We start from the raw sequence: 51,273 nt of genomic DNA, 5'->3' as shown, positions 1-51,273 counted from the left end.
CTTAACTGTCATTAAAGGCAGCAACTCCCTGAACTTCTTCCATCCACTTATGGTTCTTGCAACTGAGCAGGTTTCAGCACCCCCACTGGCACTGATCATGTCACCCAGGTAACACAACTCATCTATACAATCCAGGGTCATATCCCTAATTTTGAGTTTCTCCAGCATTAATGTGGGCACATGGTTACCTGCACATACAGAACAGTTAAACTTCAGCATCATCCTGCAGTCTGCCATCTACCCCACTGCTCTTCTTTTGTGTACCCACCTTACACACTCATTACACATAATTGAGTTTCTGCCAATACCTTTCTTGCAGACAACACATGGTCATTTTCCACTTTCCACCACAAGTCCCTCACCCATAGGCTTGGTCAACACTAAGGACCAGACACAAAGGTTAGAAAATGCACAAGAGAAGTGACCTTTTTATTCATGCCATATCTATTAAATGTTACATATATTCACAAAACACTGAGGTAGATTTGGTGTCACATGTATAACTTAGACAGAACAGTAGGTTTACAAACTACACTACAGTACGTATAACTCTATATATACAACACATGAAGAGACCTTTGGATGTTTTAAGACTGAATATATTGTACAAATACTACCCTGATTCACATGACAAATGGCATATTCCCTGACACTGTACTTGTAACCTGTGAGTAGGTAGCCTTATTGATAAGTTAAAAAAAAATGCAAGTTTTTTAACCAACATTACCACAACATACAGCAAGGATCTAGGCTTTTCTAAGAGGGGAGAGACAGCTTTCAAGCTTACATCACCATAGAGTAGTGAGCATTGGAGAATGTTTAAAAGCAACAATTAACTATATTGTGGTGATTGAATCTTATCAGGTGGCAGTTGTGTTTATAATCATGATCAGACGGTGGAGTAGGATTTTATCACTGGCTTAGTATTGAGTATAGTAACTTTATGCCTAAAAGAGGAAGTTATGTTGGTTGTACTGTACTATAGTAATTTATAATATTAACTATATATTATGTTATATGCAATACTTTGATTTATCAGTGATGATAACACAGATTCATGATTGTTAAAGTTTCAGGTATTATCATCACTCCTGTGGTCTGTTGTGTGTAAGATGTGAGAATATGACTAACATTCAAAGTGGTTTGCTCTTTCTCCCCAATGCACTGAGTAACACAAATGAATTTCTCTGGTATCAACTAAATACTGTAGCTACCTATGACAACCTTTGACATTTCTTCCTTTCCTTATCTAAATGATACTCCAGTGTATAAAATACTGATCCTTAGAACCAGGCAGATCAAAGTTCTTTTTTTTTATTGCCAGATTTGTGGCTGTGCTTAAACACCTTAAATTTTGAAACACAGAAAAACCAAACAACATTCATATATCTAATATACATTGCTATACTTTGAGTTATCAATAATCCTCAATTTCAAAGCTCTGCATCAACTAGTAAGACAATACAGGTACAGTCCCCAAAAAAGCATCATTACCGATGGGGTCAATATGGTTCGTGGTTTTGTGAGCAGTGTTAATTCACTAGTTTAGGAACAGTTTGTACAGTTGACCACAGTATTGGCACACACCAAATTATATGATAACACTTTCATGCAAAGAACTGCCAGAATTTCAGAATTACCAGTGATATAAGTTTTATTCCTGTTGGTACTTTATAAATAACTAAACTGTGTATATTTAATTATGGGGAGTAGGCATCAGGAGCAGATCCAGGAATATCAAAACTTGGGACCAAGAAGTTGTGGGTTTGGGGGTGTTACATGGCAAGAGCAGTGAGCCCACTCAACTGGAGAGTTTTTGGGGGTGGGGGCATTTTGTGGCCGTATGCACTTGATATTCTGAGGTCAATAATAATTGCTTTTTACTATACAAAAATGCCTGAGTACAATAATGCATTAAAGAAAAAGTATTTGAGTTTTCTGATGAAAAGGAGGGGGTCCAGACCCCCCCCCATTGATCTGCCCCTGGGTGTACCAACAAATGATGATGCACTGGAGAATATATCAAAGCATTTCAAATTGTAATGAAGGAAAAAGTAATGACACCTTTTGGGGAACCATACACTAATAGGAGTTTAATACCCATGACCTGCATACATTAACCAGCTTCTACATACCATACAGAGAACATTAAAAACACTATACATATTGGGATAAACTAAAGTACTTTACAACTGTATTTCAAACTCCTTAACCTCTTCATAACAGGGATGCCACTTTTAATACTTTATTTGTCTAATACTGTATCAGACAACTATATTCAGCACAGAGGGGACCCCGCATACAATAGGTGAAGAGAAGTACTGTACTGATATCAACCTTAAACAGTCAATTATGTACTAGATTATTGTGCAGAGTAGGCAGACACATGCAAAATGAATATAACTGGAATGTGCGATAGAAATGAAAGCTTCCCGGTGAGATACACAGGAAATGCCATTTACCTGTATGTACATACTTTATTAAATAATGCATGTATTGTATGAGGAGTAAATAACTAACTGATGTAATTTCACACTTCACAGTTTACAAAACTAATCTAATTTACACCTTAAAAACATAAATTATCTGCTATTTGTTCTACAGTAAATATTAGACTACAGTATAGGTGACAGGGCTTGGCTTTATAATATAATATACTAAATTAAGTTAACTTTATGACTGAAAATACAACTGCTCCAGATGGAGAATGTGACTGACTAATACACAAACATGATTAGATTTCCCTTGTCTCATAGTCAATAACTGTACAGTAATAGTACTACACCAAGAAAATATGAGAAATACCGAGTTACCTAGACCAGGGGTTCTCAAACTTTTTTCAACCAAGGACCCCTTATATACCATGACGCATACAAATATTGTCAATAATCAAAGAATAAATCATAGTCCAAAGCATTTGTTCATTTCAACCCAAATCCAAAATATCCTGCGAATTGGAATCGCACTATTTCTCAAAAACTTTTCACGGACCCCACTTTGAGAATCACCGACCTAGACAGTACAGGGTGTTTACAAAGTCCCTTGATGCGTATCTTTATAGAATCCATTGCAGAAGTTGCACGTCCAAAACAATGGTATGTTCTAAATTGTTTTCTGCACATAACTGTATTCTTTACAATGTGTATAAAACACCAGCATGATGTGTTCTGTATAAGAAGTTACAGTGGACAAAGTGAATAAGTTAGTTAATAACCAGAAAAGGGTGAAATACTGTACTGTACATAGAGTACTAGTGTTTTGGATGTGTAATTTTCCTCATGGGGCTGTAAACACAAATATCAAGATTTTGTAAACATCCTGTCCAATCATTTCTAGCCAAAATTTCCTTGACACTTAGCAATATCTGGCATGTACTTGTGGCTCACCATCAGTCTGGGGCAGAAAATTGTAGTGGAATTACATTCATGAAATGGGTTTTGGAGATGATCATAAGTTATAGTAGTGTAAATTATGGCATTTAATTCATTACGCAATGCTCTTTACATAAATAGGTCCAGTGTGCAATATTTTTTTCTTTCTGCGGGTACAGTCTAAGAAAAAAATTAATATTAAGCGTATGCCTTTTGCCATGACGAAAAATTTTGGTAAAGTGACACCAAAGCTTTGAGGTTCGACTCTGAATGGGGATCTTTAACAAAATTCTTTTTCTTGGGTTTCAGAACATAAGGCACAGTAAGTGTAATGCAATTTTTTTCTTGGACAGTACAGTACAGTACAGTACAGGACAGTACCTGTGTGGTCAACATGGGAATCCAGTGGAGGGGGTTGGAATACATCCCTTATTTTCCATTGAAATAAAAGTTCACAAATGCAGTGATTTTTCAGGAACACAGCTGTTGATAACTGCAAGGAACAACTGCAGTGGAATTCTACAAACTTATTTTATGAAAGTACGTACGAGTCAAAATAAAAGGATAGAAAGAATTAGTGAAGTCGTCCCCCAACTAAGCAACATTCCCTTATTGCAGTATATCAGAAACATCATCTTGTTAACAGAGACAATATTAAAATAATTAATTCAAGATTTAAAAAAAAACAATTATCCATGAGAATCATTATAAAATAAAACTCCAAATGTAGAACCAAACACTAATTAAACCATAAACATTACTGAAACACCACCACTTAATGAAGCCATTCTTACACTGTCCAGGACAATAACTGTACAACTTCTTGAATAAATTCTTGGAGCTAAATCCTACCTACCAGAATACCTCTACTTTACTTGATTTTGTTATTAGGTTATAATTTAGTACTACATATTGTACCTGTAGAAGGTGTTGTACTGTACTATTATGAGATACTGAAGATGTGGCAGCTTACTTGACACTCTTGGGTTTGGGTAGGTGCTCTCCCGCGAGACGCTCGATGTCTGGCCTATTACTCACCTCACTGCACCACACGAGAGATAATTGTACGTATGTAATGAGTTGCAGTGAGTTTGCTATTTGAGATAAAAAGTGGGATTTGTTTCATTAGCAGTGTATATAAATTATCTACAGCTTTATATAAGTAATAACAATAAAAGAATTATTTTTGTACACAAGCGCAAGGAGAACACAAATTTTTGTTTACGCTTAATGAAAATGTTTAAACTACATCACTTCATACCTTCGTTATTTCATGTGATTGCAATATGAACCTTATTCTGTTATAAAGCATACAGTACAATTTTGGAAAAATAGTTATAGAACAAAAGTTGTAAAAAAATTAATATTTCACTAGATAATAGTGGTGTAAATTTTATTCTGGTGAGTGCACCCAGGCCAGGTACAGAGTACTGTATTCATTTTTTCCCTCCGAGCCCAAAAGATAATTGTACTGTGTATATTGAGTCATAGCACTGGGACTGCTTGTTGAAGAGCCAAACAAACTAGATGAAGCAGGGACACTGGGAGAGGCATCAGGAGGCACCACACTATCACCACAAGGTGTAATCTCCTTGCACTTTTTGCATTTTTCTTCCCTCCACCCTCGCCAGCAACACAAGTCATGGTTCAATACTCTCACAACACTCTTTATGAATAAATGAAATCACTGTGATGCATGAGAAATCAGCACAAGCTGCAAGATCATACATAATTTTGTGTATGAAAACCCCAAGAGTTTTTAAGGACCCCTGAATCTACTGAAAGAGGATGTTTCTTTTATAAGCTGTACAAGTGCTGTTGTTGTAGTACTGTAACTTGGTGATAAGAGAATGGTAAATTTGCATGCACTTTGTGAAAAGGGCCATGGTAAGTATCAAGACAATAAAATGTAAAACGAGCTTCAAATGAGGTATAAAGTGTAACATAACAACTAGGATGGCCAGTGAATCGAAACGGATTGAAAACATACGAATATGTGCTCTGATAACTTGGTAAAGCACTTCATACTCTAATTGAGGGCAAAATAACTCGAGTCAAAAGATCTTGCCAACCTTGGAGAAATAACTTACTAAACAATATTCTGCCATGTAAGGTTCCCCTACACAAACCCTATGTAAATATTACTCGGCAGTTTGAGATAACTTATCAATATAAAAAAAAATTCCTCTTTGAGTCATCTCTAGCACCAAAGCTTCATACCATTAAACTGTATTCAGGTCTTCAGCTTACTGTTCCACACCATGTACTGTACTGCCCCACACCATGTACTGTACTGTCCCACATCATGTCTTGTACTGCCCCACACCATGAACTGTACTGCCCCACGTCATGTACTGTACTGTTCCCCACTATGTACTTTACTGCCCCACACCATGTACTTTACTGCCCCACACCATGAACTGTACTGCCCTACATCATGTACTGTACTGTTCCCCCACCATGTACTGTACTGCCCCACACCATGCACCTTATCCCACACCATACTGTACTGTCTTGCACTATGTACTGTCCCACACCCTGTCTTTACATTTGATTCTCTTGATTCTCCACGTATATAAAAGTGGGAACAGAGATAAAATTATGGAGAAGTTTTGATAGTATTAAACCATGTTACTGTACTTTGAACATCAGGGTAAGTCTATCTTCTTCATTTCAAGGTCTTTTTTTTTCTTTAAACCAACAGAATAAAGTAGAGAAGAGTTAAGAAATATGTTAATATTTTATTACTACCTGAGTTTTCTATACTATGAAGTACATTATGATGAAGAAATCTTGCTATCAGATGCTAGGGAATGATAGCCTTTGATAATTTAGCAACACAACATTGTCTAGTCATATTTCTATAATTTATTTTAAGGTTAGGATACTCATCAAAATTTGAGGTACTGTACAGTACTGTATATATACAAAAATAATTTTTTAAATATTAACATAACTAATGCATTAAAATCTAGTCTATTTACAGTATATAAATTGTTTCCTTATAGGAACTCTTCTGAATATTCAATTAAGCATTTGAAAGAAATATACAATATTTACTATTATCTACACATAAAAGAATATTCTGATCTAACACCTTAGTTATTATCACTAATATTTGCCTGTTAACTGCTTCACTATAAGGATGCCACTTTTACTATTTCATTTGGCTAATGTAAGATGAATTTATTCAGCCCCATACACAAAGGGCTAATAAACCTTTGAAAACACCTGTAGGGAAAGCCACTCGCATTATAATACCTTGCAAGAAAACTTTGGCGATTTTATTTTTGATACAAAATTAATTGTACTGTATATAAATTTGAGCTGTGAAACTACTGTGTATTAACAGTTTGTTACAAATTGTTGGTGTTTTTATTTTTCTGATAATGTTAAATGATTACTGAAGTCTAACTATAATTTATAACTTTCATGTACTGTATATGGAACATTTTTATTCTAACTGATGGTTCATCCTGCACTACTTAGCTTATAGGCTTCTGAAATGGACTGGAAATTAAAATTATCAAAATGCTCTCGATTATTGGCTGTCTAAGAAAGCCCTATACCTGTCTCCCCTAACTGACTTCCTGATAAATGTTTGTCTTTGGAACATTTCCTCTCGCGAATACATTTTTTAATTAATTGCTCTCTGCCAGCCTCCCACCCTCACTGGTGTCCTCCCAGTCTGCAAACTTCAACTACCATATGCACCCCGAGTACTGCACATTGTTCATATACCGTATGTTTGCAACGCTCATTGTTTATTTATAAGCTCCCCCCACTACTGTTAATATTATGGACTTGTGTGATGTATACATGTACTACAGTATTGGCCGACAGGGCGAGGCAGGGCTGGGTGGGGTGAGGCTGGGCTGGGCAGGACGGGGCAAGCAGTCCCGTTACCGTCCTTAATCTGCTTGGGTTACAAGCCACGGCCTACGTGGCACTGACCAACACCAGCTCCACCTGCTATACAGTCACCGGCTCTCCATTAACTATCACCAGTATCCACTCAGAAGGCCCACATGGTTTTATGACTGGACGATCCTGCTTAACACAATTACTCAAGGTACTAGATGTTTGGACTCAAATTCTAGAACAAGGCAGAAATATCGACAATATACTGTATACTGTACCTAGATTTTGCCAAGGCTTTTGACAGTGTACCCCACGAAAGGCTGTGAATTAAACTGGAAGGTTATGGGATTCGGGGGAGTGTCCTAGCATGGTACAAAATCGTCATGTGTACCTGTAACTACCAGGGTACCACAGGGCAGTGTACTGGGCCCGTTGTTGATTGTTTGTTTCATTAATGACATGCCAGAAGTTATACACTCCTCCATACAAATGTTTGTGGACAATGCCAAGTTATTTAGGGAAATAAAGAACCAAACAGACTGTGAAGAGCTGCAGAAAGATCTCTGTGAGCTTCAAGAATGGTTGAAGAAATGGCTGCTAAAATTCAATGTCACGAAGTGCAAAAGGAAGCACTTCGGTCACACCAATAATAAGGAGGCATATCATATGTCCCAACAGGACGAAGAGACTGCATTAATGGAGACCAAACGTGAAAAGGACCTGGGTGTGTATGTTGACTGAAGTTGTCAGGCCATTGTGAGAAGGTGAATCAAGCAACTAAACTTTTAGGTCTTATAAGAAGGTTGTTTAGATACATCTGTATCTAGACGGTTCGTCCCTCGTAATGATCTTCAAAAGTAAGGTGCTTCCCCGCCTGGAATACCGTCACCCCTTCTGGTCCCCGAGATATGCTAGGGACTCAGTTGATTGAAAATGTTCAAAGAAGGACCACCAAACTGGTGTCTGCACCTCAGATATCCAGAGAGATTAGAGCGCCTGCAACTGTGTAGCTTATACTACAGACGGGCAAGGGGAGACCTTATTGAGGTATATAAACATCTCAAAGGCCACTACTCGGTTGAGTGTCCTTACTTGGAGCCGGCAGATGCCCGCCCCACAAGGGGTCACAGCTCAAGGTTGAAGAAGCTGCAAGTCAAGAAAACCGTGAGGACGAACTTTTTTGGAGTGAGAGTTGTGAACTCTTGGAACAATCAGCACACAGACCACCACAATGATTGTCAACCAGTCACCAGGCATCTGCCTTGTCTCAGCTACAGTCACTTTCTCATGCCAGCAATATCCACACCTCCAAAAAAATTTTCACTTCGAAATTCCACACTTTTGCTTACAACTCTACACATTCATTGTACATAATTAGCACATGAAATTTAAGAGTACATAGCTAATTATTTTCATTTTATTAAATTTCCCAAGTATTATATGAGAGAAAATGAAGAGAAATTGGACCATCAGGCAACAGGCCAAGTGACTGTGTGTAAATGGTGGAGATAGGAAGCCACAGGTCTTGTCTTGAGTGACTGTGTGGTGGTGGAGATAAGAAGCCACAGGTCTTGTCTTGAGTGACTGTGTGGTAGTGGAGATAAGAAGCCACAGGTCTTGTCTTGAGTGACTGTGTGGTAGTGGAGATAGGAAGCCACAGGTCTTGTCTTGAGTGACTGTGTGTGGTGGAGATGGAGGCTACAGGTCTTGTCTTGAGTGACTGTGTGGTGGTGGAGATGGAGGCTACAGTTCTTGTCTTGAGTGACTGTGTGGTGGTGGGGATGGAGGCTACAGTTCTTGTCTTGAATGAGTTTGAGGAGGAAGATAAAAGGATACTGTAGGAGATTTATGACACTAAACGCTTATTTATAAACTAATAACATTACGAGTGTCTGAGAATAATGAAAAATGTTAGTGAAATAAGAAAGCATGATGGTTGTAAAAAATATATATATATTATTTTAGTATACAGTATTTTCATTATTACTTAAAAAATATTACGAAAATAGCAAAAAAAAATAAAAATTTTTTTTGTAACTTAGGGGTTTTCATTCATAAATTAAAGCATGGGACATTTTTCTATTTTGTAACTTCGAATTTTCATAAGCTGATGCTTTATAGTTCACGGACTGCCTTCTACTAACTCATACAAAATTACTGCATAGTATATCTGAGGTAACTAATCGAGAGGACTGCATCAACATAAGAGCCCTGGGGTTAAACAATATCACATACCCTGTACAGTATACAGATACACTGCAGGACCTCAAGAAGTATGGGTATTTCTTATACTATCTTATCATTTTTGTGGATAGGAAAAAAAGTATAATAATTTATAATTAAAATTCCTCTATTTTCTGAGTGTAAATTAAACTGCCTCATACCAAGCTATATGTGTGAACGACGTGTGAATTCATTCCTATTGTCATTACTCAAATGTATGTATAAATTCTATCTTTAAACAAAGAAACCATTAGATGACACACCTGCCTGATGAGCATTTATACCAGAGCTCCTTAATATTTGAACTTGTAAAACATCAAAACTAGAGATGAGAATAAACACAACTGTACAATTGGGAGGAACTTCAATCCAGCGTAACAACAAATGGAGAACACTTTAAGCCTGAGCTGTTGTAAACATGTGATTAAGTGACAAAGCAAATTATCCCCTTCACTTTAGGGAGACCACTTTTAATATACAGTATTGTTTTGCTAATGCCAGATGATTTTATTCAGCAGAGAGAGACTCTTGTACACAAGGGGGTTACATGTATATGACCAGCAGTGATGACCTTCCCTGTTCAGTTATGACGAGTTGTTGAGTTGTTAGTCAGACTCTTAGTGTGGATGATTATTTATCAAACGAATGTTTATGCAGGAACAATATGCAGTACAGCATTCAGAAGAAAGTGTGATGACAGACTTTGTGTTGAGTGAAGAGCTGGTGATGTAGGAGAGAGAGAGACAAACTACATGTATTTCAGACAAAACTTCCAGTACGTACAGTACTGTGATGGGTGTGGTCACTGGCTCTCTACTGCACTGTAAAACACAGGACTATAAAACTGAAGCTCTAAATACCAAAACATTATCTGATAAACCAAGGTCTTCACTAGACTATTATGGTGACATGACTTGTACACTGTACAGTATGTGCATACAGTACTTCAACATATACAATAATCTACTACAACTTCTTCAAGATACAGTCTGTACAGCACATACCTTTCAAAACACATAATACTGCCTGAGCTTTTAGTCATACCATCCAAACATAAATACAGCATTTCATGGACGATGTTCTTCAATAGGTTCAAAATTTCACACTGGGATGCAGTACAGAGGTTACTGTGTAAGAATGAGGAGGAGTTCGTTGTTTCCCATGGAGTTAAGCGTATGGATGTCGATCCCAAGTGCATTGGCTACACTTGCCATGTCAAGTCCAAAGCTCTTTAGCAGTTCTGTGAAGTTCATTTCTTCACCTGAAAATATGAATCGTGTGGTTTTATATTATACTGCATTAAGTAATTTTGGGATAATATAGCACACAGCATGATATACGTACAGTAAAAACATTAAGTTCAAAACCTTGTAGTACAGTATTAGATGTTTCTTTGCTTACTAAAACAGTCGGACAGTTAAATTCAAAATACAGTATAGAGTACAGAGTAGTACTGTATTAGCTTAAACCCAGTGTTCATCATCACAAATTTTTCAAGTAAAAATACATTTAATCTAGTTAATGCAATGTGAGAAACAGAAAGCATCAGTACAGAGGAATAATTTAAAGTATTACAGTAAGTCTAAATTCAAGTTTTAAGGGTAACTCACAGGGTTAGTACAACAATACATCACCACCTCAATTACTTTTATCATTAACATAGAAATGTTATCTATCAATCAATTTAGTCTTCTATGTACTGATGTGTAATAACTCTTCACAAAGCCATGAAACTAGACATGAAATTAAACCGCTTATGATAAAACAAATACTGTACTGACAACGAAAATAAATTCATCATCTCTGAATGTTTTGTTAACTATGTTTTAATTGATAATATACTCAGTGCTTTTAACTTTACAATAAACCTACAACAATACACCTTGTAGTTAAACCAAGCATATCAGACAACCTGTAGCTAAGGTCTACCCAGGGGGCCTCCCTCCATATACAGTCGCGGTCAAAAGAAATTATCCACCCCCTCCTACTACCATACCCGTGACCTCAAGGCCGTTCTACACATCAGGTCACAAGAGGGTCGGGGAGGTGTTGATGTAGGGAGAGCTGGGGTAGGTGATCCTGAGTAGGGTAGTAGGACACAAGTCAAGGGCCACATACTTGTACATAGTGAGTGTATGTGGTCTTAGAATTATCCTTAACACCTGAAGAATGTGTTATGGTTGGTGGATGCAGCTTGACCCTGGCAGTTGATAGTGCCTAAAGCCCCCAAAACCAACCAGCCAGTAGAGCAGGTGTCTGGGGAGGTGTCATATGGACTTAACTTTCCCTCAGTTATCTATGCCTTTACTCGAGATTTTGAAGAGGAATGCGAGTGAGCTTATGGCAGGTAATGCGTTATTAGGGTTGATTAGACGTCTGGCTTCCGTGAGGGACAGTCCTTGATATGAGAACATAAGAGAGGAAGGGCATGGTTTTCTCACCACCAGTAACACTAAACTAGGTTGTTACCTCTTGCCACTACTGTTCTTGAAAAAAACAAAAACAAGAATGAATTGTTACTTGATCACTTCCACTCAGCAAACAAGTTCCACGATATCCACCCTGCATTGGGTGCCTGGGGATATCAGGGACTGTTGTGCCTCCGGGAGACTGCTTGAGCCCCCCTTCGCATTGGCCACACACAGCTGACTCAAGGTTTTTTTTAATGGAGAGAGAGAGTGTCCCCTCCCCACTGTGGTAACTGCCTGGTCCCATTGACTGTTTGATACCTCCTGATGGAGTGCCCCAGTCCCGAGATCTTCGTAGTAAGCGCCTCTTCCAATGCCGGGGGGTTGGGGGGTCTCTGTCTCTCTTTGGTGCGGTGGGGTGGGGTGGATAGTGTGAGAGGGGACATCCTCTCCGTCATGGAGGAAGCCGGTCTTCCACACAAGCTTTGAGTCTCATCTAATAACTTTTAAATGGCTTTTACATGAGTTCTATGCTATTCATTATTCATGTTTTTTACCTTGTACAGTATTATTTGAATTTAGTTTTTTAAGCCTACTGTATATTTTAATTCGGCGACATATGACCTCAGCTGTTGTATCACCAGGGATGTTATTACCACAATCAATCAAACACTTTCACCTCTCGCCACTACCGCTCTTGGAAAAACAAAACAAAAAAACTATTAAGTGATAAAAAAAATAAGAATGAATTGTTGGACAGAATGCGACTTGACCACCCTGTAATTAGAATTGCGAAAATCAATGTGAGGTGATGAGGTGTTAGTCGTTTTGGCGTTTGCCCACTGCTCCACACCCACTCCAGGATGGATGCTACAGAGCATCAATTGGCGAATCATTGGGAAATTATTGGTCACAGGGAAATTATTGGCCACGGAAATTGCAAGGGAGGTTGGAGTCACTCTGAGACATTGGTTAACCCTCTAGGAGGAGTCAGGGAGTGATTTTTTATGGTCTGAATATACCCTGTATATGTTGATATTTAATATTTTTTTGGGTCAATATCCCATTAAAAGTTCTTCTTGTCAGGTCAGCCTAGTAATTTTCGTTTCTACTCGTCAAGACTGATTTTATACAGTACTTATTTCAGATGAGCGAGCCAAACTTAATGTAATCCTGTGACTATATTTCATATTATGGTTTTTATTTCTTTATAAACAACAATGTTTGTCATATGACATACAGAAATGATTATTGAATGTGTGATGCTTTATGGTTTAGAAGAATCTACCGGACAATAATCTATGGTAATGGCAGGTTTGTGAATCATGACATTGCCCCTTTTGAAAAATAATGAAAATCTGGATTATTGTTATACAGTGCTCAAGCAAAGTAGCAGCTTTCTCTTGCTTACCTGTAAAAGGATTCAGCAACTTTGGACAAGCGTGGTTACAGTGTGGCCAGGCACAGCGATCTGTCAGGTGCAGCGTGTGGGTCGGACACATATCCTCTGACCGCTCATCTTCTGGAAGTAGCAGATCTGCATCACTCGTCCACTTGTCTGGTTTTGTAGTGACAGGGAATGAATTAGGGGAGACAGAGGAAGACTGAGAAGAGGAGGAGAGATGGACAGAAGAAACTGTGGTAGTGACAGGTTGGAGGTGATGAAGACTCGTCTCCTTGGAATGAAGAAGGAAGAGTGAACGTGCTGTTCTGATTCCATCTACGAAAATCTCTCCAGTATCAGCTAAGCCTGAAAAAGCAAGTTGTGTTACACTGGAGGACATATTTTCTGGGTGTGTTGTTGTTACAATGTATTGTATTACTGCAGCCTGTGTTTCAACAAATTTGGTTTTAAGTGCACACTTTTGATCAGATGATTCACCAGAATCTAAACCATGGGTGGCCAAAACGTTGGTCCCGATCTACCGGTCGATTGTGCACCATTTTCTAGTAGATCGCAGCACAGAACATAGCCTCTCGTCATCAGTTCTGTGTGGCGCTGAGATTATCCCTCAAATTAAAAGGTTAGGTTCGTGACACCTACCGCTACCATCACATCATCTTTATGTAAGATATCATTAAAGTGTCGCCTACATTTGTTATAGCATCACACCGGTATGGTAAGGATGGCAGTTTACATTAATGACAAGATTCTTATGGGGGGCTGGTGCTGGGATGGATCTCGTTAGGGTGACTGGAAAAAGTAGCTCGCACCTCACTGAAGTCTGGCCACCCTGGTCTAAACCAACAACTAAAAATGAAAGATATATATCACTCAGATTCCCTTTTGGGTATGATTCTATAACTAAACACCAGTATTACTCTGAATTTACCACTAAATAGCAGCAGTATTTGATTTATAACTAAAAACAATAAGAGGTAACAATATTCTTTTTTATTCCTACACTTTAGCTTCTTCAGTACTGGTCTGCACTCTGGCCGGTTGGGCAGTCAGTCATTTCTTTGTTACACACTGTTGGCAAGTACTGGCTTTAGAATGAATGAAGTACAGTTCTATAAAGATGATATTGGACTACTGTTAATGGAAAATAAAAACTTAAACACTCAAATTATTTCAGTTATTCCAATTCTGAAAATGAAGATGGAAATCTGAAATTCTCAACTTTTTTTTTATGGGCATTAACCCAACCGGGCATAGGCCATTTTATAATGACCCACATCAAGGCCCGGTGGGTGAAAATATAATAAAATAATAAAAATTAATAATAATAAAATAATAAAAAATAATAATTAATACAAAAACAATTATAATAAATGAAAATATCAATAATACTAATAAAAATTAACAAAACTATATTAAACAAATAATAAAGAGCCATAAATTAATACAGTAGATATAAAATATTCATATGAAATAGTCAATGAATACAAACTCTGATGGTAAGTTACTGGTACATATTGAAAGCAGCATTTAAATGTAAGTAATATCCCTATTATCCAGAACAATTGGTGCTTGGCACTTCTGGGGATGAGAGATTTCCGGGTATGCAACAACTTTCTCAAGCCCGGAAATATTCCTTATCCCGGAAATTCTTCCATTGTTTTAGAACAGTTTCCAAGAGTCTAAACTACACATCTTGCACAAACAGACACTAACCCACATCCTCAGAATGTTTCTGGGTGCTGTGGAAAAATTTCCAAGAGTCTAAACTACCGAAGTCTGTAAAAGCAGTTCTAATTAAGTTAGGAACTCCATTTCTTTACAAGAATAATCCTGAATATTTTTTCTATAAAAGTGGTTAAATAAATACACAAAAACAACCCTAAAACTTTATATGATACAGTACGGGTATGTGAGGTGCGTCATGAACGAAGCTGTGTTCCAGCGAAGACTGGTACAGTAAGTCCTCGCTGAACGTTGTGGTTCCATTCCTGAAAACAGCGACGTTAATGGAAACAACGTTAAAGGAATAAATTTTCCCTATAAGAAATGGATAAAATACAGGAGTTACGTTCCCCAGCCTCCCTTTGCCCCATAAAATACTGTACATTTACATAAATTCAATGGAATTTTTATTGAAAATAGTATACTGTATACGTATTATACACCGAAAAAGATAAAATAAACTAAATCATTTTGTATTGTACTCACTGATGGGTGGAGGTGGAGCGAGTGTGTGGTGGAGAGGAGGAGGGTGGGAGAGGAGGAGGATGGGAGAGGAGGGTGGCTCCTCCTCCCGCTCTGACTGGGTGATAGAAGGTGATGCGTCGTACAAAGTAGTCCGTGATGACGTTATACCGAATCGGCGGGACATTGTCCGAATCATGGGTATCTAAAGAGTAGCGACGTTATAACGAAACAATGTTGTCGGGGGCAACGTTAAACGAGGACTCGCTGTATATTTCACTGGCACAGAGCTGTGGGGGATTATTGGGTCTCATGACCTGAAGACGTCTTGAATCAAGATGAAAGCTAAGGTATTTTTGAGGTGCGAGGCTGTTAACAAAACAGTGTAAAAACTTTTATTCGCAACAACTGCTCTGATTGTGGTAAAGAAATGTATTTGGTAATGTTGCAGATATGGAGATGCATTCCTGATGACATTATTATTTACCTATAAGATATGTATAGTATTGTATATGAAGGGTACAGGGGTTAATGGTAATTTATGACCATGCCATTACCACCAAAAGGAGTTGTTAAAGTTCTTTAATTTTTCCAAGGTTTTCTTATCATTATAATAAGTACTGTATTTTAAAAGAGGCGACAAGGAGTGAAGGATAAGGGAAATTGCGGGGTAAAACATGGTGAAAAACTGATTATATCACACTAAGATGATGTCTCTACATGTTTTGTACACAAAGAAATTGTAGTAAGCAATGTTTATTGTAGTAGGCCCATAAGAGAAACAAAATTCAACTTAGGCTTTATTCTACAAGCATCTGCAACAAAATCAAATGAAACAAACATTAACATAAGCAGATAAATAGACATCGGTAAAACAAAACAGGTACAATAACATCAAAACAAAGTAGAAAGATATACCCATGTATATGTATATATAACTGTGAGGGCAAACTTTTTCTGAGTTAGAGTTGTGAATTCTTGGAACAACCTGCCAGTGTTGTGACGGCGCTGAGTGTGAGTTGTTTCAAGACCAGACTTGACCAACACTGGAGCAGAATTAGATACATTCAGGAGCCAGTGCATGCCCAGTACTGTACAGTACTTGCCAACAGTGTGTAACAAAGACATGACCGATAGCCCAAGAGGCGATCAGTGTTGAAGAGGATAAAATTAAAAAGTAATATCATAGACACAGACACATAAGAGGAGTTAAAGTACAAAAGAGAGAATGAATCTTACCTTGTCTCTCATCCAGACCCTCTCGTGTTGTGGGCTGCCGTCTCTGAGATGTCCCCCTTCTTCCCTGTCCTACCATTGGGATACCCACGACTTTACTATAATTTATTAACTAGGAATTCTAACAAGATGTACAGATAAATGTATAACAATGTGCTCACCAAAAGATAGATATGGAGCTAACAGTAATGTGTTTAAACCTAACCTTCAATGGTATTCCCTTGCATTAAATAAGCCGACTGCTAGCATGTTAACAATAAATAATGAGTAAATCAATGATTTTCACATTAAAGCTTTTCTGAACAAATTCACAGATCCAACTGACTTAAAGTTACTGTACGTATATGGTTATTGCTTTAATAAATAATAACTACCCTATATATTCTCTTGACAAAAAATTTTTGCCTTAACAGATATATCATAAATTAACTTCATCCCCTCATTGCATACATAATACAGTAGTAATATCGCCGTTAGCTGGAATCCCTCAAACCCGTAACTCTCCAATAGCCGGAATTGAAATTTTCTCGGAAAATCGTTCTCAAAGCCGGAATTTTCCGGAAAATTCCGGCTTTGGGAACGATTTTCCGAGGATCACATTTTCCGGAAAATTACGAGAAAATTTTTGCGATACCTGGAAAATTTCGGGGATGAGGGATTTTTTCCGGCTTTGAGAGAGTCGTCTCGTTAACCGGAAATCTCTCATTCCTGGAAGTGCTCTGCATCAATTATTCCGGCTAGCGAGGATATCACTGTATATGATTTCCAGGAATTGTAGCTATTTTAGTCGTATTTTATCACCCTGATGTTACAGTATTTCCAGCTAATTCCTATGTAAGATTACTTTATATAATGAGAACAGAATCAAAACACTGAAACAACCCTGAGAAACATCCCCTGGGTTGGCACTCTGGCCCACTGTGTTCTACCCTACTGTGAACAGAACTGATATTGTGGCAAATTGCATAAACAAAAAATAAAAATAGATTTGTGAATCTGTGAGCAACTATGTTTCTGTAATAATATCATCGACAGTAACAATATCAACAAATTACTCAAACAAAAATTAATGTAAGATAAATTATTACCTTTCTCTCTCTCTCTCTCCCTTCTTTTCTTCCTCTCCAGACGTTTTCTTCGCCTTTCACGTCTCTTGCGTCTCCTTTCTCTTTTTCTCTTTTTTCTTTCTCTGTCCTTTCTTCTTCTCTTTCTTTTCTGTCTCCTACCTTTCCTGGAGGTTTCACTGTTGCCTTTATTTGGTCTTTGTGTTCTTTGTTGTGCTTGCATTATTTGAACATTTTCCTGAGGTGTGTCAATGGAATTTGACTCAACCAAATAAGGAGATCCTGGGTTTGAGGAAACTCGCAAACTATTCTTTGGTGAGTCAGCGAGCATCTCTCCACTGAGAATATTTTGTCTGATTGTTTCCTGAGACTGAATTGTGTCAACACTAGTTTCATAACTACTGTTACCACTACCGTTCACTCTGTGCTGAGGACTCTCAAGCACCAAGGGACTACTCTGTACACTGTCACCACTACGTTCCCTACTTGATGCCTGAGACTTCCTTTTTTTACCCCTTCGCCGGCCGTGTCTCCTTCTCTCACTGTCTCCCTGGTTATTAGTTCTCCGTCGTTCACCATTTCCTTCTCTTTGATTCCCTCTGTCTCGCTTTTTATTTGTACGCTGTTGTCGCTGGCGGTGGTGCTGAACCGTGGTCTGTTTTTTCCTGCCACCATCAACACCACGTATGTTATTCCCTCTGCCTCTTGAAGTCTTGGCGGCGAGAACATCAGAGGGTGTGATGTCCCAGCAGTAGAGGGCTTGAGGAAGTGACACTTCCCCTATCTTAACACTTGCCCAATTTCTCTTGGTGAGGACTGTGTGGGATATGCAGGAAGGAGCAAACAGTGCCCTGGAATAGAAGAGATCGTTGTTTATACTGAAATATACTGTATATACTGTAGTTGTATATGTAATACAGTGGACAGGGCATAGATATAAAACTTGTATTTTGATGAAGCATGGTTAAGTTATCCATTGTAAAAATTTACTGGAATTCATTTTTGCTTCAACTGGTACACAGTATGGTTTGAAATAAGATTCAGACCTTTCCTGGGCAAACTCAGACCTGAACACATTCCAGATGGGTTTAAACAATTGCTTCAGTGCTCTAAAATCTTACCACAAATAATGTGATATACAGTACAGGATTTTAAAACAATAAATTAATTGATGGCTATAGTGGTGGTGTAATATGCAATCTTTCTTATTAATTCTGGAAAAGGGAATGATAAAATAAAATATTGTACATTATAAATAAATAACATATGAACAGATATATTGTAAAAATATTCTTAACATTTGGTGTAATACATTAATGACTTACGTGACATTCTCAAACGTTTTCCTAAGTCGTTCTCCAATACCATGAATATAATCCCATTGCTCCTTGGAGTTGGGTTTACCCACATTATCTGCTGTCATCTGAGCCTCGTCAAACATCCACTGGAACACGAATAGGGGTGCTGGGGAGTGCAGTAACAGTGGCATTAGTACCAGTTACAACTACAGTAAAGCACAGAAACACAGCTAATGAAAGTGACATATCACCAGTTGATTAGTTTATCTTACCTGATGATTAAACTCTCTAATGCTACCAAGAGGGTTAGGATAGGATAGCCTTAAGGTGGTTAATCTTCATAATATAAATATGTGGTACTTAAAAATAAATAATTTTGATTATACAGTAAAAGTAATGGTTGTCCCTCGTGTAATGAGGATGATCGGCCTAATTCCCACCTCGGCGTGAATTTGTTTAAAGTGTAGATGTCGCCAACACAACAACCACACCCTGAGTTAGCGAATTGCATGACCCAGTGTCAAAGAATAATTCGAGAACACCAGACAACTCACTGGCTAACCAATGTCCCAGAATGCGATCTGCAAATTGATTAACACCCAGGTCCCCAATTACTGCTGGGTAGACAGAGGCAAATCGCGTAAACAAACTTGCCCATAATTTCACCCTGCCTGGGGATAGAACCCGGATCCGCTCGATTGCGAGGCGAGCATGCTGACCATTACACCACAGATCGTCAGATTATTGTATAGTATATGTTAACTCCTATGGTTATGTTTCTGATTCTGAAAAAAAAAATTAAAAAATGCCAGTACCAGTAATATAAACTCCCACCTGTTTACAGCTCACAGGTAAACTGTATTTGCTTATGATGATTAGAGATGTCTGCATGAACCTATATAATATAACAATGCTCCAACTGTTTATGTAAAAAAAAAATCAACTGAAAAAATTGTGTTGATTCATAATACTTTACAGTAATTTTGTTTATTTATTCAGTGACAGTTTTTGTATCATATGCATTACTGCTGTTTAAAATAACTTACTAGGCTAAATAATTGTGTTCTACCTCATGTAGTTTAGAACTGGGCATATTAATATGCTGTGGAGGTTCATGTCATTACAAGTCATTCTTACACTTCAAAGTTGGGTAGAGCCGATAGCCGAAGTAGCAATACCATGGATGACGTGGGTATTCGTCCCTGCAGTGGTCGGGTATCCTTCCCTGCCACAGTTCCTGCCCCCGCCTGATAGCCTCCACCGGTGGGCAGCTGTGAGCATCTACACACTTGAGAGGAGCGAATGGTTCATTGTCGAGGAACCAGCCAGAGTCTGACACAGCACGTACCTCTGCCAGTATGCCCAGGTGCTCCAGCTGACGTGCTACATGGTCCACGTTCACCAGCACCCCTACACCACCTGCACTGTTGTCATCACTTGTTAGTACCAATGCACATTTACACTTTTGAACATTTAGGTATATAGTGTACAGTGTAGTGATGTCATGAAACTTTGCAACTGTGGAGCAAACGTATAAATTATAACAACCACCACAACCGAAACAACCGCACGAACCCACACGGTTGTGAAACAATATACCGTAAGTTATATTTTGCCAATTCAAGTCAGTGACATTTTATAAGAGAAAACTTAAATATCCTGGTCTTGTATAATCCTGAGTCATTGACCTGCACCTCCCCCTCCTCCACTGACAACTAATTTCTCCTCGCTGGCTGTGAAACACCCCACCTCCTGCTCCCCCCAGTCAGCGGGGGAGGTGAGATGGCGGTGATCAGGATTTTACAGGATGAATTTGGTTTAAACTTAGTTTTTCTCTTATAAAATGTCACAAACTTGACTTAACAGAATGTAAAGTACATTGCTGGAACCCTTGCAAGATCATGATTACTTTGAGGATAAACATCTCATAGTTTGTACAAGAGTTAAAATTTTTAGTCCTTTATCTTATTACGGTACATTTAAGTGCACTAAGGTAGAGTACAGATTAATTTTTTTAGTCCTATAGCTTAGTACAGTACATTTAAGTACACTAAAGTAGAGTACAGATAAAATTGTAGTCCTTTAGCTTAGTACAGATAAAATTGTAGTCCTTTAGCTTAGTACAGTATACATTTAAGTAAACTAGAGTACAGTAATGTGTTGCTCAAAATTATGGTTATTTCACAGAATAAAATTATAGGAGGATAATTTGACAAGTTCACACACACGTCAGAGCATAAATCCAAGTTTAAAGTTAAACCAAACAACCGCAATCGCACAGTTGTGATTTCCTGACAACCGCACCCGCAACTGCGAACCTTTGAAATCTGACAATCGTGACCTCACTTGTACAGAATATTAGGGTGACTAGCTCCAAGAAATACTACATAGATGGGCTGAAGGCAGAAAACATTTTTAAAATACAATTCAACTGTCTATATAATGTACATCTCACTCCTAATGTATATACATTCATTGAACTGTACTGTATATTAAACATGGAATTGGGATATTGTGTTTGTAGTTTTATGGTCTCAGCGACAGATCTACTTTGGTACAAGTACAGTACAGTTGCAAACAAAATGTCTTCAAATCTAGCAACATTCGTCATGTTATCCTGATGCAGTGTATAATAAACAGTGTTCACCAGCTGTGAACCATTCACACATGACCACAAATAGAAGTCAGATATTGCCCAGAGTCTACACTAAAAAAAAAATGGTGTGAAGTCTGATAATTAATGGTTGACGATTCTGACAGTGACTTTAACCTGAAGAAAGTGTGAGTGGCTCCAGGAATTAAAATCTAACTCAAACAAGGTTGGATTGGTAGCGAGAGAGCGTGACTTGAACACATCACATTGTTAAAAGCTTCAACTTACCTGCTGCCCGCCAAGATGAGTTTGTGTCCATGAGTGAAGTTGAGAGAGACAAGAGCCTTCACCACCTCCTCCAGGATCACGCTGCCCATGAAGGAGAACTCCCCTGACCCATCCTCAGCTCGACGTGTCCCTGACCATGAGTCTGATGAGCAGTACGGCACAAACCTATTGAAAACCAGAGACAAGACATTACACCTTTTAATTAACGTGGATCGGAGACTTTCTGCATGATCGCAAACAGTGTGTGGTAATAATAATAGTACGAATTCGTCCTGTGTACCTGTGACAAGCAGGGTACCACAGGGCAGTGTACTGGGCCCGTTGTTGTTTGTTTGTTTCATTAATGACATGCCAGAAGTTATACACTCCTCCATACAAATGTTTGCGGACAATGCAAAGTTATTTAGGGAAATTAAGAACCAAACAGACTGTGAAGAGCTGCAGAAAGATCTCTGTGAGCTTCAAGAATGGTGGAAGAAATGGCTGCTAAAATTCAATGTCACGAAGTGCAAAAGGAAGCACTTAGGTCGCACCAATAATAAGGAGGCATATCATATGTCCCAACAGGACGAAGAGACTGCATTAATGGAGACCAAATGGAGTCCGTAAAACTGTGATGGCAAACAGTTCTAAGAGTTCACAACTCTCACTCCGAAAAGTTACCCCTCACAGTTTTCTGGACTTGCGGCTTCTTCAACCTTGAGCTGTGACTCCCAATATAGAGTCAATATAAAGTTCCGTGAATGGTCACTACGGAATATTAACTCGTTAATCAGTACTCACACATGATTAGCTGTCCACCAATGGGGGTTCTCCTCAGGGTGTGGGGACAGGATGCCCCCAACGTGCCGGGTATCGGGCCAGCCTCTAGAAGTCATGAGTGGTCGTAGGCGTCTCCATCTTTGCTCACAGCTCTCACGGTCGAAACAATACCACCCACCTGGTATCAGTGGATATATTGATAGATAGACATTTGGTAAAATCGTCAAAAAAGTTACATTTATTCATCATGTATGTGGACAGAGCAAGTATATAATGTACATAAACAATGCAGGTGCAATATTCTGCGTAAACATACAACGTACACCCACTAAAAATTTATTCGGCACCCGTGTCATATTGTATCACCTAACCATCCAAAGAAATCTACCTAACCTTACCTAACTTCCTAGCCGGGGGAGTTCGACCCCTCAGACCCCCGCCATATTAAACAAAGGGTAAACTTATCTTTTCGGTCATCCCTGTACAGTATTTAGATATCCAAATTAACCTAACCTAACTTGGGGGCGCCAGACCCCCCTTAAGATTCTGGATGACCGAACTATAATAATACCACAGAAAGTACTTATTCTCATATCTGATACCAGTGAAAGTAACTTTGTTGAAGCATCATGGTGTAATTTTACGTTTTTTTTTTTTTGTGGACGAGAGAGTAGGACCTACTGTACTGTACGCTCAGACCGAGCAGGTCAGTTGTAACCAAACAGACGACACTCGGTGACCGCAGATTTGTGTGAATTTCCTACGTGAATTTACCATCCCGGTTATTATCCATTTGTGACGGAAATGATATTATATAAAAAAATTTTTTGCAATTGACGAAATATAACTTCCGGTGAACTCAAAATTGCTCTAACCTAATTAGGAGTGAAACTGCAATAATACCGGCCAATATTAGTACTTCATCACATTGGCATTATCCATATGATTCAATCACTCAAACTGATATCAGTCAGGAATTTAGCAAGCAGCCCCACTCAATGATGATGGGCTTCTCTGGTCACTAGCAACTGTTCCCTACATATTTGTATACTTAAAAATGCTGAGGTACACAGATACAGTCATTCCCATCACTCAATTAAAGGAAAATATGCAAGACGTATAATACCATGTGAGGGTGACTGATCCAGCGCACTGCGCGGCGCACGTATACCATTCAATACATTGCCGTCCGAGGATCAGGTGAGGGGAAGCTTATGTATAATTTACCTCTAGCCACACTGAGTTTTGTGTGAAGAAATAAATAATATTGTGTAAACTGCACAGTGGAGAAATATTATACTGGCGGAAATCTCTGTTCTGATGGGGTTTTCCCACCCTGACTATGGGCCTGAACTAATTTCCATGTGCTTACGTCTTCGTGAACTGGTTGTGTTGGGTTGAATGAGCTGAGGGAGTAGCAAAAGGAGGACTGGCCACATGCCCCCCTGTATACGTCACTGGGGCAGGTACACAAACCATTAATGTACACAATCTTACATGGGATCACATGATCATTAGCTTTCACCTTATTATACCTAATAATTAAAGACCCTAACGCTACTTGGTGGTGGTTAGGTTAGGTTAGGTTAGGTGAAATATGCTGGAGTGGCTAATCTTCAGGTAATCCATATTTTTCCCAACCAAACAGAAATGACCGAACGCACCTAGTAACAGTAAAGTCTCAGTGACAATTCGATGCCATTTTGTGTCGTGACGTATATGATAATCACACGAGTTTATACATATTTAGTTTGGGGAGATGGTGAACACTGGAGGTGGGGAACCGTGGTCGCCAAACCTAAGACGGGAATATAACACGCTGACCGACTAAATCACAGTCCCCTTGAGAAAATTAACGGCGTATGTGTGAGAATCACCTTGACGCCGTAGTTTATGTAGCCGTGTTCTCAACTTCTCATATGAACTACAGTAACAGTATTCAACAGACGAACCAGCCCTCATGGTCCATTTTGGTGCCGTTGTTTATATTAGTTGGAATATACGAGCCTCTGAGAGTTGATTTTTATGTTAAAGGTTAAGAAGGCCAATTATGGGGAAAATTTAACTTGCGAGTCTTTGAAAATCTGCCTTTATACCATAGTTGAAGTGAGTAGATTAGGAAGCTTTGAGAGCTGGCTTTACGTTACAGTATGTTGTGGAGCGCGTATTGCCAGGAACACTAAATCTCCACCAAATACTACTGCGGATTCAACCACAAGCTCTTGTTCCCCGGGGCACCAGACGGAGTATAAAATGGGCCAAGCAAGCCTGCGTCGGCGTAATATCACAAGGCAGCGGGCCAGCCATAATTCACTATCAAAACAGGTAGAGTATAGTAATCTTTGCACCGTGGACCCCCCTCTCCCGCAGCCCCACCCCAACTCCTCCATGTCCCTCTCCACCTCGCCCCACCCTCTCTCGCTCGCTGGCCGCCCACAAAAGCAAATTACAAGAACACGAAACATCCGTGTTAATACTACGTTTGGGGTATTAATAACGTCTCCGCAAATGGCAAGAGACCGTTTGGAAAACAATAATAGGTAATTAGAAGTAAAACAAAATGTAGGCATGCTTACGATTAGAAAATAGTAGCTCTAGGAGTGAAGAACTTGTGCGAACCTTTTGGGAATACTGACTGAATGAATTATAAAAGCGCTCGAACACTCGGGGAATAACAACTGCTGAATGAATTACAAAAAGCGCGCGAAAGCTTGAGGGGAAAATAACAATTGGGGGAATAAAAGAGCGCTGGATCTTAAGTGATAAGTTATACATTAATTTAAATAAAAATGCTCGAACAAATGTCAGGTAAAATAACGAAAGAAAACACGAAATATCGTACGAACACTACAAAAACAACACAAAAGAAAAATAATAATATAAAAACGCGCTAACAGCGAGTCGGGCTAAGAGGGAGGGGGTGGTAGTAGTAGTACCTGATCGGTGCGTTTGATTTAGAGGAGGCCGCGTAGTAGCCGCACCATTATGATAACAATCCAGACGCAAGACTTACGACGTGATAATTTATGCGGCTACATTGTAAAAGGTGAGATGCCAGCCGCAGATGCCGCAGTCTAATTTTACCTTGCGGTTCTGCTGCGGTCTCTTTGGGGGCGCGGCGGCAGGAAGGTCGTTTTGTTTATTTCTTTTGCCGGTTCTTCCTGTGGCCTCTGGGTGAAGTGACGTTGGGATACTAAACGCTCACGGTACATTCATGGGTACAAAAAGTTCGTGGATAAATATAAACGTCCATGGGTAAAAAAAAAGCCCAAGATTAAACAAATACACGCCCATGGGTCAAAACGTTCATAGGAACAGAAACGTTGAATGGGGAAATCGTTAATGAGGAAAACTTATGAGAAAAAAGGGCATGAAAAATGTCCATGGATAATGACGTTCAAAGGGAAAATGTTCACAGGTAAAAAAATAATATTAATGTGCAAAAAAACAAATAAAAAACTAAGCTAATAAATTAAAATATTCGGGATATAAACATTGGTAATAAGAGAAAGAGAAAAGTATATTTTATTATTCTTTCAAAGAATATGTCACTGTAGGAGGTAAAATAAACGAACACGTGAACCAGAGACTATATACTGTATAAGACTTTGACGTGAACATATCTCAGCGTTCACTACTGCCTTCGGCCTCTGTCTTGTTAAAACCTTATCTCTATTTACTTAATGACTCAGAACTTGTTTTCCGGTGTCTTTTTTAGAGAAAACACCGATGATCTGATGTGTCACCGTTCATTAATATAGCAAGAAATTTTAAAAAAGAATGATATAAAACTTAACAATGAATGTCGCCTTACATGTGTTCAGCCAATCACGGTGCTGGATTCATGACCAGCTGATTGGCGCGCATCTCTCTGGGGATGAAGGTGACCGACGGTATTTTTCATGGATCTCTGCATTACTGCCGACACGGAGGACCGACAATTAATCACGATAAGACATATATTGGGCCTTTCTCTCCGTTTAGTATTAGCCACAACCCGCCGAGGAGGAATCCGAGCGGGCGTTATCACCTCCAGTCTGTTTACGAGAATCGTCATTTGATTATCTCGACTTGTGAGGAGCCGCCGCCCATCGTCCTATTGTGTGCGCGCGACCACGGCTTGGTGTGATGGGTACGAAGTGCATGGGGAGGGGCGGGGGCTCATAACCCACTTCGGACCCATCCCGAGCCCCTTCTTCCTCACACCCCCGAACCCGACTCGTCAAAATCAAAGGTAAGATCTTGATCCGTTTAATGATTTTCAATTTTAGTGTTTTTTTTTATACATTTTTCATTAGGGAATTAAAACCAGGACACTATGATTGACGATACTTATAATAATTTATTTTATTAACTGGAATAATATAACGAACACTAGAAAAATGAGAAAATGTGTCAATATTACAATGGGATTTGGACTGTCCCTCACATCAGAGTGTCTCGTGGTTGAACTGTTTACATATCTTGAATTAGTTACTCCGCTATCCCTTGCTGTCTTTTGTGCTTAATATACGTGAATAAAGAGTACCTAAGATAGAGATAATCAGTCATTTCTGTCTGGATATTCAAGGAAGCGTAGGAGTAATGTGGAGTTGGTTTGATCATGTGACAGCCAAGAGAAAAAGTCACAGGCGGGGCCCCCCGTAGTAGCTGGCCACTAATAATGTAGGCATGGTCAAGATTAATGTTATATTCGACACGTGTCTGGGTTATAGGTGACTTCAACCAGCAAAATGCCTAAGCTTGTGTGTTCAAATGATGTGAAAGGCAGTTCCATCACGGATAGGCCTCGGCCGCAGGACACCCCCCTGCATCGGCCAGTATACGGTCATGTATGATAACTAGTCCCACGATCAGGGGCGGATCCAAGGGGTAAGTACTGGGGGTCCGGACCCACCTTTTCATCAGAAATTTTCAATACCTTTTTAATGCAGTATTGTACACAGGCGTTTTTGTAAAGTAAAAAAGTAATTACTATTAACCTCAGAATATCTCCTAATATCAAGTGCACATGGCCTTAAGATGCCCATGATATTGGTCAGAATTCAAACAAAATTTTCGGGGGGGGGGGCTTAGTGCTCCCTTCCAAACCCCCCAGCTGGGGGTTCACTGTGTTCGCCATGTTCCCCCACCGACAACTTCATAGTCTTAGATCCGCCCCTGATGATGTATGTCCCATGGCTTTCTACACAATACAGCAGTCATTGTAAGTGTTAGTGAAAATAGTTATTTAACAATATTAGTAATATTCATGTGATAATACTCTTTACTTTATGCCATTCATGTTTGTGTTTATTGCTGCGCTCGTAGCCATATTTTCCCTTTTACGGTATATTATCACATCCACACACAAGCTACGGCAATATATACATATATATATATATATATATATATATATATATATATATATATATATATATATATATATATATATATATATATATAATGACAAATTGTTCATTCACTATAAAAATCAATATTTTTTTATGATGCCTTTTTTAAAAGCTGAATAATATTGACGCTCTATTTTTAAGTGTGCAGTAACTCGTGGCGGTCTTACACAATGCCTCAGTTCATGAACTAACACAACTCAAGTCATTTCCTACGATACAGTTGGGTTCTGGATTTGGGATTCAAAGATCAAGTTAGGGTCTTAAGGATTTTCTAGTGGGGCTTAATGAATCCAGAACAAACTTGACCATTCAACCCATCGTACCAGGCAAGTCATTAGCGACGGATAACAGTCTTGTCGCTTCCCGTCAGGGGTCTTAACAGCGTCATTCCCTTCACAAAATTATTCACCAATTGAACGGGTGAATAGTTTTGAATAATGAGACGGACGCTGGCGGAATATTGAGCTTAAAGAAATTCGGTGAAAAATGTTGGCCAGTCCGGTAAGTGGCGATTGAGAGGAGTGACGACAAGCAGTAAGGGGGTGGAGGATAGAGGAAGGGAATGGAGGTGGCCCGCAGGGTAAAGGAAGGGAAGGGAAGGGAGGGGCATGCAGGGGGGAGGCAAAGGGAGGGAATGGAGGGTAGAGGGAGGGACCTGGAGGGGAGAGAGAGGGAACGGAGGGGCCTGCGGAGGAGAGGGAGGGAATGGAGGAGAGATAAGGTAACATGGGCAAGATGATGGGGTCGGGAAAAAGAGATATTAACTCAAACTACCAATACGTCTCTTTGAGTGAGTTATACCGCTCCAAAAAAATTCGACAAGAAAATCTTTCAATATACAAATTCTATTCCTTACGAACACACAACGTTTTGGAAGTATTTAAAACGTTCCCAAAATACAGTATGAAAAAAAAACTAATCATCAGTGTTTCTTCTTGTTCGTGCCATACTCGACAATACCCCCCCCCCACCCCCAACCTTTCACTCCGAGTCTTTAGAGGAGGTGACGGGTGAGGTATACTGTAGGCTATAGCCCCTTCGCGCTAGCAGTTCGCATACCCGTGTTAATGGTGGCCTAACCCAAATTTGTAATGCATTTTTCCCGTTTTAAGTAGACCTCATTTTATTATCGTGGTATATTTCAGCTACTATCTGTACCTCGAATTAACACACTGTTATGAAAGTTCGGGGCCCGTGTGTGTGGGTTTACGAAGATTGTTGTATTTCTGTTTGAGTTAAGCTACATTATTTATTTTTTTATTTACTAAGTTTTGGGAGAATATACGTTCCAATATTTTTCATACTACTACCACCTTACTACTACTACTATGATGATAATAATAATAATAATAATAATAATAATAATAATAATAATAATAATTTCACATGTATCATAAACTGCCCTGCCACACTTGAACTTCCACATGCCTTATATCCTGTTAGTAACTCCTTGTGTCATTTTTCTCATTGGTGACGCATAATTATGTCCTATCACATTAGTAACACCCAGTGTCCTTTTCCTCATTAGTAACGCTATATGTCCTCTTCCCCATTGGTCACTCCTATGTCCCATCCCCGTTACTGGCTCCCATGCCCAAGTTCTAGCTAACTAAACCCCATATCTCGCCTTCCCATGTCTTAAACCATTTCCTTTCCCCTATGATCCAAAAGTCTAGTACAAGAGAAAGTAAACTGAGAAGTGAGCTTCGTCATTATTCCTGAGATACTCGACGAATACAACTGAAATAACCTCTACTATTATTTTTAGTTCCTATATATTTTTATATATAGTCGAGTGATGTGATTATGTCTGTAGACAATATTTATGTTGTTTTAAAAGACTAATCACTATTACACAGGGAAAACTCCGCGCGAATTAACTTCGAAATATGACACAGACTGTTGTAAAGTATAATTATAAAGGCATAGGGATATCTTAGGTGTGGTAGAGGGACTAGGTTACGTTTAAGGCTGGACTAACATGTAGCACAAATGGCTGTGTATACACACACTACACTGCTGCATAGTTTGCTTCTGACGACGTACGATACGACCCAGTTCCCCGGAGTACAACACGAGTACTTCTCTCCCGCACCAGAACAATAATCACCCCTGTACTTGCGTTCTCTGGTGAATAATTTTACGTCTCGTCCACTGATTTGAGATTTTCCCGCCATTTTCGTTGTGAATTTAGTTTTCTTCGTGGAACAATAAATACAGAGTTGCCGTATACGTGTAAGAATTCATCTTCAATTACCTGGTGTGATGTTACGGCTCATTTCTCTGATCAAAAAATAATTAATGATCCTGGTTACTGGCAGTCTAAGACTCTTAAGTTATACTGATAAAAAAAAGATCTAAAGTGCCGATTAAATTTCCTTACAGTGTCGGGGAAATATATAAACAATATCTCTATTTACCAGCCAACTTGTCGAGGGTGGCAGAGGTTTAAAGTCTCTGCCAGCCAGCCAACGACCCCCCGCATCACATGTCCTGGATCTAGCCTCCTCGTACTAAGGTCGTTGTATTACCCGCCTTCAGCGTTACAAACAATTCCCCTTTACAAACGCCGCCATCCTTAATCCTCTTTCCCGTGTACAACATTTCTCGCCCTCTGAATATCTTTTTTATTGCCTCACATGCTGGGCGTCAATTGCCCCTTGCCCACCTCCTCGGCGCCGGCAACCATGTACCAACACGAAGGATCCATTGCTGACGGCGCCCGGCCAGACGACAACACTGTCTCGCCCCTCGATTTCCTAGGCTTTTTTCCCTTGACATCCGGCACTGTTTGTTTGTTTACATGACAACTTCAACGTAACTGAACTAAAGAGGTGTCTTCTGGGAGATTTTGTCGATTTATTCACAATATATCAATCGACGAACTATTTTCTTGCTGAACTAAATATTCGAATAAAGTCATTGCATACACATCAAATATGATCAGGGGTTTCTAAGAGATTCTACTAAAAGAAATCAAACTAAAACGAATTTAATTATGATATTGTTCCATAATCACAGCTAATAGTGTCTCACGTTCTCTGCCCGTCCTATATGGATGTGAATAATATCCCACGCGCAGTATAATTAGAAGGAGACGAGTATAATTACGATCCATCTACAAAAACAGTGTTGGATCCCGGCGGTGCGGCATCCCACAGTTGGTAAACAATGCGCGCGTCTTGGCGGCGTCACCCACACTAAGAGTATCACCTCACCCACAAGTCGAGTCACTTTTTCCCACGAACAACTAACTCTTTTGATGTTTTATTTTAAGAGTAAATGACAACGTGGCTGTACGACATTATCCAGATCACATTACATACTTGACACGTCTTTACTGCTGAGGGAGTGCAACGGGCTTTACACGGTGGCCTGATGGACATACACAGTATATTTATTAAGTAAAATCGTCATATAAGCTTTCAATCAGCCTGTACATAAGTATACAATATACATAGTACAGGTATATAATGTATGAACAGTGCAAATATACAATATAGACTGCATGTATACAATGTAAATAGTACAGGTATACAATGTAAATAGACAGTGCAGCAATGTGGGTAGATAGTGTAGGTATACCTTGTATAAAGACAGTTTAGATATGCATACTTTTCCTTTCAGCCGCCCATTTTCTCAATCAGAAGAGCACATCATTATCTCACACCAGTTAGAGCGAATAACATCTAAAGTTTCCAGTGAAAGAGTACTTATATATTTAACTGTACCCCTACATGTTTCTGTACCTGTACTTGTTTCTGTTATCTGTAGTTATATTTGTGTTTTGGGATTAAAAGATAAAACTGACCAAGGTAGCAACTCTAAAAGGAGGGGTCCATCAAGCCACATTAAAAAGGATTTATGACACTGGTAGTTATGGAACCTAGCAGGGGAAGGTGGCCTGTATGACACCTAGCAGGGGAAGGTGGCCTGTATGACACCTAGCAGGGGAAGGTGCCCTATATGACACCTAGCAGGGGAAGGTGGCCTGTATGACACCTAGCAGGGGAAGGTGACCTGTATGACACCTAGCAGGGGAAGGTGACCTGTATGACACCTAGCAGGGGAAGGTGGCCTGTATGACACCTAGCAGGGGAAGATGGCCTGTATAGCACCTAGCAGGAGAAGATTGTGTATTATAGCACCTAGTGAGAGAGAGAGAGAGAGAACGCAGCTCAGGGCGGGGAGTTCAGTTCCTGCTATCAATAGAGTCAATCAGTGTTGCCAATAGCCCAGGCTCGTGTGTGTTGGGGAGGGGGGAGGGTAAGTGCAGGGTGAGGGTGTAGGAGGGGGAGGCATGGCGGGGAGTGAGGGTTTTAATCTTAGGATGCCGCTAATAGTGGTTGATTGTTATTATTAGGCCAAGCCGCGTCCTCCGCTCTTAAATCACCCCCAAATGACCTTACGATCCGCTGGAGTATAGATGCCAGAAACATCAACACTACTCGTTCTTCTGTTTCTCCTATTTGGTGTATAAGTTCGGTGAGTTATGTCATTTCGTTTATTAGGGGTCCCAGTGTGCCCGAGCTGTAAAGATAGGGGGATCAACACCTTTTGGTAAAATACGGAGGAGTTTAGAGGTTCAGAACAAGTAAGTGTAGATTGGGGTTCAGATGCCAGACACGTCCACTAACACAGAATCGAACTCCCCCCCCCCTATTTTTGCGATGTCGTCTTCGTCTTTTTTCTTTTAGAGTCCCTATTTCCCCCGCCCGGGTTCCGCCTTTAATTTATCTGAAGAAAAGAAAAATCCCCCAAATGCCAATCATTTACCTACTAATTATTAAACAGAAATAAATTAACGCAATCGTTGTTTACAAGTGACAAAAATAAACTTCCAATCGAGAGGTATTAACGACCTCCACTATTACATTAAAACGTATTTACATATAGATTACACGCCATTAACTCACAACAATAAGTACCGATGAATCATGTTATTGAAACCCCTTAAAATAATCTACTGTGCAGCTATTAGTGAATAATATATAGTACATTCTAGTAGGCTAACACTGACTTAGCATTATAAAGGCCTAGTGTTACCGAACTAGACACTAAATGAAAAACTCACGTTATTTATCATTAAAAAATAAATAAAATAAAATTGTTCTAAATATTATATCCTACAAACAATTATTAATTTAAATATCAAAACATTTAATAATAGTAAATTTAAATAATAAAATAGGAATGCATTTACCCCTTATTTTGGTATATTAACTTCCCACGTTATTAACAATATAAAACTAATGATTCATCGTCACATAATACACTAAGTTAAGTCCAGTCTGTATCACTACTATTATTAACACAACTACGGTTACCACTATTAGTAATGCAACTACGACTTCTACTGGTTACTTCTACAACAATTACAACTGATTACTGTCTTTACTAGTGTTAATACAAACTAGCTGCAACTCATAATACTAAATTCCACTTAACATATAACTTCCTGTATTACAACTTGAACTTTCTACTACTACTACTGCTGCTATTATTACTACTACTACTACTACTACTACTACTACTACTACTGTTGTTGTAGTTTCGTAAGGGTAAACATAGATCTCCTTAAAAGACTTGGACAGACAGACAGACAGACATAGACTCACAATAACCTTTGACTTATGTATATTGACTCATTGTGAGTTGAGGAAAGACATCTAATAGGCCGTTGATAATACAATTGATTCGAAAAGCTAATACTAATAGGCCTATGTTAAATGAGGTTAAGGTTATGGTCAATCTAACTCAGATAATGAAATAAAAATCTAGATAATAAATAACAGTAAGTAAAACTTACATGACACAACAGGATTCAAATTATATATTATAGGAGCAGATTCATCATCACTATAACGTACGCTAGGGTCTCGTTAGGGGTTAGCTTTGGCAGATAAACCCCAAATAAAACTGAGACTGTCTTAACTAAATACGTTCACGCAGCACAAATTAGGGGGGAAAAAAAGTTAGTCTAAATAATTTTCGTCTGATACAAAATATAAATTATCTACTTGATATTTTTTTCCGCCTCGTGTAAACTTCATGGAGATACGCGTAAATTATGTGCTTCAGCCGAGTCACATTAGCACAGCGTTAAGTCCGTGCTTCAGCCGAGTCACATTAGCACAGCGTTAAGTCCGTGCTTCAGCCGAGTCACATTAGCACAGCGTTAAGTCCGTGCTTCAGCCGAGTCACATTAGCACAGCGTTAAGTCCGTGCTTCAGCCGAGTCACATTAGCACAGCGTTAAGTCCGTGCTTCAGCCGAGTCACATTAGCACAGCGTTAAGTCCGTGCTTCAGCCGAGTCACATTAGCACAATATTATATCGTCAGTTAAGAGGAAAACATTATGGTTAAGAGTCACTGGAACACTGGAGGTCTTCACGTAAACCATTAAGAGGAATTTAAGGTCCATGTGGCGCAACAGAACAGCTGCCCCGACCAGACATGGCTGTGGTGGCGACGTCATCATCTGGGGACGACTGGGAGATATAGAGGTGTGATGTGTTAATGGTGATACTGGTGTGTTGTGGTGATGGTGTGTTGTGGTGATGGTGTGTTGTGGTGATGGTGTGTTGTGGTGATGGGTGTTGTGGTGATGGTGTGTTGTGGTGATGGGTGTTGTGGTGATGGTGGTGTGTGTTGTGGTGATGGTAGTGTGTGTGTGTGTTGTTGTGCGTAGTGATGTGTGTTATGGTGAAGGTGAGTTATAGTGGTTGTGATAGTGTTGTGGTGACGATAATATTTCCAGTACCCAGAGGTTATACCAACGATCTCGGTAACAAATATACAATGATCATAAATAACAATGTGGTAGAGGTACAATATAGTGAATTGTTTAAAAAAAAGCTTTCAGTACTAAGAGGAAACAAGGAGTGAACATAAAAGTTATCTATGAGTCACTGATAATGTGGTGTGTGTGTGTGTGTGTGTGTGTGTGTGTGTGTGTGTGTGTGTGTGTGTGTGTGTGTGCTGATCGCTAAAAGACTAACCCAGTCTTAACCATTGTAAAAATTATCACCAACTGTCGTGTAGGTGTCATGGCGGGTAATCTTTGTCTAAACTGAATCATTTTCCTGTATTTCCTCTAAAGCATGACACAATTTACTCCCCTAAAATATGGGATTGTTACAACACACACAGTGGGGCGGCCTGTTTGATACTGTCCCCTCTCTCTCTTGTACTTCCTCATTTATATTTTCCCTCACCCTCCCTCTCTCTCCTACCTGCCCTGCCTCTCCCACCACCTACCTTCCTTTTTTCTCTTCTCCATTTCCCTCTATTATGATGTTATACAGGCGTGGGATTACCCTCGCGGTGAGGTTAGGTTAGGTTAGGTTAGGTTTGGTTAGCTTAGGTTATAACCAAAAGAGATAAGAACTCACCCTCGAGGAAGACGATCCAGCGACGACTCATCTCTGACTGTCGGAAGTAAAACCTGCAACAAGGAGACCCCTAATAAACCTCTATCTACCTTTATGAACATAAAATACGTTTTATATTATATTTACAACTTTTATATAACTTAAAATTTATTCTAGATTATATTAACGTTACCCATCTTTAAATAAACTAGCATTATTCTTATTTACAGTACATTCTACAATATCTTAAGAAAGATATTCAAACATTCTCACATGATCAGTTAGGTGAATAATTAATAATCTCTGAACATTCTTCCTCGTAGTTTAATACATTCTCACATCTTCAGTTAAGGGGGAGGATATTAACGTAGGGATCTCTTATGGTTGGTGTGGGTAGCGTGAATCAGAGATCAGCTGTGCCATAGAAGGAGAGGGTAGGTGTGCGGTACCTTGGCTGTCCGCTAGAGGCGCCTCGCTCGCCCACACACACAAACAAGAAAATATATACAGTACGTACTCATATATACATAAACGTCCACAAAGGCATACACGTATGTTACCAACACACATATTACCAACTCATAAACATACATATTAACAAAACACACACACACACACACACACACACAATACTTACCCGGCAGGAGAGTTGTCGTTACAGACGGCGCGGGGGGCGTGGTGATGGGCGTGTCGTGGGGTGGAGGAAGAGGAGGCGTGGCGAGGAGGGCGTGTGAGCCAGTGTAGGGTGAGGGGCGTGGTGGTGGGATCCACAAGGCCACAACACTCTCTCTCCCTTGCCGCCGCCACCCTCTGCACCGCCTCCGTCTCCACCAGGCGGGTCATAAGTCGAGGACCAACTACAGCATCCAAGGGCCCCGAACCTAGGGCTCCCAGGGATGTGAGGGCCCCCGGGGTTCCTCCACTAGTCGCCCCCAGGACACCGCCACCAGACAAGGCCCAAGGCGGCGCCCCAGCCAGCACCGTCGACCACAACAACCTGAAGTAAACAAACCGATCATCAATGTTAAGGTGTTGTTAAAGGGGTTAAGGTGTTGTTAAGGGGGTTAAGGTGTTGTTAAAGAGGTTAAGGTGTTGTTAAGGTTTAGGCACACTGATTGTTATTTAACAGTCTACAACACAAGACACAACACTAACAACCATTTATAACCAGTTGACTGAAATACAACAGTAACATCAATATTAAATCTATCAATATTATTCTTTTAGGAGACACCAACATACTGTAGATCTTTTTTCATATAAATTTCAACTTTAATATATAATTTTGATCTGTTGACTGATGTGTAATAGACAGACATCAAAGACAGTAGCGTACATGGAAACACACATACATATGTTATTACACACACACACATACACACACAGATACACATTAATCAATCGATTAGGGTACCGTGTTCATATGTGAGGGTTGGCGACCACAGTCCTCCACTGTAGACGTTTAATTCCACTGGCCCTGGTCCACCCACCCTCAACTTTAACCCTTTAATATTTCTGTTATTATCCCTCGATCACTAATAACATGACCAAAGTATCTCAGTTTTATTTTTATGGACATTTTAAGTATTGTTCTTGATTTTGCTAGCCTTAGTACTTCTTCATTTGTTGTCCTGTCAGTGTAGCTTATTCTTTGCATTCGCCTAAAGCGTCACATTTCAAAGGCCTCCAAACTCTTTCTGGTGTCTGCTGAAGTGTCCACGCTTCTGACCCATACAACAGTCCTGGCCATATAAAGCCTTTTAATAACCTTTTTCTCAAATTGAAGTAAATGGCTCCTTCTCATTGGTTCTTTTAGATTATTAAAAGCTGTGTTTGCTTGTCCTATTATTATTATTTTGATTTCTGCCGCATACTTTGCTGTCACTCGGAATCAAGTATGATGATCATCCAGCTATGATACAATGATATGAGTTATTGAGGATGTCACCTACGTTGGTGAGTTCTGAGGGGACTATGTCGATGTTATATCTAGCCAGGTCTTTTGCACCATGGGCGGTTCTTCTTTCAGGACCCTCATTTGTGCCAGTATCCAGAAGGTTCCTGACATCCCATATAGCGACCATAAGAGGTTTTATAGTTTGTTTTTGTTTGGATCTGTGATTTTGACTGTGTTCTCGACCGCATAAGGATGACCTGACTGGGTGCGGTTGCCCAGTCAGGTTGGGTTTTTAGGCAGGCTATGTTTAGGGCACCTTTTCTAGCTCTCTCCCCATGTGGGGTGAGCAGAGTGGCTCCTCAAAGGGGCTGCTCAGTTGCACAGACAGGACCGGATTGCACTGCTGCCTAGATCCCAGTGCATAAATAACCATCGTATCTGTGCCGCCCATGTACAGAGTTGTGACTAGAGACTCCCGGCAGTCATCTTTGCCTGTCCCCATCGCCATAGGACTTTTGGGGTATAGGGGTTTTGATGATGATGATGATGAGAGGTATGATGAGCTGGATGATGGCTGTATGTGGTGAGGCAGGAGTGGAGGCTGAAACCACACATCTTGGCTCTCCCTTTTCCTGATCCATTGGTACAAGTGTTGCAACGACTGGGGAGAGGGAGAGTTGCAATGGACTGCCGATAGCCCAGTTTGTTGGGTTTCGCCTAGTAGCCTGTCCATCAGGCACTGCCTTCATCCGCCGGTGTAGTCGTTGGGTTCCGTGGTGGTCAGGTCTTCCGCCTATACCGCCTTACATCCACCATCACAGCCAATGCTACGTCATTTTCCACTTGTTTAAGGTCCTTGTTGCCTTTCATAATTTGTATTTAAGAATTTATTTCCAATTTAGAAAGAACCTTTACTTTAGTTTTTGTAATGCCCTTTCACTGTCTGTGGTAAGAGCAGTATCATCTACCTACACACACACACACACACACACACACACACACACACACACACACACACAGTAATAACGTATTTTTTCGCAACAGGTGTGTCTTCTACGACGTGTTGTGCATTACATGTATTGAAGTTTGTGTGTGTGTGTGTGTGTGTGTGCTCCAATCAGTATGCAGATATGAACGTGCGCGCGGCTGTGTGTACGTGCGTGTGAGTGCACAGGTACCTGTATGAATACATTATACACTATATGAACTGGTGTAAGTTGTGTTTGTGTACATAACTTAAGCTTGTTTGTACGTGCACATGACCGTCCCCAAAACACACACACACACACACTTCAATTGGTGTAATGGGGTCATCCTTTAAACCCATACGATACGGAAAGGTCAAGACATCAGAGTACCTGAATATTAGACACCCCAGCTTAGTCCATCTTAAGATTAACTACCCTAGCTAACCTAATCCTAGCATTACCTATCCTATTTAAACCTTACCTATCCTAGTGTTACCTATCCTAAACAAACCTAACCTAACCAAACCTAACCTAAGGTTAGGGTAGGATAAGTGTTAAGGTGTTAAGGATAGGATAAGTGTTAAGGTGGATTAAGGAGGAATGTCAAAAACCTTCAGGTGATCCGACTTATCAAAACAGACCATTTTTCCTCACGACACCAGAAGATGGATTCTCAAAGGTATACTTTTACAGTCACTCAAAAACTATCTGTACTTTGGGTGGTCGATGAATTTCACAATGAACACTGTGACTCCTGTTGTCTCGGTAAGGTTGTCAAAATCCTTCGTCTGTTGTGTCATATTGTCTCAACCCAATTTTGTATAGATAATTTTTTTTGAGTGACTGTGCGTAATTTATCAATTGATCTTCACAACTCGCTAACTGGATATAAGAACGTATTTAAAATGGCGTTGAAACAGAAGTGAGACTCTACACCCTGATTTACTATACGTGTCTCTGAGAGTTAGGGGACGTGGATCATTTGTATTTATCCCATTGAAATCTATCGTAAGAATTTAATTCATTTTAATAAGGTAGTAAGATTTATCTCACATTTGTTCTTAAAAAAACACGATAGAGATTTTGAGATATGAATTGAAGTGAGAAACGAAAGAAAGAGAGAGAAGGAAGAGAGAGATAAGGTAATAAAGAGAGGGGGAAGAGAGAGAGAGAACATGAGAAACAAATAGAATAAGAAAGAGAGAAAGAGAAAAAAGAAAGAAAGAAAGAAATTGAGAGAGAGATAATCTAACAAAAGACACAAGTCATAGTCGGTCCCACTCAGGTCAGGTCAGGTTCTATTACATCTGGGACTCACTTGTCCTGTAAGTCATAGTTAGTTGTTTACGTCAGCCATTCACAAAGTCTATCTATGTAAAGTGGGAAATATTACTAAGAAATATTAGGATTCCGAGATGCATCAACGGAACACTAAATAAAAAAGTTAGAGGAATAAAATAAATGTGTGTGTGTGTGTGTTAAGGCGCCCTTGGGACTTTAGAATCCCTATAAAGGCAAAAACTAGGCCAGATAACATACAATGGTCATGAGCACAGCGAGAGTCTCAGACGCCAGCTGACGTCACATCCGGGAAGATCCAAAATGCCACCTCACTCACCCCTCCAGCCCGGATTCTCAATGATTCGTATACGTTAATTTTTTCCTCTAACAAGGGATGAGAGATCGCAGCTGATTACGGGAGGAGCAGAGTGCAATTTTGACTCGATTTCACCACCGCCATCTTTGTTCAGTAGCTTACGTGAGCGAGTCGTCTGTGTTACGCCGCCAGTCAAAGGGTTTAAAGGATTTGTCTTTGGTCGTAAATAAAAGTGTATAAAAATGCCGTTTTTGTGACTTAGGGGAAATATCGTGTTATAAATCTTGTAATATTCATCTTTGAGTCGTAGTTGAAGTGATTTAGTAAGACACATCCCCACGTTCACCTCTACAATGAACCAGTTGGACGATGCCCTCACCTTCCCATCACCAGCTCAGGTCCCAAATTATTATCATACCAATCTCTCAGCATCCGGAACTAGTCGAGGTATATAAAACTTTTACATTAATGGGCTAATAATAAATATCATGCAGCATCATCCCCTCCCCCCTTGAGAGGTCGTATGAGGCCGGGAAGCTGAAGAATATAATGGTCAGGGAAGGAGTGGTCGGACGGTGAGTGGCATTAGGGAATCCACACTGGTTGGTATCTTCATCACTTGGAGGGAAAAATGTCGCTAGTCACTTCCCACTTAAATCATGTATATAAACGTTTGATTTTTTTTATTGGAATTTTGTCTCTTTCGCTTTATATTTCTTGTAATTCTTTTAGACATGTTTTATATTTAATTTATTCTTATATTTTTATTATTATTTCGGGTGATTTATTTATGTATTTTTAGTTCTTATTTTTTCCTTGTTTTTCATTATCTTTCATTATTATTGTTTTATTTAATTGTTTTATTTAATTCATATATAATTATGTATTGTATTTAATTATTCTTTTTTATTACACTAATTCATATTATTATTATTATTATTATTACAATTATTATTATTTTTAGGTTTTCATAACGAACGTATTTAATCATGTCATTTTAACTTGATAAATAGAGAAGACTTCACAATATAATAATGTTAAGAGATATACTGAAGAGATTTACTGATCATTACAAACTCAATTATTAGCGAAGTATATAACTAGACAAGGTATTAACAATTAATATTTAAACGAGTTATGGGATTAACTGAAGAACATCCATCCCAGTTTATTCCACCTAAAGATTAACCACGCTCACGTTAACCTAACCCAACATGCTCTAACCTATCCTCATCTAACCCATACTATTCTATCCTCCCCCAACCTACCCTATAACTGCATCCCCCCCATACAGCGTTAGGTTGGTTAATCTCCAGGTGAAATAAGCTGGGGTGTAGATTCTTCAGGTGATCCAACTTTAGTCTTACACAATATAATATAAATAATGTACAGTGACTGAGAACACTACTTTTAAATATATTTCCTTTATAAATGTCTTAAATCCGGCAACTTTTTATTTCTTCACTCGGGAGGTTCACTGTTTCTCTCCCTCACATTTAATGTCTTGGGGAATTAAAAAAAAGAAAAAAAGATTTGAACACTATTATATCTGGTTTATGACTCGGACGAGGGGAAGTAAATTCCTTTGGCCTGGGCTTAATATGGGGGTTTTCCACATTTGACATTATTTTTTATGAGTATTATTATGTAAAAAAAACTACTACTAATAATGATAATACCAGCGTGTTATAAACGGTTTAAATAATGGAACTTATTTTCTCTCGTTTTAGTGTTTTCATCTTGGACAATAAGCCTACCGTGCCTTAACAAACCCACGACACTGTATTTTATACTCAGTTGTAGGGATGTGAAAACCTATCTAAATGTCTCACTTAAGTCATGACTCGATGAAGGCTTTTATAGAGGTGCCCACGTTAAGCTCCCCCCCCACCCCCACCCCTCAACTGGTACATAAGAATGGAGGAAACTGCAGCGGCCTTATTGGGCAGTCCTGTTTACACCTATCGCTCATATATCCATCCAACCTATGCTTGAAGCTACCTAGCGTGGTCGAGTTGATGATGATGTTTGGTAACTTGGTCCACTCATCCTCTACTTTATTTCCAAACCAATATTTTCCTATCGCGCCTAAATCTAAATTTGTCTAATTTAAAACCATTGCTACGAGTTTGCGCCTGGTTGGATAGTTCGAGTACTTTATTAGCCTTGTTTCCAGCAAATACACATTGTTGTCTTGGTTTAAGATTCCGACTTATCATTACCCCTAAATCTTTCTCACAGTCGGATTTCTCTATACCAACGTTGTTCATCTGATATCTGGTTTCTCCGTTTAGATCTCCTAGGTTAAGTACTTTACATTTGTCCACATTAAATTTTATCTGCCATTTTTCAGACAATGTGAAAAATTGGTTTAGACGTTCCTGTAGTTTTGTGGAGTCCTCGTCAGATTTAATTACACGCCCTATTTTAATGTCGTCAGCAAATTTACTTATGTTGCTGTCTACCCCTATATCTATGTCGTGTATACATATAATAAATACAGTAGTAATGGTCCATGTACTGAGCCTTGGGGTACTCCACTAGTGACGTTACCCCAGTCGGATTAATGCTGACTCTCTGTTTCCTGTCTTGTAACCAGAAGCACTAATTCAGTTTAGAATATCTCCTCCAGTTCCATAAGCCTCCACCTAACGTATTAGTCTTCCGTGGGGGACACTGTCAAAGGCTTTGCTAAAGTCGAGGTAAATCACATCATAATCGTGTCCATCGTCCACTGTTTCGACAACAGTTGAAAAGAATGATAATTGATTTGTCAGACATGAACGCCCATTTGTGAAGCCATGTTGGGAATCATTGATCAATTTATGTTTCTCGAAGTGATTTCGATTTGAGTTTGAATTGTTGCTTTCAGTAATTTGCCAACAATTGATGTTAAACTGATTGACGGTAGTTAGAGGATAGTGATCTATCTCCCTTCTTGAAAATCGGTATCACATTCGATATCCTCCAGGATTCTGGCACGACACCCATTTTTAATGACATGTTAAACAAATCTGCTCAGGGCATACCAAGTTGTTCCTTACATTCCTTTAATACTCTGGCAAGTATCTCGTCCGGACCTGGTGACTTACTAGGTTTTAGTTTATCTATTTGTTTAATAGTCACTACTATCTCGCTTAATCTATTTACTTCACTATCTCTGTATAGAGTCGGTGTCTCGGGTATCATGTTTAAGTTTTTGGTGGTGAAAACTGATGAAAAATGTCTGTTAAGATTATTGATAATTTCTCCGCCATTATCAGTTAGTTTGCTGGTATCTGACTCACTGCATTGGTCCAATCTGATCTCGAGTTTTAGTTTGATACATTTGAAAGAATCCCTCAGCGTTTGGCTTCGCCTCCCTTACTACCTTCTGTTCATTGTTCCTCTTATCTCAGTCTTAACCCTACCGGCCAATACTTTATAATGATCTCAAAGGTAAACTTCACCACGATTTCTTCTCCTACCTAAGCCTTCCTTTGTCCAATAATATTCTTTAAATAATTATTTATCCATTTTGGGTCATTGTTATTTTATCTTAGTTTTCTGTATGGTATGTTCTGCCTTGTGCATCAAGTAACTCATTATCGTTGTGAGGTCACCCTCTGTAGGTACATTGTATGAGGTCATGTTATTTACCACCTCACGGGAGGTCGTGTAATTCACCCCAATCGTAATACCCCTTCTCTCAGCTGCCTTTTCTACCCATCAAAGTTTGCCTTTCTGAAATCTTGGACTTTAATGGAATTTTCCTTGTGACTGACATTAAATTCTACTCTGAAACTCATTTCCTTGTGGTCGATGTTAGCTAGTTCACACTCCCTACCTCGACACTACTAATGAGGTTTTCTCTGTTTGACAGGACTAAGTCTAGTAAATTATTACCCCGGATGGGTTCGGTTATATGTTGGCTTAGGAAACAGTCCTCAACTGTTTCAAGAAAATCCTCTGATTCTGAGTTACCCATAAGGTCAATCCAGGCTATTTAACTAAAGTTAAAGTCGCCTACTATACAGACTGCTATGTCTGGATGCCCTACGTATTCCATCCCCAATAAATTGCTCGTTAACCCTATCGAGATTAGGAGGTCTATATATTATTCCTATGATTACTTTTTTTTCTGCCATCAGTTAATTCTATCCAAATTGTTTCTGTATTCAGTTCAGTTTTTATTTCCTTATTGATTTCACACTTCAGATTTTCCCTGACATATATTGCTACCCCACCTCTTTTCCGAATCTGCCTATCATTATGAAATAATTTGTAATTTGGAACACGCTAGATAGCTTCAAACATAGGTTGGACGGATATATGAGCTATAGGGATTGGGTGTAAACGGGACTGCCTAGTTTGGGCCAATAGGCCCGCTGCAGTTTCCTACATTCTTATATTCTTATGTTAACTGGCGACTGCAACGCGTTGAGTATTTGATCACGGTCACAAATACAGGAGTTGGGTCATGGTTATGTGACCTGACCCAAGTGAGGTATTATGGTGGGTTAACACAGGTCATATTTCAGTCATGTTATGTTTTAGGGGGAATATGCTCCAGCCAATGACAGCCTGGATGACGGGCGCTCCCTAGCCACTCATTGTGTTTAAGTCATGACGGGGAGTCCTCGTACTCACAGGATTGCGTCATAGTACTCAAAGGGTTGTTATCGTCTTCATGGGATCAAATAAGAACATAAGATCCGTATTCAATCATTCAGTCATCGCACTCAAAAGGTTAAGTCATTATACTCAAGGGGCCAAGTAGTCGTACTCAAGGGGTTAAGTACTCATACTCGAGAGGTTAAGACCTCGTACTCAATGAGCCAAGACGCCATACCCAATTGTAAAGTCATCGTACTTAATATCATCCGCTTCAGGTTATGTGTTAAAAAACTATAATTATGTCACGTATGAGAAGAATTTTAATCCGCCACTGAATTCTCATAAACCCTTATGTTCAATTATCTTTTAACTGGAGATGTGAGAACGATTTTAACTAGTCCACTTAAACTATTAGACGAAGGTGGATTCCTAGACAATCTTATCGTTCATTTCTCCCATAACTAAACATGTGAGAACGTTTAAACTAATATATCTATAATTCTTTTCACTCACTCATGTTTAGGCAGAAATATGGTTGTCAATGTGGCGTCGAAATCACACTGAGACTTGACTTTCACGAGGACCAAAATGACACACGACCACCTGTTTATAATCGCCTAAACATTAACCACCCTAACGCTATTTTTTGGGGGGTTAACGATTGGGTGGTTAATCTCAGGTAAGGTTTGAGGTGCTGGTCACACTATGCCTCGAGCACCGACGTAAACAATAACTTAAGATACAAACACGTGTGTCATGACATCACCCCCCTCTCTCTCTCTCTCTCACCTCAACACATGAACGGTACTCGACACTAACGGTACTCGACACTAACATTCACGACACTAACGGTACTCGACACTAACATTCACGACACTAACGGTACTCGACACTAACGGTACTCGACACTAACATTCACGACACTAACGGTACTCGACACTAACATTCACGACACTAACGGTACTCGACACTAACGGTACTCGACACTAACCTATATTTGAAGCTTCTCAACGTATTCTAGTTAATGATCGGTCATCTGTTCCACTACTCTATTACCTGTACCACACCAATGCCACAAATATGTCTCAAAACTAATGTCCACATCACCAACGTCATTTCACGGGGTCCATCTGCCTTATAACCCTTTTTACAGCTTAATTACGGGTCATATCACCAGATCAGTGATTAATATTTGACCTGACCTCTCCTAATAATGGTTAATGACCTCCACCTGACCAGATAATAACGGGAGGGGGAAATAAGGGCGCATTGCGGCTGAACTGAGGGGGTAATAAATTATGACGTCATTACCACAAAGATCGCGTCATAAATCTGTTAATGACGTCATAAATCCGTTAATGACGTCATTAATTGTGTTCTACGGGACCAATTGCCTGATTTATACGACAATGGTACTTGTTTATTAGGGTTAAAATTCATTAAATGGAGAAATAAAATAATTTGATCAATAATGATAACCTCCGTATGTCCTAAATTACCTAAAATCAGGTGACCTCTCGTGTGACCTGACCTTCCTTATACAGATCACAGGGGATAACGGTCACATTCCTAATCTCGACCCCAGCTTAGTTCACTTAAACAACCTAACTGTGTTTAGGCTGTTAGGTTAGGTTGGTTAATAAGCTGGGGTGGAGATTCTTCAGGTGACGCCACAAGTCTTAACAATTTACCTCAACTGATGAACAATTTGTATATACCACTGTACTGTACTGTACTCCACACGGCCCAATAATGACAATAAAAAGGCTAAAGTAATAATAATAAAAACAACAATAATAATATTAAATAATAACAATACACTGTTAGCACAGTTACATTACTCCTACTACTGATCATAATAATATACTAGCTAATTCAACCACAACCACCACCAAACTACTATAATGGTTGCCCCTCGTGTAACGAGGATGGCCGGCCCAAGGGCCACCTTGGCGTGAATTTATTTAAGGTGTAGAAGCTGTCGCCAACACAACAACCACACCCTGACTTAACGAGCTGCATGACCCAGTGTCAAGGAATAGTCCGAGAAGACCGGACAACTCGCCAACTGCACTGGCTAACCATTACCACGGAACACGATCTGTAAATCTATTAACATCCAGGTTTCCAGTTACTGCTGGGTAGACAGAGGCAAATTGTGTAACGAAACCTGCCCATAGTTTCACCCTGCCCGGGGATTCGCTCGCTTCCAAGGCGAGCATGCTGACCATTACACCACAGGTCCTCATACTGCTGTTACTACTACCACCATCACCACCAGTATTTAAGTGGGTGAAAGGAATCAATAAAGGAGATATAGATAGAGTTCTTATAGTATCCGAGCAGGATAGGACTTGTAGCAACGGATTTAAGTTTGATAAGTTTAGGTTTAGGAGGGAGATAGGAAGGAACTGGTTCACAAATAGGATGGTGGACGAGTGGAACAAGCTTAGCAACTTTGTAGTAAGTGCGGGAACGCTGGATAGTTTTAAAAGGAGGCTAGATAGATTCATGGATGATAGAGAGTGGTTGTGACTCTCGACAGGAGCTGCCATGCACAGGCCAACCGGCCTATTGCAGACTCCTTATGTCACCACTACTAATACCACCGCCACCACCACAGTTTATAAACATCTAGGAACCTTTGAGAATCCCGCCTATTCTGGCCGAGGGTCACCTATGCATAATTTACATCATGTTCCTGGTAGTCTCCCCGCCCACTCACCCATACCAACACCTCACACACATTACATTTACTGTAGTCTCTCTCTCGTTCACTCACTCATTCACACACACTCCCTCTCGTTCATTCTCACTCATTCACACACACTCTCTCGTTCATTCTCACTCATTCACACACACTCGTTCATTCACACACACTCGTTCACTCACTCATTCACACACTCCATCTCATTCATTTTCACTCATTCATATACACACACACTTTACCTTTAGACTCTCTCTGGTACACACACACACACTCTTGTATATTAATTGTCAATCAAGTGCCCATTCCCCAATTATATAACTGTATATGTCCAGCCTTCCGCCTGCCATGCTCTTTCAGTAAACCGTTAATTGTTATTACACACTTTACATTTAGTCTGTCGTTCATTCACTCACCACACTCTCTCACTCGTTCACTTCCATTCTGTTTGTTTACATTGTCGGGTTATTCCATCGACAAATTTACCGACAGCAAAATCTCAATAATGAACTGCGAAATCAACGAAAACATCTCATCATCAACACGTGACATCAGGCTGTCCGTCGTGGCGTAAGAAGGTTGGCATATGTTCATTAAGAATTACCAATTAAATGTGACCTAACACTATCATAATTAAGTGTGAGGTGAGAGTATGAGGGAGTGAGCCTAGGTGAGAGTATGAGGGAGTGAGCCTAGGTGAGAGTATGAGGGAGTGAGCCTAGGCGAGAGTATGAGGGAGTGAGCCTGGGTGAGAGTATGAGGGAGTGAGCCTAGGCGAGAGTATGAGGGAGTGAGCCTAGGTGAGAGTATGAGGGAGTGAGCCTAGGTGAGAGTATGAGGGAGTGAGCCTGGGTGAGAGTATGAGGGAGTGAGCCTAGGCGAGAGTATGAGGTGAGCCTGGGCGAGGTATGGTGAGCCTAGGCGAGAGTATGAGGGAGTGAGCCTAGGCGAGAGTATGAGGGAGTGAGCCTAGGTGAGAGTATGAGGGAGTGAGCCTGGGTGAGAGTATGAGGGAGTGAGCCTAGGTGAGAGTATGAGGGAGTGAGCCTAGGCGAGAGTATGAGGGAGTGAGCCTAGGTGAGAGTATGAGGGAGTGAGCCTAGGTGAGAGTATGAGGGAGGGTGTAAGTGTGGGTGAGAGTATGAGGGAGAGCCTAGGTGAGAGTATGAGGGAGCCTACGTACCTACACCAGCACCAGCAGGGGGAGCGGGCCACCATGCTGCTATCCTCTACTTGTACCACTAATCTCTGGTCATCTCTGTGAGGCAGCCGCTCCACTAGTCCTGCTCCGCTGATCTGCTCCCTCCTGCTGCCGCTGCTGCTTCTGCTGCTATGGTGGTGGTCTGACACTCCCGGAACTTGAAGCAACCCGAGTGACGACGCATTTTACTTTTAATCATGAGGTATTCCGGGGACGCCTGATCGGTATGCCGTCGGCCGATTTAGGGAAGAGGTTAGAATGCCTTCCCGTCCTCCTGCTGCCGACGTCCTGAAGATGGTTTTGCCTTTTGATTCCGGCTGACTGGCTGACGACTCGGTGCTGATGGTGGGTTTTTTTTTATTCCTCAGTGGATGATAGGAATGGTTTTTTCCCTTCTTTCCTTCGGCGCCGCGGGATGTGAATGTGTGAAGGAGTAGCCTAGCCTGATAGCCCTGGCGATCACTCCACACGGCAAGGTTGAAACTTGGTCTTTTCACCTTTGCATTGCACAAAGTCATCCAGTTCTTCGTATCACACTATTTCCCATAAATCGATTCACTCTCTCTTTCTCTCTGTAAAGAACACACACACACACACACTTTTAACTATCCACTGTAGCACCTCGGAATCTACCAGGTAATACTTGTAATATTATGTCAGCACAGAGAGATGACAGCCTCGAGGTCTCTGGTGGTGAAACAGAGAGACGATGTTGTGGGGGAGCGAGTGAGTGAGAGGTGCGGGGAGCGGGGCGACGACCGTCCTCCTCCACTGTACCTTGTCTACTGACCCTCGATTGGATTTGTGGGCAATTTTGTAGAGGGCGGGAGGGATGGTCGGGTAATGTGGTGGTAGTGGTGGTGGTAGTGTGGTGCTCCAGGCCAGGATGACTAACACCTGCGGAAGGAAAACACAGACGATAAGGAGTGAGAGGGTCAGAGGGGGGCTCCATCATCAGCGTGGAGGAGGCGGATGAGAAATATTTAGATGACGATGTTGTGGAGAGAAGATGAGAAATACCTCGAGAATTCTTACTGCCGCATTTTATTCTTACTGTTACGTCCTGCAACACATCTACAACGTCATTATTAGTGTTTATTGCTGACATTATAACTCTCTCTCTCTCTCTCTCTCTCTCTCTCTCTCTCTCTCTCTCTCTCTCTTATCAGTCATAAATAATTACAACGGCATCACTTGCGTTACAAAAAACTTAAACATCAATGATTATTAATTAATACCTTGTAAACAGTAATACGAATCGTCAGTGTTACCAAGGTCCATCACCGCGTGTAGAGCTAAACAAGTTTATCACTGTTTATATATGTCAGTGTTACCAAGGTCTATTACTGCGTATATTTAACCAGTGTTACCAATGTCTATCACTGCGTATAAGGGCGGGTCTAACGCCTTCCTCACATGCGTTATCGCGTGTATAGTTATCTGGCGTCATGGGTCCCCCCGTGTGTGGAGAGAGGGGGGGGGCGGAGAAGGGGGGAGAGACAAAAAGAGGAGACAGGAGAGAGAGAGAGAGAGAGAGAGATTCATATCTCAAGTCTCTTTCTCTTATCAACACTGTTCTGGTTTACGTTCATTGTCTCTCATCATCTCTTATCTCTCTCTCACCTTAATCGTCGTCTGTCTCTTTCTTTGTCTCTATATCAAAATCTCCCACTTCTCTAAAGTCTCTCTCTCTCTCTCTCTCTCTCTCTCTCTTACTTATTCTAATATTAATTTTATTTATCTTATTTCATTCATTCTTGTCATGCTTCTGTTTCTGTCGTCTTTCAGCGCCTGCTTTTATTCCCACCATTTCCTCGCATCTAACTTCTTTTATCGTTTATTTACCTTACGTCTCTTTTATTCATTCTTCTTATTTCTTTCTCTTCTTACAACGTCTGCTTTACTAGTTACCTTTTCATTTTCCTTATTTAATTCTTCTTTTTGTTATCTTGATTTCGTTTATTCCTCTTCGTCATTCATCACTTAACTTATCGTTTTATTCACTCTTAGTTCCATCTGCTTTCCATTATCATTCATTCTTTCATTCTCCTTAATTCTTTCTTCTTTAAAATTTATGTTAATTTTTACAGTTTTTGTGTCTCTTACATTTATGTTTTTATTAATATTTTCTTTCTTTCATTATCGTCTTTCATTCGTTAATTCTTGTTTTAATTCTAGGTAAATTTCACTCCTTTTTGTGTTGTTTTTTATCATTATTTTCTTTCTCTTTCTTGCTTCTCTTTTCCTTCTTCCTACTTTCAATATATTCCACTTTAAAATAAACATCAAAATGGTCGCCCAAAAAGTCATCTTTAACTGAAAAAATAAAAATAGCCGCCACAGGTCCCATTTAACAATAGCTCTCTACTGTACACGTGCCACACGTTCTGAAATACAAAATACAATTATACACTCGACACATTCGCAGAAATACTGGATATAAATACAAGATTGATATAAATACAAGATTGTATCATTTTATAAAATCATTATACAAGTATTGTAATACATAATTTATACAACTACAAGTACAGAGATATTTTATACAGATTCATACTTTATACAACCTTTATAGGTATAGAGATACATTATTATACAACTACAGGTACAGTTACTTGATTCATACCTATACAACCAACCACCACAAATACAAAAATGTACCGTAAAGCTGTGTATACATCTGCTAGTGTGTATACATCTCCTTACACACAGTATAACCCGACTCCAACAACAACAACATATAAAAATACAACCATGTTAATACAATCAAGGTTACAAGAATACAACAAGAATACACCCTATACAACTATGCAGGTACGAGTCTTACAACCCTCATACAAGCATAACC

At 39.8% G+C, this 51,273-nt stretch overlaps 1 protein-coding gene across 3 annotated transcripts; it reads right to left on the bottom strand.

Annotated features, from left to right (window-relative positions):
• Positions 1–8,347: 8,347 nt before the first annotated feature.
• Positions 8,348–49,196, bottom strand: LOC121853088 (palmitoleoyl-protein carboxylesterase NOTUM-like). Of its 3 annotated transcripts, none has more exons than XM_042347021.1 (11): positions 48,408–49,196; positions 36,097–36,456; positions 35,481–35,533; positions 22,715–22,871; positions 21,932–22,096; positions 20,188–20,474; positions 19,078–19,216; positions 17,777–18,603; positions 16,692–16,760; positions 13,275–13,613; positions 8,348–10,716 (listed from the first exon to the last, which is right to left on the bottom strand). In XM_042347021.1, exons 1-11 carry the CDS (start codon positions 48,440–48,442, stop codon positions 10,580–10,582), a joined length of 2,568 nt encoding a protein of 855 aa, XP_042202955.1. In that variant the 5' UTR covers positions 48,443–49,196; the 3' UTR covers positions 8,348–10,579. The 3 variants fall into 3 exon arrangements, with proteins under 3 accessions (XP_042202955.1, XP_042202956.1, XP_042202957.1); XM_042347022.1 differs by having other exon boundaries at positions 13,275–13,421; XM_042347023.1 differs by having other exon boundaries at positions 13,275–13,385.
• Between the last annotated feature and the right edge of the window lie 2,077 nt (positions 49,197–51,273).

This window comes from Homarus americanus, unplaced genomic scaffold, assembly GCF_018991925.1.
Source record: "Homarus americanus isolate GMGI-L3 unplaced genomic scaffold, GMGI_Hamer_2.0 scaffold15794, whole genome shotgun sequence".
NCBI classification, from domain to species: Eukaryota; Metazoa; Arthropoda; class Malacostraca; order Decapoda; family Nephropidae; genus Homarus; species Homarus americanus.
The sequence above is the reverse complement of the archived record's forward strand: the minus strand, read 5'-3'. Positions and strand labels throughout refer to the sequence as shown.

Coding starts and splice junctions, on each gene's coding strand:
- LOC121853088 (XM_042347021.1), bottom strand. CDS start 48,442: ATGGTGGCCCGCTCCCCCTGCTGGTGCTGGTGTAG. Junction 22,097..22,714: donor TGGTGGACAGCTAATCATGT/GTGAGTACTGAT, acceptor GGTTTTCAATAG/GTTTGTGCCGTACTGCTCAT. Junction 10,717..13,274: donor GTTGCTGAATCCTTTTACAG/GTAAGCAAGAGA, acceptor TCATATTTTCAG/GTGAAGAAATGAACTTCACA.